Genomic DNA, 70,435 nt, shown 5'->3' with positions numbered 1-70,435 from the left:
ATATATATACATGTGTACATAAGTGCATAGAACCATGCATCTGTAGTACCATGACCATATTCATCGGGCCATGCAGTTCGTTAGTGCTTTCCTTTTTGTGAATCATGTGCTACAAATATATAATGAATATAAAATTGGTGGATGTAAACATTTAGTATATTACTTATGGATTATTTTTCTGCAAACTTGAAATGGCATGTTTCCTAGTTGCACATTGTTGCAGTGAATAAAATAAATTAAAAGAATATGGTATGCAATTGTAAAAAAGGTAGCCATTTTGTAAAGTGTCTCAGTTCCATTGCATTTCGTTGGAAATCTTAAATTGAAATAGATACATCGTTTAAGTGCACAAAGCGAAATGTGGGAAAGAAACGAAATTGAATAGATGTGTTTAGCAGTGAGTGCGCGAATGTTTCTTCAAACTATATGAATAAACGAAATGTGGATCTCAAATGTATTTGAAAAATGTACGATATATAATATATGTATTTAGTTTTAAAGTGCATCACGTTTGAACAAATTCTTCTTGATGTGTAGCTGTTTCCACATTGTATTTGTTTTTATGTTTGGCTGGCTGTTTTGAGTGCTTACATATATGAAAACTAATCAAGTAGATATTTTTTTCATGTCAGTTGCCAGCAAAGCATTGGTACAATATTTACCATATAACCATGATGCTAATATTGTCCTATACAAAATATATTAAAGAGTCTGCTGTATTAACGATCAATGATTCACTAAATGTGTTAAAATGTGTATGATATGACTTGAATATTATATATTCGCAAATAAAGTTTATAAATTAACAAATTTTAACTTGTAAAATTCTCTATTTATAGTGAATATATTAATCCAGCTTCTATAAATCTACTTTTCACTGCATTGTTTGTACGTATTTATTTTATATAAATGATATTTTAAGTTGCTTTAAATAAGCATTTTAATTTTTATTGAATTCTTAATAAATTTACGCAATAAGAAAAGGGTTGTATGCGTAACAAGAGAGGATTATAGCCCAAATATGAGAATCACAATCGCTATATGTTATGAAAAATATGCCTGTGTTCTATGTTCTTGATAAAACCCGGTATCGGTTCGACCAACTTAGGAATCCAAATTATTGGAACCACCGGTGTTGTTTTTCTTTAAATCGTCAATGCAAAAAAAGTCTGCGCAAAAGATCAAATTCAGGAAAAAAGTAAGGTAAGCCGCGATCGATAATAAACACCTGTGCTGGTTCGAGCATAAGCTTTGTTTTAAAGCTCGTGCAAAGGTCTCCAATGTAGAAAGTATTTCTTAAGACTTCTTAGGACATCTCGAGATATTATTTGGGGTATAATCCTTCTTTTTTATTTATTTTGATTCGTTTGCATAATAGTTATTGCGTGAATTGATAGTTCTGAATAAAAAGTAAATTGCTTATTTAAAGCAAATATTAATATATTTTTTTATAACATAAATACGTAAAATCAATATAATGAAGTGTAAGTTATTGTGAAATGCATACATAAGGAAAAATTCGGGGTTGGTATACGTATAGCTAATTCTAGATTTTTTCTAACAAAATACTCGTTTTCAAAAATGAAATCTCAAATCTTTTACACTAGTTTATTTGTGTTAAATAACTACTTTCCTGAATTATACCATAGAAAGTACACAAATTTTCTAATAAAGTTTACGCACGTCAATTAAAACCCGCGCAGGCGTATAGCATATTTCCTTCGGATATTATTTCATTTTCGATTATTGTGCAGTGTATAAATGCTCGATGTATTATTTGCTATGCAAACGGTTTTTTTTTTTTTGAAAAACATAAACCATTAAACGAGGTATATATTCATATTTTCCTTTAGATTTAGATTTGTGGTAAAACGTTCTTGTCATAAATGCAATGTAAACAAAAAAGTCTCTTGAACTAGGAGTGTGTCAAGTAGTTTTCCCAATGTGCTGTGTTTTTTTCTAATTAGGCTATTAAAATTACCAAATGAGTATACAGTGAACCCCCTTAAGTGCCTCCCGTTTAAGTGCCTATCCCGCTTAAGTAACCATATTTTGCGACATTGTTGTTTTTTTTTCTCTAAATTTACATGAACTCCCCTCTTTTTACTAAATTATTATTTTTTCATTTTAAACTTAGAAGAAGAAACAATAAGTTTATATTCAGAAGGCGAAATGAATTCACGTAGTACTCATATTTTTCTTTTTGTGCTGAATGTAATAGCATTAGGAGAAAAAGTAAATCCAAAGTTTAAGTTTTATAATATTTTTAATACGACACGATGTTTCAGAATATTTTTCTGAATGTGAAAAACAACACAATATGTACATATATCAATGTCAATTCTCCGGTGTGTAAAGGATAGCCGTACAGAGGAAATTTAAAAAAAAAATGGAAAATTTATAAAAAGGTATAAGGCGCTTTAAAAATGATCTGTTCAAATTATCTACTTTAATTATCACTGACCTATCAGACTTTTGACTTCAACTTCATTGAAAACCTGAGGACCGATATCAAAAAAATTTTGCTGAACAGAAACCAATAAATTTGAGTGATTTGTCGTTGATAGTGAAAGAGGTTTGAGACTTAAAGGTTGCCAGGATTTCATATTTTCTGCGACTCTGTTAAAAAATCGAAATAATAAAATAATAATAATTTTATTAGTCTACTAGTAGACTCGGGGAGATTTTAGTTTCTGGGGCGCCAAGATTTGAGTTCACTTTTAGGTAAATTAGCCCAAAATAAACACTTTTTATTAAATAAACTAGACTCGTAGTAAAGTATAAATAAAATAAAGAAATATAAATAAAGTAGACTCGTTCACACGTTGCTGTGGATACGGTATACGTTAAATTATATTCTAGTCAACTATTTGGTATAGTGAAATATAATAGAATTAGAAACTGAAGCTTTCTGAAGAGTATTGTAAATTCTGCCGGTATAATTGGAAAAGTGACAACCGGGCCTGATTGTATTTAATCTGCCCAGTCTAAATTGTTGGTTAAATAATTTTTTCACTTTTTCCTAGAAGTGTAAGCACTATTGAGGTATTACTTACTCCTAGTTGAAAATCGGATATAAACGCGTAAGCGGTGTCTACGCCAGTCAAGAAGAAGAAGTTGTGTAAGTGCTATTGGGAAAACTAAAAATGGGTATGGATGGATAGAGTAGGTTCTTCAGATTACGAATAAATTATAACCGCCGCAAACTTATAGTTTTCGAGATATTCGTATTTTAAGTTGAATTGCAATTTCTCTATTTATAGTTAATTTTTCATTTATTCATTTATATTATGCACTTATTAAACACTAGCTCTTCACTGCATTGTTTCTACATATTTATTTTATGTCAATTTCGTTAATTTTTTCTTTAAATATGCGGGTTCCATGTTAACAAATAATCAGTGTTACCATATATACATATTTTTCAAACGAATCAAAATAAATAATAATGAAGGATTATACTTCAAATTATATCTCAGTATGTCCATTCTTATTTTTATGTGAAACTAGTTTGTGAGTTTATTTAACGTTAGCCGCGATATACAATTTTGTTTACGTTTAATTGCAAAATATGGGATGGAAATATAGGGTAAATATACCAGTTAACGGACACCTAACTTTGTTTTTTTTTTTTCAACTTTATACACCAGTATATGACAGGCATTTAATGATGTGGAAACACTTGATAGCAATCAACGATATTTGAATAAAAAATTACTACCACATTAATGGTTAAAAGTATTTAAAAAAACCTTCTCCTGTAAAGTTTGGTTTTTGTCGCTTACGCTAAAATGGCGGTAAAGGCTCGATAATTTTGATTTCATTAACCGGAAAGTTGAATTTATTAATAAAATTATATCCTTTAACACAATTTTTGCTACAAGTTATTTTTAGAACGTTTATGATCAATAATAAATATTTACAAACTCATTTTTACGCACAATAACTTGTAATTCTTACCTGCAAAAATGTCTATGTCACTAGAAAAAAAAAAAATAAAATAAAAACATTTTCACAATTCGCTATAGGTGCGTCGACTAAAATTCCTTTAATAAAGTCGGTGATGCAATTATTAAAAAATTATGCTTGCTATAATAAGTGACTCCATCAATATCAACTTTATCAAGTAGTTAACTAGCATTAACCACAACAACGCGTGCCCCCATCACTGATTAATATGTATACGTAAACATACGAGTATAACATTTTCACATATTGACCAATAAGTACGACATAAAGGCGACCGGAAGGCTTTTTTTATCGACTCAACCCGGTTTGTTAGGACAATATACTCACTTAATCCCATTAAGGTATCACACAAATTTAGTCATATTTTGTATTTTTCCTTATATTCGGTATTTAGAGATGTGTTAAGATTTGTTCGATAAGAGACATTCGGAATTCGTCTCATCATCCTGATAATTTTGTTATAACCCTATAGCTATCTTGTATGGTGCGAAGTGTTGCATAGAATCATTGGAATAAAAAAATATGTTGCATTGTGAGAGGAAAAAGGAAAAAAAATAAATTGTAAAAGTCCATTTGACTAAATAGCATGCGGGGAAGAAATATTTTAATATTAAATGTTTTCTAATGTTTTTTTCGCAGATTACATTAGCTGAAAGAATGTATATTAAAGATACGCCAAGTACGCCGATCATTATATCATCACAACTATTATTCTTCGGATTTCATCATTCGGCTGGCGACACTAATCAGGATTTGCGGTAATTAGGAAGACGAGTTGTAATCTCAGCAAAAGTAGTTTGATCAAGTGGTTATGTCACATAATAAATGCATGAGTTAGCTTTATACAAAAAATTATCAAATAAGAAATTTATATTAGAACCGAATATAAGCGACTTGCGGCAGTAAATGCTATGACGAGAATTACGATATTATCCTCAAATGGGAATGTGTTTGCGGCTCCCTGCGAACATACGATTAATCTGGGAATAAATAGGAAAACAACTGCGGTGTCCAGAATAAGTATTGTCGGCACTACTGAACGAAGTAGTGGACGACGAGAGATTGAAGGCAGCTACGCACGCTATAATAAAAACAAAAGGGAAGCTTATAAATGTTGCAATTTTTGCTGTGATAACTCAAGGCTTCAGGCTGACACTTCTTTACCGATAACTCGATTAAAATTGCCTGAAGTTGGAAGTCAACTGATACCGAGGACATGGCAGGAATCAATTCAACCGCAGATTGCTACCAACAACTTAAATGTAACGCAAAATCCACGTTACAGTCTACAACATACAGAAGCTGAGATTTATTCCAGGAATGTTGAGCAGTCGCAAAATTATGACAGTGAAATTATCAAATCGAGTTCAATTTTTGTCGACTTTCCAAATTATAAATTCATGAATGAATTTACTGCAGTATATAGTAAAACAATAATAACAAATTGTAGATATGATTATGATTGTTGTTCGAATATGTTGCATGCACTTGACGATAGTGTCAATGCAAACCAACACACTTGTGCCAATGAAGTGTCTTCAGGTGGTTTTCATCAAATTTGTTGTGTTTCCCCAGCTTCTGGAAAAAATAAATGCAGCAGTTATAAAACCAGCGAGATGAAAAGTAAGAATTCCAGAAAAACTCGTACAAGTGTTGCGGGTACGAATGGCATATTCAACACCCAAATGTACGTCAATACGATTCATTATATATTGTTAATATTATTGTCACTGTCACAAGTGCGTTGGACGCATGCTCTACTATTGGTTGAGTCGAAATATTTGAGGCCTGCTGATGATGATTTCGTGGCTGATGGTGTCAATAATAAGCACTACATAAATACTAGCATTCCCAGCGAAAGCAGTAATCGGATTGCCACGAAGCCCGGAATGGTCGTTGGTGGAGTTATTAGTGGTGGTTCACCATCCATTTCCAGTGGTTACATGGATAAAATGAAAATGAACAATTTGGAAAGAAGCGTAGCAGCAGTACTAAAAAAAGTTGCCTACGGTACAACGTCGACTACAAAGCGCAGTATTCCTGACACTAGTTACGTGCCAAGTTTAACAACAATTGCCACACCCTTGTTGACAACTCTACGGTGGGTACTTTAATACAGTTCTTTCTTTAATAAGTTCTAAAGCATAATACAAATCGTAAATTTATTTGGGGGTTTATTGACTATGTAATTTTGTAGGTATGCCGAAAAGACATCGCAACAACAACAAATTAATCATCATCATAGAAATTATGAGTTAGATTTGGAACGCGATCATGCATTGCCAACGTCGGCGCCCAATGCCGATATACTAAAAAGTAATAGTAATCCAACTTATCCCAACCCGAATAGACATCATAACCATGAACGTGAGCGCCATAGACATGTGATAAACTCTACACCTTTGCCCTCAAGTAATTATTGCGAACTTTTATTTTGTTTTATCTAACTTATATACTGTCTTATATTCCATGTTATTAACTTTAATTACAGTACCGAACATTCTTAAGAAAAATAATGGCCAGATACCCACCATACCAATGTATCCAGGTGATATTCCGTCATATTCTCCACCAGCTCGTTCATTTTTTACTCCGCGGTTGCCAGCAGAGTTTCAGAATCCTTTTGCTGATAAACCAACTCTACGTGGCACTAATAATGAGGGCATTGCACCTAATACAGGAACATATATAAATCGGCGCCCTATACCACCACCAAGTTTAATGCCTGGTCATGAACGTATACCATTTCGTCCACCCGATTTAGCGGCATCTACGGGGAACAATTCACCTGACGTATCAGTGGCCCTTGCACCAACTGGTAATAATAGTGCTTCTAATATACCGTTGGGCGTAAGCGCAGATATAGATCGTAAGAAAGCGCTGAATACGCCATCGCGTACCAACGTTGCCTATGGTAATGCAAATGTTGATAATACAAATGTTGGCGGCTCTATACAAACAATGACAAGTGATACCAGCAAAAACTTTTATGATAGTACTAAATCACAAGAGCTACCATTACAAAATAATAATGGCCCAAAACAACACTCTACCCGTCAAGAAGTTTTGCCAAGTATACGACGAATTTTAAGTGGTTCGAATGGTAAAGGCGATATACCAGAAGTACTATTAAAACAAGCTACATCTCGACCGATTACCAATTACAACCAACCGCCCTCTTCACCGGTTGTGCTACTAGATGGTACTAATGTAGCGCAACAAATTGATAGCGTGGAAGATAGTGGTATGTGGAGTAGCTCAAACATTAACAAAAGTAAGAATAGTCCAGCCTTGAGCAGCGGTACGGAGATATATGATGCGACAAAAACAGATTCTAGCGAACATATATATACCGCCAAGACCAACACTTTCAATGAGCACTCATATGGTGGCACAAATGGTAGCGGTAATGGAAGCAGAAACGGTAGCACCTCCACACCGTCAACAGCAGCGGCCATAGGTGGACAATTGGGTGTGAATTCTGCAGCTGCAGCTGCTGCCGCCACTTCTACCACATCGACCATCCTCAGCGCGACAGTTGGTAATAATCCGACGTTGTCAGCTACAGTTGGCAGTGGTAATACTGCCAGTGATAAGGGCTCATCAGCGACGTCGTCATCAACAGCTGCTGCCGCCTCCTCACACTCTACTTGGACGGTCGCATGGAATATCCATGTATATTTTTCCGTTGTACTCTTCACAATTTTGGCAGTTTACTCCTTATACAAAGTCCTTACTTACAATAAGTTAACGCATCTATTTTCTCAATCATATTTTATGTGTATTAATCTAATTTTGATTGTAATTTGTTCGGCACGCATTTTCTATCTGTGTTACGATGCTTATAATATCCACGCTACGTTTAACTTGTTCATTTCCGAGCTATTATTGAATTTGCCGGCTACGTTATTGACCATTTCTTTTTCAGTGCTGATTTTGTATCTCTTTTTGAAAGCTTTGAACCATAAAAACAACCGTTATTCTGCACTCATACGGCCACTAACCGTTGTTGTGGGTTGTGGCGTGCATGTGTTGCTCTGCATTACACTGCATTATGTTGAGTCGTATACGCTGCAGAATCAACAACAACAACACTTATTGTATCAACAGCAGCAACAACAGCTACTCTATCGTCGTCAGCAACAGCAACAACTGTTGCATCAACACCATCATCAGCAACAGCAACAACAATATATTGCGGCAGCTACCACAAATTTTCTGGTGTCGGCAACTGGTTTTAATACTCATTCGGCACTCTTTCTTCAATCAGCCGCTGCAGCTCCGACTACCAATGTGATAGGCAGCACACCACCTCCAAGGGTACTCTCACTGATATGCCAGATTATATACATATTTGTTTGTTTGTTCCTGGGAGTGCTGTACCTCTATTTATATCGTATTCTAAAGCGTATACTTCGTAGTAAATCTCAAAATTATATACATGGCTATCAGAATCTCTCTTACGCTATACATATCACCATAGCGACGGCTTTGTTATTTGTCCTATTGGCTGCCTTACAAATATTTGGCGCCATCAGTATATCCACAACACGCCCACTGATACAGCAGTTAACAGCTGAGATAGATTGGTTGCAGTGGGGTTACCAGTTCTCCTTGCGTTTGATTGAGATTTCCATAATAACTCTGCTATCGTGGGTGGCTGGATTAAAAACCAGTGGTGGCAATAATGGAGTAGGAGTTGGTGCCAATGCAGCGGCTAATGGTGATGCTCGTTATGGCGTAGCGGGAGGCAATGGTGGTGGAAATGTCGTGTTTGGAAGTGGTACAGGCAATCCTAATCGGGAGAAACATGCGCACCATCACTTTCATCACAATCATTCGAATGTGGCCGGATTTTTCCTGCCATGCACATCTAGTTCGAGCCAGGAACAGATAGATACTGATTACCCAGCAGTTTGTAACGCAAATACGAATCTGCACACTTACACAATGCGTACGGGCAAACTGATATACGATGATAGCTTTGCTTTGAACTCACTGTCTGCAAATGGACAATCACAATTAAATGGTGTTGGTAGCAGTGCAACTCCAACCGGCAACCGAAATACTAGTGAATTTCAATTGCAGACTCAACCGACATATCAGCGACCATATGATTCGGGGTCTATTAACAGCGCAATGGCCAACCATAATACAAGTGAATATGGTACACAGAGTACATTAGCTGGCGGTGGTGTTGGTGCATGTGGACGCTATAGCCATGAGGTGCCTCAGTATACAGATTATTTGACGGATGCAACTACTGATCATTATGAAAATCCAAATTTTGATTTGCGTGGTTCTGTAAGTGGTTCAGGGTTTGGAGTATCTTCAGCAAACCCTGGTGGTGTACCAAAATTTACCAAAACCTCGACCACTTCCACTACTGCTAGTAGTAGTGGGGGTTCAGGTTCATCCGCCGCTTCGCAGCAGCAAATGTTGCTTTTACAGAGTGATAGTTGCTATTCAGAACCTTTACAGGAGCCTCATACAGCCGGTTACGATTTCAATAATTTTGAAAGACCACATATGGGGACTGTCGGTACTGGACCATCGTCAGATTGTTGGTCTGAGTCTCATGCTGGGCAACAATTGTCGCGTGTTGTCGATAATCATAAAAGTAAACGTGAGAAGAAAATGCATAAAACTTTAGATCGTAATGCTTATGAAAATCCTGAGCGGCGTAGTTCGAATTCCACCCATTCCTGTGCCTCTAGTCGCTATGGTGGTTACAATTCCTTTGATCGTGGCTTATACGGTGTACGCAAAAGTGGTACGCTAAACAATATTGTTGGTAATGGTAATGGTGGTGCACATATGCCTGGTATCGGTGTTATGCATGGTCGCAATTCATCGTCTTCATCAGCTGCATCATCGAATATATCAGCTCAGCGTATATCGGGTGCACAAACCATAGCCCTCTCAACGGATAGACATCTACAGCAACAGCAGCGCGGTGGACGCGGCAATATACCAGGTGTGGCACGGGAACGTGAGCGTAATCAAGAGCGCGAACACGAGCACCTTTTCAGTCGTTCGTCGCTCGATCGTAGCAGCACTCTCCCGCAACATCCACATCAAAATTCTGAAGATGATATGATGCTACCAGGTAGTAATGTAGAGCGCACTAATTTAATCGATAATGAAGATGGTTCTTGTATTATAAATAGCAACAGCACAACATCATTTTGCGGTGGCCATAACCAAATGAACGATACCAACGTGGGAAATAGTAAAGCAAATAATCCCGCTTTGGCCAAAACTAATACGAAAAACACCACACATTCCAACTCATTCATGTTGCCAACTAGCTATCACAACCACCAGCAAAAACTTCCATCTGCAATAAACACTGCAAAACAACAAAAGCGACAGGAAACAACAGTATCCACCGCAAATACGTATATAAGTCCAACGGAGTCAGTTGCTGCCAATTCCGGCACTTCTAACGCATCAGGCACATCATCGACTGCCTCCGAATCTGCCAGTAATCGTAGTAAGAACTCTGACATGCTTGTCGCTGAACACGGATTTGTACGCTTTCGCGCCATTGACGACATGAACAATGCACAAGGTGTTGGCATACACAACGCATCCGTACGCAATTAAGTTCGTCGCTTTCTTGATTATCTGTTGCTACATACCTAATTAACTTATAATGCCAGAAAGTAAATGTTTATTTTTTTCATTAAAATTTTAGCAATAAAGCTTTGTTAGCTGTGAGTATTTTCTTCATCTCAACATGAATTATATACATACATACATATACACAAGAGAGCAGCATTTTATTGCACATTTCTCCAACTACTGTTTTATTGTAGCTATTGCCCATTCTTTAATCATTCTTATAGCCTCATACCCTCATTATTATTTTTGAAGTTTTGTTGAAATACAATTAATTCACAGTGACAAAACGCTTTTGTGATACCTACTTATAAAAGAGATAATTGACTACGTGCTTATGGAAATCTCGAGGTAGCTAATTATTAATAAATTTTATTCGGTTATTGTACAATTATAGATGCGTACGTATTTTTTCAGTTTTAATTACTTTGAACTATTGTGTATAACAATATCTTATTATCTCTATAGTTTTTAACAAAAAAAAAAAAAAAAAGAAAGAAAAAAAAAACAAAAACAAAAAAACTGCCCTCAACATATTTCATTTTAATAAATCGAATATTGGTCAATATTTAGATTTGCTTACGATTTTTGAATACCGTTTTACTTAAACCAAAAAAAAGTATATTTATTGAAAATACAAACAATGCGATTTCTTGTATATACAGTTATTTTGTTTACCAATCAACATAAAACAAATGAAATACTCGTTTCTCTGATAATCGATTGCAAGATTTATATTAAAATAAGTGTAAAAAAAATATATATATATACATAATTATCTCATATGTTGCCCCCCTAAACAAAATGCAAACAAACAAAAAATGTAATTTTCGCAAATTGAATTAAATAATTAAAAGAAAATGCCAAAATAGCAACTTATTGTAGCACATGGAAATCACTTTTTTTTGAGTGCTTTCGAATTTTATGACGTTCTATCTTTTTCAATTTTACGTTATAATGCTTATTATTTATGCAACCCTAACGGTTGGAGCCGACAACATACATATTAAAAGATAATTTAAAAATGACATAAACAATTTGTGGCCAGCTGTTAGTTTAATCTTTAATATAATTTTATCAAAATTTGCTAACACATATTTAACTTTTCTACTTTTCTTTTACTAAGCAACAAGCATAGCAAAACAACAGTTGTAGTCATAATTAACAAAAAAAATTCAATAATTTCGAACGCTAAACGATACATTTCTCGCATAAGTAATAAATGTAATGAGCCAATTTGCCACTCATTTCAGCTCTTTGAGATGCTCAAATCACCTTCATAGTACATTTACAAAACACTTGAAACAAGTAATAGTAATATAGGGTATACTTAATACATTTTACATAAAAGAAACGTTTATTATATATTCATAAATAGCGTTATTGTTAATCTCAAATCATATGACACCCTTAGCATAGTATTAAGAAAGATATCACACCATATTGTATAATGTATGTAGTTAGACGAACTTGCGCGCGTATATAGTTTTATCGTGTGAACAGCATTTTAGCTGGTTGTGTATACTGTCATCGGAAAACATTTTTTTTTATTTCCACTTCCCTTCATCAAATATTTTACGTTAAAATTACACACATGAACACCAACCATGAACCGATAGTTTCGTTGTCATTCGCATATAAAACTAGATATGTGGGTTTGTAATAAAGAACAATAATAAAAAATTGAATAAGATTTGAACTGATTAATTAAGGATTTCAATTTGTTTTTGTCGCATGTAATATATACAAATAAAACATAGTTTTACATGTTACATATATATCCGTATAAATATGTCTTTTTGAGCATTTATTATCGATTTATATTTTTTATTAAGGATAGGTATTAAAGTATATAAGGATTTAAATTTATATAACAACACAACATAGTGTGTACGGCATAAATAAAATAAAATACATACATGTTTCTAAATGAAATTTCACATTATGTTCAATTGTAAATTTAGTTCATAGCATATTTTTAAATGCACATAGATTTATAATACATGAATATAAGCAAACCTTAATAAGCTAATAGTAAACTGCGTTGCACATTTGCAGTTATAAGTCAAATATGCTTCGACTAGCCAAGCAAAAAACCTTAAAAGTATTTAAATAATTTTATATATATACACATATAAAATATAAATTACTAATTATAGTAAATAATGCCTACTCGATTACATTGTTTTTTATCGCATGTGAAGTACTCCGCAAGCGCAACACAAATTTGTAGTTGTAATGACAGAAAAGGATTCATAAAAACTTTTTCAGACATGCTATTGACTAACATGGGAACGCACAATTCACCAAATGTGTGTGGCCGTTTAGCTGATAATTCGAATAATTCATTTTTAAGGGGGTATTCTGGTGTTAGAGGCATGAATTTCAAGTCATTTTTAAAGTGTTGTAATAAAAATTTTTTATCATTTATTCATTAACATTACAGGAATGTAAAATAAAAATTATTGAATAAACAAAGTCAAATAAAACAAAAAAATATAAAAATAAAAATTTAAACATAAATTTAAAAAAATATATAAATAAAAATTTAAACATAAATTAAAAAAAATATATAAATAAAAATAATAATACAAAACAAAATAAAAATTTAACAAGTAAGGAAGGGCTAAGTTCGGTTGTGACCGAACATTTTATACTCTCGCAATTTATTTAATTAATATTATATAATAGATATTTTGACCCACATATTCGTCATATATATGGTATAAAGTCCATTGAAAGTTGGAAACCCTAATATTAGGTTAGAAGCACCGAGGTCCTCTTGTTCGATATATGGGGCTTTGAAAACCTATGGTCCGATTTCGCTTTTTAGAAAGGGGCTGCTACACTATAAATGCAGTATTTATGCAAAGTTCTGTTCCGATATCTTCACTAGTGCGTACTTTACATATTGTTAAGTATACTATTCACGTTGACTTCAAAGTTCTGGTATATAGGAAGTAGGCGTTTGGCCTATTTTCACAACATATCATTGGGATGCAAGGAAAATATTATAAACCAAATGTCATTGATATTGGTCGAGTAGTAGCCACACCCACTTAAATTTTTCTGTACATTCTTTATAAATAAAATTTAGGTTTCTGGTGTTATCCCTTACTTAATTAAAGCATTTTGAGTCGTTTTCAACATAACTTTTGTATGGGAGAGAATTTCGTTGATATAGCTTTAGTAGTTTACGAGATATATACGAAAAATTTATAAGGGGGCGGTGCCATGCCCATTTTCCCAAAAAAATTACATCCAAATATGCCCCTTCCTAGAACAATCCTTTGGACCCAATTTTATTTCCATAGCTTTATTTATGGTACTTTATGTGTTTTCGGTTTTCGCCATTTTGTGGGCGTGGCAGTCCGATTTTGCTCATCTTCGAAAGCAACCTTCCTATGGTGCCAAGAAACAAGTGTTCCAAGTCATATTCATCAAGATATCTTAATTTTTACTCAAGTTACAACTTGCACAGACGGACGGACAGACAGACATCTGGTTTTGAACTACATTCTTCATCCTGATCACTTTGGTATATATAACCCTATATATAACTCGTTTAGTTTTGGGTGTTACAAACAACCGTTATGTCAACAAAACTATAATACTCTCTTTAGCAACTTTGTTGCGAGAGTATAAAATATACGATTCCAACATCAAAATGTTCAGGTGAAAAGGTCCAGTAGAACTTGGGAAATCGCGGGTATCGTTTTGAAAAACAAAATATATATGAACAGTTAAAACTTAAAGAAATCACGGGTATCATTTCGAAAAAAAAGCAGTTTCAAGTTTTGCAAGTTTGGATGCTGCACCCGGCATTTCCTGTATCTTCGAAAATAATCTTAATTATATAAAATCCCATAGTAAACGTATTTTTAAATGTATAAGAAATTCCATAACTTATTTCTACCTCAGAGTACTCCCGATAGGTTGTAGTAAAACAGAAGGAGTTGGAAGAAATCAACTCCTAAACGACAAGGCAGCAGATAGCATAATTAGTACTTCCTGCCGTTTTCATAGAAATCACCCATGTAATCACTTGCTGGATCAAGAGATCATTCCTACAACACGTCGACGAACTTAATCCATATATCGACCAGACTGCGGACGCAAACAGTTTTAGACACGCTTTAAACGCCATTCACAGTGGTGCTATCAACACCTTCATTGACTCCCTTCCAGTGAATGGCGTCCTTCGAACCAAACCACCACCTATAGCAGACGAAGAGCTCGAGTTGCCACGTGAAACCAGAGTGACTCTTGCGTAACTTCGATCTGGATATTGTAGCAGGTTAAACTGCTACTTATCCAGACTGAACCCCGACATACAAAATACATGTCCCGCAAGACACTAACCACCTTTTTTTGCATGCCTAACGAACCCTACTAATCTAGCACCCCTTTCCCTTTGGTCCAACCCCGTCGAAACAACACTTTTCCTGGGCCTCCCGTTAGATGATTTCGACGACAACTAGATTTATGCTCTTCTTTTCAGGCAGGGATAGATAACCGCTACAACAACAACAACCAGTACATTAATGTCCGCATTGCTCTTTGGATTTCGTACACTATAATCGTATAATTATAAAACCAAACTATAGCACCTTCAAATTTCATCAACAATTGTCGATAATCGTCGCAGAATTGCTTTAATGGAATAAAGCAAAAGTCTCGATATTCCTTTTACCGTTGTACAATATGGTTCGTATCCTTGGCATCCCTATGCTGGAGAAGGAAGGAAAGGGTAGCAACAAGACATATACATCTAAACTCCGTGAACATCCAAGCCCACTGGCTAATGCCTTAGTACATCCCTGCAATCAAACATAGCGCAATCACTTGCTTTAGCTTATCAAGTTTTAAAAATATTTCAGATTTTATAACTTGTTAGGCTTGAGAAGAAATAAAGGGATGTACAAGTGCCGTCCCATCAGATATCGACATCATGCTTTTGCATCATGAATAGTACGAGAGTAATGAAACAAAAAAAAAAATGAACAAGAGTAGAAATAAATTTGTGAACCTAAAAAAAATGTCAATGTTATCTAAAAAATTTGATTCGTTCACTTAACTTTAATGAAAAATTGCTAATTTGTAAACATATAATTGCACTTTTTAGCCGATTTGAACTACACTCTTTACCCTGATCACTTTGGTATATATAACCCTATATCTAACTCATTTAGTTTTGGGTGTTAAAAACAACCGTTATGTGAACAAAACTATAATACTCTCTTTAGTAACTTTGTTGCGAGAGTATAAAAAATACGATTCCAACCTCAAAATGTTCAGGTGAATAGGTACAGTAGAACTTGGGAAATCGCGTGTATCGTCATTTGCGCGTACGTTGTAGTAAAAATAATTTAAAATATGTGTATTTAATTTTTTAACCAAATCTTCATAAATATGTTTATTTCAATTTTCCAACTTAATGTTTAAAGTTCAGTTTTTCCTTAAATTCCATAAGCGCACCATGTATGCGGAAATGTAAGCGTGACTCCAGCGAAAAGCCAGTGTATTTCTTCCTGCAATTATATAATACAATTTTTTTTTGTTAATATACTCATTAGAATATTTGGGTTAAAGTTCAAAAGCATATTATTTTACTCGAATTATGATAAAAAAATATAGTGCAGCGTTGTCGTTTATTGTCGTTAATGGTATAATAAAATATACTTACTTCGCTTCCTCAATTGTGGTGATAGCCAATTCATAATTTTGTTCGTCTGCATGCACCAGTCCCGATTCCACGCAGACGTAGGCCATCAAATATGTGTCTTCTTTGATTTGACTTTGCAAGTTCATGCACGCTTCAAGATCTCTTTAAAAGATGACAGGGTTAATGTTGGAATAATTTTATAAATGATTCGATTAAAATCTTACTGCAATGCGAGGAATGGCTGCTTCATTTGTCGATAGCAAGCGCCACGTAATAAAAAACACAATGCTTGAGCATTGAGCGTCAGCTAACTGATAATTTTTGCTAAGCACTTTGAATGCGTTCCAGACAAACATCAGCTCAACAGCTGGAAGACAGAGGTAATGATTTTGCGCAAAATATCGCGCCACCTTCTTACAAATGAATTTCTCCATAGGTAGTGATTTTCCGGCGATCCTTTGCTTATACTTGGGTGTATCATGCATTAGAGACTCAACGGTTTCCAGCTCATTGTCGTCGAGATCATCGTTCATTAGCATTACAGCCGCTTGCTGATAGGAGTAAATCGTACGAGACCATTTGCTGTGCTCCACTAAATAGCTGGCGTACAATTTCGCCTCCCGCCAGTCCAGCTTCAAACTGAATATATAATAAAGGAAATTTGTATATAGAATAAGTAGCAACTGTAAAGTAAATAAATGTATAGAACTCCAATAAAAACAAGTGAGTTGTTTAAGGTAAGGTTTTTTTCGTCGAAAAGAGACCTTTTCTCATGAATTTTTTTAGAAAAAATTATTGCTGCAGGTTAATTTTACTTAATATTATATGAAAGTACAACATTTGAAGGATACTTAAAAAAAGTTTTATCGAAAAATAGCGAGGAATAACGGATTTATCGTCGATCTCTGCAGGCACCTCGAAAAAAGTGCTTGTGCGGTGACCAGCCTACAGCATCGCTGGATCATCCAAAACCAAAAAATCAAAATGCTTTCTTTAGTTTATTAGTTTATCTTTCAATTGACGTGGAGTTTTTTTTTAATTTTTCAATTTTTGGTACCATTTTCAAGCCAAAATTACGATTTTAGACGAAAAAATCGACCTATTTGTTATTGTAAAATTGTTAGTAATTGAAATTTTTGGACTCGACGTCATTCGAGAGCACACACCACACACCCTGCGGATATAATAGTAATTGTTCCTCTAGGATGTTATGGCACAGTTCTAGCCCCCCTAAACAAAATGCAAACAAACAAAAAATGTAATTTTCGCCAATTGAATTAAATAATTAAAAGAAAATGCCAAAATAGCAACTTATTGTAGCACATGGAAATCACTTTTTTTTGAGTGCTTTCGAATTTTATGACGTTCTATCTTTTTCAATTTTACGTTATAATGCTTATTATTTATGCAACCCTAGCGGTTGGAGCCGACAACATACATATTAAAAGATAATTTAAAAATGACATAAACAATTTGTGGCCAGCTGTTAGTTTAATCTTTAATATAATTTTATCAAAATTTGCTAACACATATTTAACTTTTCTACTTTTCTTTTACTAAGCAACAAGCATAGCAAAACTACAGTTGTAGTCATAACTAACAAAAAAAATTCAATAATTTCGAACGCTAAACGATACATTTCTCGCATAAATAATAAATGTAATGAGCCAATTTGCCACTCATTTCAGCTCTTTGAGATGCTCAAATCACCTTCATAGTACATTTACAAAATACTTGAAACAAGTAATAGTAAAATAGGGTATACTTAATACATTTTACATAAAAGAAACGTTTATTATATATTCATAAATAGCGTTATTGTTAATCTCAAATCATATGACACCCTTAGCATAGTATTAAGAAAGATATCACACCATATTGTATAATGTATGTAGTTAGACGAACTTGCGCGCGTATATAGTTTTATCGTGTGAACAGCATTTTAGCTGGTTGTGTATACTGTCATCGGAAAACATTTTTTTTATTTCCACTTCCCTTCATCAAATATTTTACGTTAAAATTACACACGTGAACACCAACCATGAACCGATAGTTTCGTTGTCATTCGCATATAAAACTAGATATGTGGGTTTGTAATAAAGGCAAGAACAATAATAAAAAATTGAATAAGATCTGAACTGATTAAGGATTTCAATTTGTTTTTGTGGCATGTAATATATACAAATAACACATAGTTTTACATGTTACATATATATCCGTATAAATATGTCTTTTTGAGCATTTATTATCGATTTATATTTTTTATTAAGGATAGGTATTAAAGTATATAAGGATTTAAATTTATATAACAACACAACATAGTGTGTACGGCATAAATAAAATAAAATACATACATGTTTCTAAATGAAATTTCACATTATGTTCAATTGTTAGTTCATAGCATATTTTTAAATGCACATAGATTTATAATACATGAATAAAGCAAACCTTAATAAGCTAATAGTAAACTGCGTTGCACATTTGCAAACATTAGTTATAAGTCAAATATGCTTCGACTAGCCAAGCAAAAAACCTTAAAACTATTTAAATAATTTTATATATATACACATATAAAATATAAATTACTAATTATAGTAAATAATGCCTACTCGATTACATTGTTTTTTATCGCATGTGAAGTACTCCGCAAGCGCAACACAAATTTGTAGTTGTAATGACAGAAAAGGATTCATAAAATTTTTTTCAGACATGCTATTGACTAACATAGGAACGCAAGATTCACCAAATGTGTGTGGCCGTTTAGCTGATAATTCGAATAATTCATTTTTAGGGGGTATTCTGGTGTTAGAGGCATGAATTTCAAGTCATTTTTAAAGTGTTGTAATAAAATTTTTTTATCATTTATTCATTAACATTACAGGAATGTAAAACAAAAATTATTGAATAAACAAAGTCAAATAAAACAAAAAAAATATAAAAATAAAAATTTAAACATAAATTTAAAAAAATATATAAATAAAAATTTAAACATAAATTAAAAAAAAAAATATATAAATAAAAATAAATAATACAAAACAAAATAAAAATTTAACAAGTAAGGAAGGGCTAAGTTCGGTTGTGACCGAACATTTTATACTCTCGCAATTTATTTAATTAATATTATATAATAGATATTTTGACCCACATATTCGCCATATATATGGTATAAAGTCCATTGAAAGTTGGAAACCCTAATATTAGGTTAGAAGCACCGAGGTCCTCTTGTTCGATATATGGGGCTTTGAAAACCTATGGTCCGATTTCGCTTTTTAGAAAGGGGCTGCTACACTATAAATGCAGTATTTATGCAAAGTTCTGTTCCGATATGTTCACTAGTGCGTACTTTACATATTGTTAAGTATACTATTCACGTTGACTTCAAAGTTCTGGTATATAGGAAGTAGGCGTTTGGCCTATTTTCACAACATATCATTGGGATGCAAGGAAAATATTATAAACCAAATGTCATTGATATTGGTCGAGTAGTAGCCACACCCACTTAAATTTTTCTGTACATTCTTTATAAATAAAATTTAGGTTTCTGGTGTTATCCCTTACTTAATTAAAGCATTTTGAGTCGTTTTCAACATAACTTTTGTATGGGAGAGAATTTCGTTGATATAGCTTTAGTAGTTTACGAGATATGTACAAAAAATTTATAAGGGGGCGGTGCCATGCCCATTTTCCCAAAAAAATTACATCCAAATATGCCCCTTCCTAGAACAATCCTTTGGACCCAATTTTATTTCCATAGCTTTATTTATGACATTTATGTGTTTTCGGTTTTCGCCATTTTGTGGGCGTGGCAGTCCGATTTTGCTCATCTTCGAAAGCAACCTTCCTATGGTGCCAAGAAACAAGTGTTCCAAGTCATATTCATCAAGATATCTTAATTTTTACTCAAGTTACAACTTGCACAGACGGACGGACAGACAGACATCTGGTTTTGAACTACATTCTTCATCCTGATCACTTTGGTATATATAACCCTATATATAACTCGTTTAGTTTTGGGTGTTACAAATAACCGTTATGTCAACAAAACTATAATACTCTCTTTAGCAACTTTGTTGCGAGAGTATAAAAAATACGATTCCAACATCAAAATGTTCAGGTGAAAAGGTCCAGTAGAACTTGGGAAATCGCGTGTATCGTTTTGAAAAACAAAATATATATGAACAGTTAAAACTTAAAGAAATCACGGGTATCATTTCGAAAAAAAAAACAGTTTCAAGTTTTGCAAGTTTGGATGCTGCACCCGGCAGCCTATTGAACCCTACTCATCTAGCACCCCTTTCCCTTTGGTCCAACCCCGTCGAAACAACACGTTTCCTGGGCCTCCCGTTAGATGATTTCGACGACAACTAGATTTATGCTCTTCTTTTCAGGCAGGGATAGATAACCGCTACAACAACAACAACCAGTACATTAATGTCCGCATTGCTCTTTGGATTTCGTACACTATAATCGTATAATTATAAAACCAAACTATAGCACCTTCAAATTTCATCAACAATTGTCGATAATCGTCGCAGAATTGCTTTAATGGAATAAAGCAAAAGTCTCGATATTCCTTTTACCGTTGTACAATATGGTTCGTATCCTTGGCATCCCTATGCTGGAAAAGGAAGGAAAGGGTAGCAACAAGACATATACATCTAAACTCCGTGAACATCCAAGCCCACTGGCTAATGCCTTAGTACATCCCTGCAATCAAACATAGCGCAATCACTTGCTTTAGCTTATCAAGTTTTAAAAATATTTCAGATTTTATAACTTGTTAGGCTTGAGAAGAAATAAAGGGATGTACAAGTGCCGTCCCATCAGATATCGACATCATGCTTTTGCATCATGAATAGTACGAGAGTAATGAATCAAAAAAAAAAAATGAACAAGAGTAGAAATAAATTTGTGAACCTAAAAAAAATGTCAATGTTATCTAAAAAATTTGATTCGTTCACTTAACTTTAATGAAAAATTGCTAATTTGTAAACATATAATTGCATTTTTTAGCCGATTTGAACTACACTCTTTACCCTGATCACTTTGGTATATATAACCCTATATCTAACTCATTTAGTTTTGGGTGTTAAAAACAACCGTTATGTGAACAAAACTATAATACTCTCTTTAGTAACTTTATTGCGAGAGTATAAAAAATACGATTCCAACCTCAAAATGTTCAGGTGAATAGGTACAGTAGAACTTGGGAAATCGCGTGTATCGTCATTTGCGCGTACGTTGTAGTAAAAATAATTTAAAATATGTGTATTTAATTTTTTAACCAAATCTCCATAAATATGTTTATTTCAATTTTCCAACTTAATGTTTAAAGTTCAGTTTTTCCTTAAATTCCATAAGCGCACCATGTATGCGGAAATGTAAGCGTGACTCCAGCGAAAAGCCAGTGTATTTCTTCCTGCAATTATATAATACAATTTTTTTTGTTAATATACTCATTAGAATATTTGGGTTAAAGCTCAAAAGCATATTATTTTACTGGAATTATGATAAAAAATATAGTGCAGCGTTGTCGTTTATTGTCGTTAATGGTATAATAAAATATACTTACTTCGTTTCCTCAATTGTGGTGATAGCCAATTCATAATTTTGTTCGTCTGCATGCACCAGTCCCGATTCCACGCAGGCGTAGGCCATCAAATATGTGTCTTCTTTGATTTGACTTTGCAAGTTCATGCACGCTTCAAGATCTCTTTAAAAGATGACACGGTTAATGTTGGAATAATTTTATAAATGATTCGATTAAAATCTTACTGCAATGCGAGGAATGGCTGCTTCATTTGTCGATAGCAAGCGCCACGTAATAAAAAACACAATGCTTGAGCATTGAGCGTCAGCTAGCTGATAATTTTTGCTAAGCACTTTGAATGCGTTCCAGACAAACATCAGCTCAACAGCTGGAAGACAGAGGTAATGATTTTGCGCAAAATATCGCGCCACCTTCTTACAAATGAATTTCTCCATAGGTAGTGATTTTCCGGCGATCCTTTGCTTATACTTGGGTGTATCATGCATTAGAGACTCAACAGTTTCCAGCTCATTGTCGTCGAGATCATCGTTCATTAGCATTACAGCCGCTTGCTGATAGGAGTAAATCGTACGAGACCATTTGCTGTGCTCCACTAAATAGCTGGCGTACAATTTCGCCTCCCGCCAGTCCAGCTTCAAACTGAATATATAACAAAGGAAATTTGTATATAGAATAAGTAGCAACTGTAAAGTAAATAAATGTATAGAACTCCAATAAAAACAAGTGAGTTGTTTAAGGTAAGGTTTTTTTCGTCGAAAAGAGACCTTTTCTCATGAATTTTTTTAGAAAAAATTATTGCTGCAGGTTAATTTTACTTATTATTATATGAAAGTACAACATTTGAAGGATACTTAAAAAAAGTTTTATCGAAAAATAGCGAGGAATAACGGATTTATCGTCGATCTCTGCAGGCACCTCGAAAAAAGTGCTTGTGCGATGACCAGCCTACAGCATCGCTGGATCATCCAAAACCAAAAAATCAAAATGCTTTCTTTAGTTTATTAGTTTATCTTTCAATTGACGTGGAGTTTTTTTTAATTTTTCAATTTTTCAATTTTTGGTACCATTTTCAAGCCAAAATTACGATTTTAGACGAAAAAATCGACCTATTTGTTATTGTAAAATTGTTAGTAATTGAAATTTTTGGACTCGACGTCTTTCGAGAGCTATATATATGTAGAATATTTGTTCAAAATTTCAAAACGATCGATGCTGTAGTTTTTCCTGTAGGCTGGTCACCGACTTTAAAAATGACATATTGGGGAAAATTGTTTCAAAGTTTTGATACCGTTATTCAACCTGCTGTAACTTCGTAGGTTTTTCTCCCAATGATTATAGCTGAAATTATACCTTATTATGTCCAAAAATTTCGAAATATTCGATCGAGTAATTTCTTAAAAAAAATTCACGAAAACCTCCTAATTCTTCATGGGTTATACTGTACCCCTTAACAAGCAAGCGGTCATTAGTGCGCCCGACGATTTTGGTATCGAAGCAAACCTTAAGCATCTTATATCTTATACTAGTCTGCTCAGCGTGAACAGCATAGAACTGTAGGGTAGCGCGCATGTGCTCCGGACTGTAAATAGTGATACCGCGCAAGTTCGTGTTCTCTTTCCTTTGCTCTGGATGGGGTGGTGGAACTTGAAAATCAAGGCTGTGGAGTTTCGGCCTATGCTGACAATGTAGCCCTTAGAGTTATTTGACTTTACAGACGGTAAATATTATTACATACATAAGTCAATTAGTTTGTAATGTAGCCCTTAGAGTTATTTGACTTTACAGACGGTAAATATTATTACATACATAAGTCAATTAGTTTGACATAAAAAGCTGCTTAACGTAACTAAAACTGTTGTGAATCTTGCCACTTATATGAACTTGTCATGTTAACAATTTGTTAATTATTCATAAATGAAAATACAGCTCAACTTTTATAACTCGAACTCTTAAATTGGCAATAGAAGTCAAATTTCATAAAATTAATTCAAAGTCTCTCTAATTTGAAGGGTACTTCAACTGTATAAATATACGAATGACGGTATTGGCCGACAAAACACAAATAACACATATATTACTACTAACCAGTTTACCCACAATAACTCCCAAAACTGAGATGATGGAACTGTGTCCAGACGTTTTGTGATTTCCATGATTTTTTGTACCAATACTGCGCTTCATCCAAATTACCCTTCATGAATTCTAGTCGTCCCTTAAAAAAAAGAAACCACACACCCTGCGGATATAATAGTAATTGTTCCTCTAGGATGTTATGGCACAGTTCTAGCCCCCCTAAACAAAATGCAAACAAACAAAAAATGTAATTTTCGCCAATTGAATTAAATAATTAAAAGAAAATGCCAAAATAGCAACTTATTGTAGCACCTGGAAATCACTATTTTTTGAGTGCTTTCGAATTTTATGACGTTCTATCTTTTTCAATTTTGCGTTATAATGCTTATTATTTATGCAACCCTAACGGTTGGAGCCGACAACATACATATTAAAAGATAATTTAAAAATTACATAAACAATTTGTGGCCAGGTGTTAGTTTAATCTTTAATATAATTTTATCAAAATTTGCTAACACATATTTAACTTTTCTACTTTTCTTTTACTAAGCAACAAGCATAGCAAAACAACAGTTGTAGTCATAACTAACAAAAAAAAATTCAATAATTTCGAACGCTAAACGATACATTTCTCGCATAAATAATAAATGTAATGAGCCAATTTGCCACTCATTTCAGCTCTTTGAGATGCTCAAATCACCTTCATAGTACATTTACAAAACACTTGAAACAAGTAATAGTAAAATAGGGTATACTTAATACATTTTATATAAAAGAAACGTTTATTATATATTCATAAATAGCGTTATTATTAATCTCAAATCATATGACACCCTTAGCATAGTATTAAGAAAGATATCACACCATATTGTATAATGTATGTAGTTAGACGAACTTGCGCGCGTATATAGTTTTATCGTGTGAACAGCATTTTAGCTGGTTGTGTATACTGTCATCGGAAAACATTTTTTTTATTTCCACTTCCCTTCATCAAATATTTTATGTTAAAATTACACACGTGAACACCAACCATGAACCAATAGTTTCGTTGTCATTCGCATATAAAACTAGATATGTGGGTTTGTAATAAAGCCAAGAACAATAATAAAAAATTGAATAAGATTTGAACTGATTAATTAAGGATTTCAATTTGTTTTTGTCGCATGTAATATATACAAATAACACATAGTTTTACATGTTACATTATATCCGTATAAATATGTCTTTTTGAGCATTTATTATCGATTTATATTTTTTATTAAGAATAGGTATTAAAGTATATAAGGATTTAAATTTATATAACAACACAACATAGTGTGTACGACATAAATAAAATAAAATACATACATGTTTCTAAATGAAATTTCACATTATGTTCAATTGTAAATTTAGTTCATAGCATATTTTTAAATGCACATAGATTTATAATACATGAATATAAGCAAACCTTAATAAGCTAATAGTAAACTGCGTTGCACATTTGCAAACATTAGTTATAAGTCAAATATGCTTCGACTAGCCAAGCAAAAAACCTTAAAACTATTTAAATAATTTTATATATATACACATATAAAATATAAATTACTAATTATAGTAAATAATGCCTACTCGATTACATTGTTTTTTTTATCGCATGTGAAGTACTCCGCAAGCGCAACACAAATTTGTAGTTGTAATGACAGAAAAGGATTCATAAAAATTTTTTCAGACATGCTATTGACTAACATAGGAACGCACAATTCACCAAATGTGTGTGGCCGTTTAGCTGATAATTCGAATAATTCATTTTTAAGGGGGTATTCTGGTGTTAGAGGCATGAATTTCAAGTCATTTTTGAAGTGTTGTAATAAAATTTTTTTTATTATTATTGTCCGAATGGACGAAAACACTCCAGCCCTGAAAGTGTTCGATGCAGTACCCGCCGGAGGAAGCCGAGGAAGGGGAAGGCCTCCACTCCGTTGGAGGGACCAGGTGTCGCTCTCCACCTGGTTACTCTGGTTACACTTGGGATCTCCAACTGGCGCCGAACTGCGAAGGAGAGAGAGAGGTGGCGCACTATCGTCGATTCGGCTATAACCGGCTGAACGGTTGCAACGCCAATCACATACATACAATAAAAATTTTTTATCATTTATTCATTAACATTACAGGAATGTAAAACAAAAATTATTGAATAAACAAAGTCAAATAAAACAAAAAAATATAAAAATAAAAATTTAAAAATAAATTAAAAAAATATATATAAATAAAAATAAATAATACAAAACAAAATAAAAATTTAACAAGTAAGGAAGGGCTAAGTTCGGTTGTGACCGAACATTTTATACTCTCGCAATTTATTTAATTAATATTATATAATAGATATTTTGACCCACATATTCGTCATATATATGGTATAAAGTCCATTGAAAGTTGGAAACCCTAATATTAGGTTAGAAGCACCGAGGTCCTCTTGTTCGATATATGAGGGTTTGAAAACCTATGGTCCGATTTCGCTTTTTAGAAAGGGGCTGCTACACTATAAATGCAGTATTTATGCAAAGTTCTGTTCCGATATCTTCACTAGTGCGTACTTTACATATTGTTAAGTATACTATTCACGTTGACTTCAAAGTTCTGGTATATAGGAAGTAGGCGTTTGGCCTATTTTCACAACATATCATTGGGATGCAAGGAAAATATTATAAACCAAATGTCATTGATATTGGTCGAGTAGTAGCCACACCCACTTAAATTTTTCTGTACATTCTTTATAAATAAAATTTAGGTTTCTGGTGTTATCCCTTACTTAATTAAAGCATTTTGAGTCGTTTTCAACATAACTTTTGTATGGGAGAGAATTTCGTTGATATAGCTTTAGTAGTTTACGAGATATGTACAAAAAATTTATAAGGGGGCGGTGCCATGCCCATTTTCCCAAAAAATTACATCCAAATATGCCCCTTCCTAGAACAATCCTTTGGACCCAATTTTATTTCCATAGCATTATTTATGGTACTTTATGTGTTTTCGGTTTTCGCCATTTTGTGGGCGTGGCAGTCCGATTTTGCTCATCTTCGAAAGCAACCTTCCTATGGTGCCAAGAAACAAGTGTTCCAAGTCATATTCATCAAGATATCTTAATTTTTACTCAAGTTACAACTTGCACAGACGGACGGACAGACAGACATCCGGATTTGAACTACACTCTTCATCCTGATCACTTTGGTATACATAACCCTATATATAACTCGTTTGGTTTTGGGTGTTACAAACAACCGTTATGTCAACAAAACTATAATACTCTCTTTAGCAACTTTGTTGCGAGAGTATAAAAAATACGATTCCAACATCAAAATGTTCAGGTGAAAAGGTCCAGTAGAACTTGGGAAATCGCGTGTATCGTTTTGAAAAACAAAATATATATGAACAGTTAAAACTTAAAGAAATCACGGGTATCATTTCGAAAAAAAAAAAAAACAGTTTCATGTTTTGCAAGTTTGGATGCTGCACCCGGCATTTCCTGTATCTTCGAAAATAATCTTAATTATATAAAATCCCATAGTAAACGTATTTTTAAATGTATAAGAAATTCCATAACTTATTTCTACCTCAGAGTACTCCCGATAGGTTGTAGTAAAACAGAAGGAGTTGGAAGAAATCAACTCCTAAACGACAAGGCAGCAGATAGCATAATTAGTACTTCCTGCCGTTTTCATAGAAATCACCCATGTAATCACTTGCTGGATCAAGAGATCATTCCTACAACACGTCGACGAACTTAATCCATATATCGACCAGACTGCGGACGCAAACAGTTTTAGACACGCTTTAAACGCCATTCACAGTGGTGCTATCAACACCTTCATTGACTCCCCTCCAGTGAATGGCGTCCTTCGAACCAAACCACCACCTATAGCAGACGAAGAGCTCGAGTTGCTACGTGAAACCAGAGTGACTCTTGCGTAACTTCGATCTGGATATTGTAGCAGGTTAAACTGCTACTTATCCAGACTGAACCCCGACATACAAAATACATGTCCCGCAAGACACTAACCACCTTTTTTTGCATGCCTAACGAACCCTACTCATCTAGCACCCCTTTCCCTTTGGTCCAACCCCGTCGAAACAGCACGTTTCCTGGGCCTCCCGTTAGATGATTTCGACGACAACTAGATTTATGCTCTTCTTTCAGGCAGGGATCGATAACCGCTATAACAACAACAACAACCAGTACATTAATGTCCGCATTGCTCTTTGGATTTCGTACACTATAATCGTATAATTATAAAACCAAACTATAGCACCTTCAAATTTCATCAACAATTGTCGATAATCGTCACAGAATTGCTTTAATGGAATAAAGCAAAAGTCTCGATATTCCTTTTACCGTTGTACAATATGGTTCGTATCCTTGGCATCCCTATGCTGGAGAAGGAAGGAGAGGGTAGCAACAAGACATATATATCTAAACTTCGTGAACATCCAAGCCCACTGGCTAATGCCTTAGTACATCCCTGCAATCAAACATAGCGCAATCACTTGCTTTAGCTTATCAAGTTTTAAAAATATTTCAGATTTTATAACTTGTTAGGCTTGAGAAGAAATAAAGGGATGTACAAGTGCCGTCTCATCAGATATCGACATCATGCTTTTGCATCACGAATAGTACGAGAGTAATGAATCAAAACAAAAAAAAAATGAACAAGAGTAGAAATAAATTTCTGAACCTAAAAAAATGTCAATGTTATCTAAAAAATTTGATTCGTTCACTTAACTTTAATGAAAAATTGCTAATTTGTAAACATATAATTGCACTTTTTAGCCGATTTGAACTACTCTTTACCCTGATCACTTTGGTATATATAACACTATATCTAACTCATTTAGTTTTGGGTGTTAAAAACAACCGTTATGTGAACAAAACTATAATACTCTCTTTAGTAACTTTGTTGCGAGAGTATAAAAAATACGATTCCAACCTCAAAATGTTCAGGTGAATAGGTACAGTAGAACTTGGGAAATCGCGTGTATCGTCATTTGCGCGTACGTTGTAGTAAAAATAATTTAAAATATGTGTATTTAATTTGTTAACCAAATCTCCATAAATATGTTTATTTCAATTTTCCCAACTTAATGTTTAAAGTTCAGTTTTTCCTTAAATTCCATAAGCGCACCATGTATGCGGAAATGTAGGCGTGACTCCAGCGAAAAGCCAGTGTATTTCTTCCTGCAATTATATAATACAATTTTTTTTGTTAATATACTCATTAGAATATTTGGGTCAAAGCTCAAAAGCATATTATTTTACTCGAATTATGATAAAAAATATAGTTCAGCGTTGTCGTTTATTGTCGTTAATGGTATAATAAAATATACTTACTTCGCTTCCTCAATTGTGGTGATAGCCAATTCATAATTTTGTTCGTCTGCATGCACTAGTCCCGATTCCACGCAGGCGTAGGCCATCAAATATGTGTCTTCTTTGATTTGACTTTGCAAGTTCATGCACGCTTCAAGATCTCTTTAAAAGATGACAGGGTTAATGTTGGAATAATTTTATAAATGATTCGATTAAAATCTTACTGCAGTGCGAGGAATGGCTGCTTCATTTGTCGATAGCAAGCGCCACGTAATAAAAAACACAATGCTTGAGCATTGAGCGTCAGCTAGCTGATAATTTTTGCTAAGCACTTTGAATGCGTTCCAGACAAACATCAGCTCAACAGCTGGAAGACAGAGGTAATGATTTTGCGCAAAATATCGCGCCACCTTCTTACAAATGAATTTCTCCATAGGTAGTGATTTTCCGGCGATTCTTTGCTTATACTTGGGTGTATCATGCATTAGAGGCTCAACGGTTTCCAGCTCATTGTCGTCGAGATCTTCGTTCATTAGCATTACAGCCGCTTGCTGATAGGAGTAAATCGTACGAGACCATTTGCTGTGCTCCACTAAATAGCTGGCGTACAATTTCGCCTCCCGCCAGTCCAGCTTCAAACTGAATATATAACAAAGGAAATTTGTATATAGAATAAGTAGCAACTGTAAAGTAAATAAATGTATAGAACTCCAATAAAAACAAGTGAGTTGTTTAAGGTAAGGTTTTTTTCGTCGAAAAGAGACCTTTTCTCATGAATTTTTTTAGAAAAAATTATTGCTGCAGGTTAATTTTACTTATTATTATATGAAAGTACAACATTTGAAGGATACTTAAAAAAAGTTTTATCGAAAAATAGCGAGGAATAACGGATTTATCGTCGATCTCTGCAGGCACCTCGAAAAAAGTGCTTGTGCGGTGACCAGCCTACAGCATCGCTGGATCATCCAAAACCAAAAAATCAAAATGCCTTCTTTAGTTTATTAGTTTATCTTTCAATTGACGTGGAGTTTTTTTTTAATTTTTCAATTTTTGGTACCATTTTCAAGCCAAAATTACGATTTTAGACGAAAAAATCGACCTATTTGTTATTGTAAAATTGTTAGTAATTGAAATTTTTGGACTCGACGTCATTCGAGAGCTATATATATGTAGAATATTTTTTCAAAATTTCAAAACGATCGATGCTGTAGTTTTTCCTGTAGGCTGGTCACCGACTTTAAAAATGACATATTGGGGAAAATCGTTTCAAAGTTTTGATACCGTAATTCAACCTGCTGTAACTTCGTAGGTTTTTCTCCCAATGATTATAGCTGAAATTATACCTTATTATGTCCAAAAATTTCGAAATATTCGATCGAGTAATTTCTTAAAAAAAAATTCACGAAAACCTCCTAATTCTTCATGGGTTATACTGTACCCCTTAACAAGCAAGCGGTCATTAGTCCGCCCGACGATTTTGGTATCGAAGCAAACCTTAAGCATCTTATATCTTATACTAGTCTGCTCAGCATGAACCGCATAGAACTGTAGGGTAGCGCACATGTGCTCCGGACTGTAAATAGTGATACCGCGCAAGTTGGTGTTCTCTTCCCTTTGCTCTGGATGGGGTGGTGGAACTTGAAAATCAAGGCTGTGGAGTTTCGGCCTATGCTCTTAGAGTTATTTGACTTTACAGACGGTAAATATTATTACATACATAAGTCAATTAGTTTGTAATGTAGCCCTTAGAGTTATTTGACTTTACAGACGGTAAATATTATTACATACGTAAGTCAATTAGTTTGACATAAAAAGCTGCTTAACGTAACTAAAACTGTTGTGAATCCTGCCACTTAAATGAACTTGTCATGTTAACAATTTGTTAATTATTCATAAATGAAAATACAGCTCAACTTTTATAACTCGAACTCTTAAATTGGCAATAGAAGTCAAATTTCATAAAATTAATTCAAAGTCTCTAATTTGAAGGGTACTTCAACTGTATAAATATACGAATGACGGTATTGGCCGACAAAACACAAATAACACATATATTACTACTAACCAGTTTACCCACAATAACTCCCAAAAACTGAGATGATGGAACTGTGTCCAGACGTTTTGTGATTTCCATGATTTTTTGTACCAATACTGCGCTTCATCCAAATTACCCTTCATGAATTCTAGTCGTCCCTTAAAAAAAAGAAACCACACACCCTGCGGATATAATAGTAATTGTTCCTCTAGGATGTTATGGCACAGTTCTAGCCCCCCTAAACAAAATGCAAACAAACAAAAAATGTAATTTTCGCCAATTGAATTAAATAATTAAAAGAAAATGCCAAAATAGCAACTTATTGTAGCACCTGGAAATCACTTTTTTTTGAGTGCTTTCGAATTTTATGACGTTCTATCTTTTTCAATTTTGCGTTATAATGCTTATTATTTATGCAACCCTAACGGTTGGAGCCGACAACATACATATTAAAAGATAATTTAAAAATTACATAAACAATTTGTGGCCAGCTGTTAATCTTTAATATAATTTTATCAAAATTTGCTAACACATATTTAACTTTTCTACTTTTCTTTTACTAAGCAACAAGCATAGCAAAACAACAGTTGTAGTCATAACTAACAAAAAAATTCAATAATTTCGAACGCTAAACGATACATTTCTCGCATAAATAATAAATGTAATGAGCCAATTTGCCACTCATTTCAGCTCTTTGAGATGCTCAAATCACCTTCATAGTACATTTACAAAACACTTGAAACAAGTAATAGTAAAATAGGGTATACTTAATACATTTTACATAAAAGAAACGTTTATTATATATTCATAAATAGCGTTATTGTTAATCTCAAATCATATGACACCCTTAGCATAGTATTAAGAAAGATATCACACCATATTGTATAATGTATGTAGTTAGACGAACTTGCGCGCGTATATAGTTTTATCGTGTGAACAGCATTTTAGCTGGTTGTGTATACTGTCATCGGAAAACATTTTTTTTATTTCCACTTCCCTTCATCAAATATTTTACGTTAAAATTACACACGTGAACACCAACCATGAACCGATAGTTTCGTTGTCATTCGCATATAAAACTAGATATGAGGGTTTGTAATAAAGGCAAGAACAATAATAAAAAATTGAATAAGATTTGAACTGATTAATTAAGGATTTCAATTTGTTTTTGTCGCATGTAATATATACAAATAACACATAGTTTTACATGTTACATATATATCCGTATAAATATGTATTTTTGAGCATTTATTATCGATTTATATTTTTTATTAAGGATAGGTATCAAAGTATATAAGGATTTAAATTTATATAACAACACAACATAGTGTGTACGGCATAAATAAAATAAAATACATACATGTTTCTAAATGAAATTTCACATTATGTTCAATTGTAAATTTAGTTCATAGCATATTTTTAAATGCACATAGATTTATAATACATGAATAAAGCAAACCTTAATAAGCTAATAGTAAACTGCGTTGCACATTTGCAAACATTAGTTATAAGTCAAATATGCTTCGACTAGCCAAGCAAAAAACCTTAAAACTATTTAAATAATTTTATATATATACACATATAAAATATAAATTACTAATTATAGTAAATAATGCCTACTCGATTACATTGTTTTTTATCGCATGTGAAGTACTCCGCAAGCGCAACACAAATTTGTAGTTGTAATGACAGAAAAGGATTCATAAAAATTTTTTCAGACATGCTATTGACTAACATAGGAACGCACAATTCACCAAATGTGTGTGGCCGTTTAGCTGATAATTCGAATAATTCATTTTTAGGGGGTATTCTGGTGTTAGAGGCATGAATTTCAAGTCATTTTTAAAGTGTTGTAATAAAATTTTTTTATCATTTATTCATTAACATTACAGGAATGTAAAACAAAAATTATTGAATAAACAAAGTCAAATAAAACAAAAAAATATAAAAATAAAAATTTAAACATAAATTTAAAAAAATATATAAATAAAAATTTAAACATAAATTAAAAAAAAAATATATAAATAAAAATAAATAATACAAAACAAAATAAAAATTTAACAAGTAAGGAAGGGCTAAGTTCGGTTGTGACCGAACATTTTATACTCTCGCAATTTATTTAATTAATATTATATAATAGATATTTTGACCCACATATTCGCCATATATATGGTATAAAGTCCATTGAAAGTTGGAAACCCTAATATTAGGTTAGAATCACCGAGGTCCTCTTGTTCGATATATGGGGCTTTGAAAACCTATGGTCCGATTTCGCTTTTAAGAAAGGGGCTGCTACACTATAAATGCAGTATTTATGCAAAGTTCTGTTCCGATATCTTCACTAGTGCGTACTTTACATATTGTTAAGTATACTATTCACGTTGACTTTAAAGTTCTGGTATATAGGAAGTAGGCGTTTGGCCTATTTTCACAACATATCATTGGGATGCAAGGAAAATATTATAAACCAAATGTCATTGATATTGGTCGAGTAGTAGCCACACCCACTTAAATTTTTCTGTACATTCTTTATAAATAAAATTTAGGTTTCTGGTGTTATCCCTTACTTAATTAAAGCATTTTGAGTCGTTTTCAACATAACTTTTGTATGGGAGAGAATTTCGTTGATATAGCTTTAGTAGTTTACGAGATATGTACAAAAAATTTATAAGGGGGCGGTGCCATGCCCATCCCAAAAAAATTACATCCAAATATGCCCCTTCCTAGAACAATCCTTTGGACCCAATTTTATTTCCATAGCTTTATTTATGACATTTATGTGTTTTCGGTTTTCGCCATTTTGTGGGCGTGGCAGTCCGATTTTGCTCATCTTCGAAAGCAACCTTCCTATGGTGCCAAGAAACAAGTGTTCCAAGTCATATTCATCAAGATATCTTAATTTTTATTCAAGTTACAACTTGCACAGACGGACGGACAGACAGACATCTGGTTTTGAACTACATTCTTCATCCTGATCACTTTGGTATATATAACCCTATATATAACTCGTTTAGTTTTGGGTGTTACAAACAACCGTTATGTCGACAAAACTATAATACTCTCTTTAGCAACTTTGTTGCGAGAGTATAAAAAATACGATTCCAACATCAAAATGTTCAGGTGAAAAGGTCCAGTAGAACTTGGGAAATCGCGTGTATCGTTTTGAAAAACAAAATATATATGAACAGTTAAAACTTAAAGAAATCACGGGTATCATTTCGAAAAAAAAAAACAGTTTCAAGTTTTGCAAGTTTGGATGCTGCACCCGGCATTTCCTGTATCTTCGAAAATAATCTTAATTATATAAAATCCCATAGTAAACGTATTTTTAAATGTATAAGAAATTCCATAACTTATTTCTACCTCAGAGTACTCCCGATAGGTTGTAGTAAAACAGAAGGAGTTGGAAGAAATCAACTCCTAAACGACAAGGCAGCAGATAGCATAATTAGTACTTCCTGCCGTTTTCATTGAAATCACCCATGTAATCACTTGCTGGATCAAGAGATCATTCCTACAACACGTCGACGAACTTAATCCATATATCGACCAGACTGCGGACGCAAACAGTTTTAGACACGCTTTAAACGCCATTCACAGTGGTGCTATCAACACCTTCATTGACTCCCTTCCAGTGAATGGCGTCCTTCGAACCAAACCACCACCTATAGCAGACGAAGAGCTCGAGTTGCCACGTGAAACCAGAGTGACTCTTGCGTAACTTCGATCTGGATATTGTAGCAGGTTAAACTGCTACTTATCCAGACTGAACCCCGACATACAAAATACATGTCCCGCAAGACACTAACCACCTTTTTTTGCATGCCTATTGAACCCTACTCATCTAGCACCCCTTTCCCTTTGGTCCAACCCCGTCGAAACAACACGTTTCCTGGGCCTCCCGTTAGATGATTTCGACGACAACTAGATTTATGCTCTTCTTTTCAGGCAGGGATAGATAACCGCTACAACAACAACAACCAGTACATTAATGTCCGCATTGCTCTTTGGATTTCGTACACTATAATCGTATAATTATAAAACCAAACTATAGCACCTTCAAATTTCATCAACAATTGTCGATAATCATCGCAGAATTGCTTTAATGGAATAAAGCAAAAGTCTCGATATTCCTTTTACCGTTGTACAATATGGTTCGTATCCTTGGCATCCCTATGCTGGAGAAGGAAGGAAAGGGTAGCAACAAGACATATACATCTAAACTCCGTGAACATCCAAGCCCACTGGCTAATGCCTTAGTACATCCCTGCAATCAAACATAGCGCAATCACTTGCTTTAGCTTATCAAGTTTTAAAAATATTTCAGATTTTATAACTTGTTAGGTTTGAGAAGAAATAAAGGGATGTACAAGTGCCGTCCCGACAGATATCGACATCATGCTTTTGCATCATGAATAGTACGAGAGTAATGAATCAAAAAAAAAAAAAATGAACAAGAGTAGAAATAAATTTGTGAACCTAAAAAAAATGTCAATGTTATCTAAAAAATTTGATTCGTTCACTTAACTTTAATGAAAAATTGCTAATTTGTAAACATATAATTGCACTTTTTAGCCGATTTGAACTACACTCTTTACCCTGATCACTTTGGTATATATAACCCTATATCTAACTCATTTAGTTTTGGGTGTTAAAAACAACCGTTATGTGAACAAAACTATAATACTCTCTTTAGTAACTTTGTTGCGAGAGTATAAAAAATACGATTCCAACCTCAAAATGTTCAGGTGAATAGGTACAGTAGAACTTGGGAAATCGCGTGTATCGTCATTTGCGCGTACGTTGTAGTAAAAATAATTTAAAATATGTGTATTTAATTTTTTAACCAAATCTCCATAAATATGTTTATTTCAATTTTCCAACTTAATGTTTAAAGTTCAGTTTTTCCTTAAATTCCATAAGCGCACCATGTATGCGGAAATGTAAGCGTGACTTCAGCGAAAAGCCAGTGTATTTCTTCCTGCAATTATATAATACAATTTTTTTTGTTAATATACTCATTAGAATATTTGGGTTAAAGCTCAAAAGCATATTATTTTACTCGAATTATGATAAAAAATATAGTGCAGCGTTGTCGTTTATTGTCGTTAATGGTATAATAAAATATACTTACTTCGCTTCCTCAATTGTGGTGATAGCCAATTCATAATTTTGTTCGTCTGCATGCACCAGTCCCGATTCCACGCAGGCGTAGGCCATCAAATATGTGTCTTCTTTGATTTGACTTTGCAAGTTCATGCACGCTTCAAGATCTCTTTAAAAGATGACAGGGTTAATGTTGGAATAATTTTATAAATGAATCGATTAAAATCTTACTGCAATGCGAGGAATGGCTGCTTCATTTGTCGATAGCAAGCGCCACGTAATAAAAAACACAATGCTTGAGCATTGAGCGTCAGCTAGCTGATAATTTTTGCTAAGCACTTTGAATGCGTTCCAGACAAACATCAGCTCAACAGCTGGAAGACAGAGGTAATGATTTTGCGCAAAATATCGCGCCACCTTCTTACAAATGAATTTCTCCATAGGTAGTGATTTTCCGGCGATCCTTTGCTTATACTTGGGTGTATCATGCATTAGAGACTCAACGGTTTCCAGCTCATTGTCGTCGAGATCATCGTTCATTAGCATTACAGCCGCTTGCTGATAGGAGTAAATCGTACGAGACCATTTGCTGTGCTCCACTAAATAGCTGGCGTACAATTTCGCCTCCCGCCAGTCCAGCTTCAAACTGAATATATAATAAAGGAAATTTGTATATAGAATAAGTAGCAACTGTAAAGTAAATAAATGTATAGAACTCCAATAAAAACAAGTGAGTTGTTTAAGGTAAGGTTTTTTTCGTCGAAAAGAGACCTTTTCTCATGAATTTTTTTAGAAAAAATTATTGCTGCAGGTTAATTTTACTTATTATTATATGAAAGTACAACATTTGAAGGATACTTAAAAAAAGTTTTATCGAAAAATAGCGAGGAATAACGGATTTATCGTCGATCTCTGCAGGCACCTCGAAAAAAGTGCTTGTGCGGTGACCAGCCTACAGCATCGCTGGATCATCCAAAACCAAAAAATCAAAATGCTTTCTTTAGTTTATTGGTTTATCTTTCAATTGACGTGGAGTTTTTTTTAATTTTTCAATTTTTCAATTTTTGGTACCATTTTCAAGCCAAAATTACGATTTTAGACGAAAAAATCGACCTATTTGTTATTGTAAAATCGTTAGTAATTGAAATTTTTGTACTCGACATTCGAGAGCTATATATATGTAGAATATTTGTTCAAAATTTCAATACGATCGATGCTGTAGTTTTTCCTGTAGGCTGGTCACCGACTTTAAAAATGACATATTGGGGAAAATCGTTTCAAAGTTTTGATACCGTTATTCAACCTGCTGTAACTTCGTAGGTTTTTCTCCCAATGATTATAGCTGAAATTATACCTTATTATGTCCAAAAATTTCGAAATATTCGATCGAGTAATTTCTTAAAAAAAAATTCACGAAAACCTCCTAATTCTTCATGGGTTATACTGTACCCCTTAACAAGCAAGCGGTCATTAGTGCGCCCGACGATTTTGGTATCGAAGCAAACCTTAAGCATCTTATATCTTATACTAGTCTGCTCAGCATGAACCGCATAGAACTGTAGGGTAGCGCACATGTGCTCCGGACTGTAAATAGTGATACCGCGCAAGTTGGTGTTCTCTTCCCTTTGCTCTGGATGGGGTGGTGGAACTTGAAAATCAAGGCTGTGGAGTTTCGGCCTATGCTGACAATGTAGCCCTTAGAGTTATTTGACTTTACAGACGGTAAATATTATTACATACATAAGTCAATTAGTTTGTAATGTAGCCCTTAGAGTTATTTGACTTTACAGACGGTAAATATTATTACATACATAAGTCAATTAGTTTGACATAAAAAGCTGCTTAACGTAACTAAAACTGTTGTGAATCTTGCCACTTAAATGAACTTGTCATGTTAACAATTTGTTAATTATTCATAAATGAAAATACAGCTCAACTTTTATAACTCGAACTCTTAAATTGGCAATAGAAGTCAAATTTCATAAAATTAATTTAAAGTCTCTCTAATTTGAAGGGTACTTCAACTGTATAAATATACGAATGACGGTATTGACCGACAAAACACAAATAACACATATATTACTACTAACCAGTTTACCCACAATAACTCCCAAAAACTGAGATGATGGAACTGTGTCCAGACGTTTTGTGATTTCCATGATTTTTTGTACCAATACTGCGCTTCATCCAAATTACCCTTCATGAATTCTAGTCGCCCCTTAAAAAAAAGAAACCACACACCCTGCGGATATAATAGTAATTGTTCCTCTAGGATGTTATGGCACAGTTCTAGCCCCCCTAAACAAAATGCAAACAAACAAAAAATGTAATTTTCGCCAATTGAATTAAATAATTAAAAGAAAATGCCAAAATAGCAACTTATTGTAGCACCTGGAAATCACTTTTTTTTGAGTGCTTTCGAATTTTATGACGTTCTATCTTTTTCAATTTTGCGTTATAATGCTTATTATTTATGCAACCCTAACGGTTGGAGCCGACAACATACATATTAAAAGATAATTTAAAAATTACATAAACAATTTGTGGCCAGCTGTTAATCTTTAATATAATTTTATCAAAATTTGCTAACACATATTTAACTTTTCTACTTTTCTTTTACTAAGCAACAAGCATAGCAAAACAACAGTTGTAGTCATAACTAACAAAAAAAATTCAATAATTTCGAACGCTAAACGATACATTTCTCGCATAAATAATAAATGTAATGAGCCAATTTGCCACTCATTTCAGCTCTTTGAGATGCTCAAATCACCTTCATAGTACATTTACAAAACACTTGAAACAAGTAATAGTAAAATAGGGTATACTTAATACATTTTACATAAAAGAAACGTTTATTATATATTCATAAATAGCGTTATTGTTAATCTCAAATCATATGACACCCTTAGCATAGTATTAAGAAAGATATCACACCATATTGTATAATGTATGTAGTTAGACGAACTTGCGCGCGTATATAGTTTTATCGTGTGAACAGCATTTTAGCTGGTTGTGTATACTGTCATCGGAAAACATTTTTTTTATTTCCACTTCCCTTCATCAAATATTTTACGTTAAAATTACACACGTGAACACCAACCATGAACCGATAGTTTCGTTGTCATTCGCATATAAAACTAGATATGTGGGTTTGTAATAAAGGCAAGAACAATAATAAAAAATTGAATAAGATTTGAACTGATTAATTAAGGATTTCAATTTGTTTTTGTCGCATGTAATATATACAAATAACACATAGTTTTACATGTTACATATATATCCGTATAAATATGTCTTTTTGAGCATTTATTATCGATTTATATTTTTTATTAAGGATAGGTATTAAAGTATATAAGGATTTAAATTTATATAACAACACAACATAGTGTGTACGGCATAAATAAAATAAAATACATACATGTTTCTAAATGAAATTTCACATTATGTTCAATTGTAAATTTAGTTCATAGCATATTTTTAAATGCACATAGATTTATAATACATGAATATAAGCAAACCTTAATAAGCTAATAGTAAACTGCGTTGCACATTTGCAAACATTAGTTATAAGTCAAATATGCTTCGACTAGCCAAGCAAAAAACCTTAAAACTATTTAAATAATTTTATATATATACACATATAAAATATAAATTACTAATTATAGTAAATAATGCCTACTCGATTACATTGTTTTTTATCGCATGTGAAGTACTCCGCAAGCGCAACACAAATTTGTAGTTGTAATGACAGAAAAGGATTCATAAAAATTTTTTCAGACATGCTATTGACTAACATGGGAACGCACAATTCACCAAATGTGTGTGGCCGTTTAGCTGATAATTCGAATAATTCATTTTTAAGGGGGTATTCTGGTGTTAGAGGCATGAATTTCAAGTCATTTTTAAAGTGTTGTAATAAAAATTTTTTATCATTTATTCATTAACATTACAGGAATGTAAAACAAAAATTATTGAATAAACAAAGTCAAATAAAACGAAAAAATATAAAAATAAAAATTTAAACATAAATTTAAAAAAATATATAAATAAAAATTTAAACATAAATTAAAAAAAAAATATATAAATAAAAATAAATAATACAAAACAAAATAAAAATTTAACAAGTAAGGAAGGGCTAAGTTCGGTTGTGACCGAACATTTTATACTCTCGCAATTTATTTAATTAATATTATATAATAGATAATTTGACCCACATATTCGTCATATATATGGTATAAAGTCCATTGAAAGTTGGAAATCCTAATATTAGGTTAGAAGCACCGAGGTCCTCTTGTTCGATATATGGGGCTTTGAAAACCTATGGTCCGATTTCGCTTTTTAGAAAGGGGCTGCTACACTATAAATGCAGTATTTATGCAAAGTTCTGTTCCGATATGTTCACAAGTGCGTACTTTACATATTGTTAAGTATACTATTCACGCTGACTTCAAAGTTCTGGTATATAGGAAGTAGGCGTTTGGCCTATTTTCACAACATATCATTGGGATGCAAGGAAAATATTATAAACCAAATGTCATTGATATTGGTCGAGTAGTAGCCACACCCACTTAAATTTTTCTGTACATTCTTTATAAATAAAATTTAGGTTTCTGGTGTTATCCCTTACTTAATTAAAGCATTTTGAGTCGTTTTCAACATAACTTTTGTATGGGAGAGAATTTCGTTGATATAGCTTTAGTAGTTTACGAGATATGTACAAAAAATTTATAAGGGGGCGGTTCCATGCCCATTTTCCCAAAAAAATTACATCCAAATATGCCCCTTCCTAGAACAATCCTTTGGACCCAATTTTATTTCCATAGCTTTATTTATGACATTTATGTGTTTTCGGTTTTCGCCATTTTGTGGGCGTGGCAGTCCGATTTTGCTCATCTTCGAAAGCAACCTTCCTATGGTGCCAAGAAACAAGTGTTCCAAGTCATATTCATCAAGATATCTTAATTTTTACTCAAGTTACAACTTGCACAGACGGACGGACAGACAGACATCCGGATTTGAACTACACTCTTCATCCTGATCACTTTGGTATACATAACCCTATATATAACTCGTTTAGTTTTGGGTGTTACAAACAACCGTTATGTCAACAAAACTATAATACTCTCTTTAGCAACTTTGTTGCGAGAGTATAAAAAATACGATTCCAACATCAAAATGTTCAGGTGAAAAGGTCCAGTAGAACTTGGGAAATCGCGTGTATCGTCATTTGCGCGTACGTTATAGTAAAAATAATTTAAAATATGTGTATTTAATTTTTTAACCAAATCTCCATAAATATGTTTATTTCAAGTTTCCAACTTAATGTTTAAAGTTCAGTTTTTCCTTAAATTCCATAAGCGCACCATGTATGCGGAAATGTAAGCGTGACTCCAGCGAAAAGCCAGTGTATTTCTTCCTGCAATTATATAATACAATTTTTTTTGTTAATATACTCATTAGAATATTTGGGTCAAAGCTCAAAAGCATATTATTTTACTCGAATTATGATAAAAAATATAGTTCAGCGTTGTCGTTTATTGTCGTTAATGGTATAATAAAATATACTTACTTCGTTCCAATTCATAATTTTGTTCGTCTGCATGCACTAGTCCCGATTCCACGCAGGCGTAGGCTATCAAATATGTGTCTTCTTTGATTTGACTTTGCAAGTTCATGCTTCAAGATCTCTTTAAAAGATGACAGGGTTAATGTTGGAATAATTTTATAAATGATTCGATTAAAATCTTACTGCAATGCGAGGAATGGCTGCTTCATTTGTCGATAGCAAGCGCCACGTAATAAAAAACACAATGCTTGATTATCATATGCATAAATATCACTCCCGTTTTTATGGCCCAACTGTGCCATTTTGCGTTCGATTAAGCGAAAAATACCGTCAGCTAGCTGATAATTTTTGCTAAGCACTTTGAATGCGTTCCAGACAAACATCAGCTCAACAGCTGGAAGACAGAGGTAATGATTTTGCGCAAAATATCGCGCCACCTTCTTACAAATGAATTTCTCCATAGGTAGTGATTTTCCGGCGATCCTTTGCTTATACTTTGGTGTATCATGCATTAGAGACTCAACGGTTTCCAGCTCATTGTCGTCGAGATCATCGTTCATTAGCATTACAGCCGCTTGCTGATAGGAGTAAATCGTACGAGACCATTTGCTGTGCTCCACTAAATAGCTGGCGTACAATTTCGCCTCCCGCCAGTCCAGCTTCAAACTGAATATATAATAAAGGAAATTTGTATATAGAATAAGTAGCAACTGTAAAGTAAATAAATGTATAGAACTCCAATAAAAACAAGTGAGTTGTTTAAGGTAAGGTTTTTTTCGTCGAAAAGAGACCTTTTCTCATGAATTTTTTTAGAAAAAATTATTGCTGCAGGTTAATTTTACTTATTATTATATGAAAGTACAACATTTGAAGGATACTTAAAAAAAGTTTTATCGAAAAATAGCGAGGAATAACGGATTTATCGTCGATCTCTGCAGGCACCTCGAAAAAAGTGCTTGTGCGGTGACCAGCCTACAGCATCGCTGGATCATCCAAAACCAAAAAATCAAAATGCTTTCTTTAGTTTATTAGTTTATCTTTCAATTGACGTGGAGTTTTTTTTTAATTTTTCAATTTTTGGTACCATTTTCAAGCCAAAATTACGATTTTAGACGAAAAAATCGACCTATTTGTTATTGTAAAATTGTTAGTAATTGAAATTTTTGGACTCGACGTCATTCGAGAGCTATATATATGTAGAATATTTGTTCAAAATTTCAAAACGATCGATGCTGTAGTTTTTCCTGTAGGCTGGTCACCGACTTTAAAAATGACATATTGGGGAAAATCGTTTCAAAGTTTTGATACCGTTATTCAACCTGCTGTAACTTCGTAGGTTTTTCTCCCAATGATTATAGCTGAAATTATACCTTATTATGTCCAAAAATTTCGAAATATTCGATCGAGTAATTTCTTAAAAAAAAATTCACGAAAACCTCCTAATTCTTCTAGTGCGCCCGACGATTTTGGTATCGAAGCAAACCTTAAGCATCTTATATCTTATACTAGTCTGCTCAGCATGAACCGCATAGAACTGTAGGGTAGCGCACATGTGCTCCGGACTGTAAATAGTGATACCGCGCAAGTTGGTGTTCTCTTCCCTTTGCTCTGGATGGGGTGGTGGAACTTGAAAATCAAGGCTGTGGAGTTTCGGCCTATGCTGACAATGTAGCCCTTAGAGTTATTTGACTTTACAGACGGTAAATATTATTACATACATAAGTCAATTAGTTTGTAATGTAGCCCTTAGAGTTATTTGACTTTACAGACGGTAAATATTATTACATACATAAGTCAATTAGTTTGACATAAAAAGCTGCTTAACGTAACTAAAACTGTTGTGAATCTTGCCACTTAAATGAACTTGTCATGTTAACAATTTGTTAATTATTCATAAATGAAAATACAGCTCAACTTTTATAACTCGAACTCTTAAATTGGCAATAGAAGTCAAATTTCATAAAATTAATTCAAAGTCTCTCTAATTTGAAGGGTACTTCAACTGTATAAATATACGAATGACGGTATTGGCCGACAAAACACAAATAACACATATATTACTACTAACCAGTTTACCCACAATAACTCCCAAAAACTGAGATGATGGAACTGTGTCCAGACGTTTTGTGATTTCCATGATTTGTTGTACCAATACTGCGCTTCATCCAAATTACCCTTCATGAATTCTAGTCGTCCCTTAAAAAAAAGAAACCACACACCCTGCGGATATAATAGTAATTGTTCCTCTAGGATGTTATGGCACAGTTCTAGCCCCCCTAAACAAAATGCAAACAAACAAAAAATGTAATTTTCGCCAATTGAATTAAATAATTAAAAGAAAATGCCAAAATAGCAACTTATTGTAGCACATGGAAATCACTTTTTTTTGAGTGCTTTCGAATTTTATGACGTTCTATCTTTTTCAATTTTACGTTATAATGCTTATTATTTATGCAACCCTAGCGGTTGGAGCCGACAACATACATATTAAAAGATAATTTAAAAATGACATAAACAATTTGTGGCCAGCTGTTAGTTTAATCTTTAATATAATTTTATCAAAATTTGCTAACACATATTTAACTTTTCTACTTTTCTTTTACTAAGCAACAAGCATAGCAAAACAACAGTTGTAGTCATAACTAACAAAAAAAATTCAATAATTTCGAACGCTAAACGATACATTTCTCGCATAAATAATAAATGTAATGAGCCAATTTGCCACTCATTTCAGCTCTTTGAGATGCTCAAATCACCTTCATAGTACATTTACAAAACACTTGAAACAAGTAATAGTAAAATAGGGTATACTTAATACATTTTACATAAAAGAAACGTTTATTATATATTCATAAATAGCGTTATTGTTAATCTCAAATCATATGACACCCTTAGCATAGTATTAAGAAAGATATCACACCATATTGTATAATGTATGTAGTTAGACGAACTTGCGCGCGTATATAGTATGCTTCGACTAGCCAAGCAAAAAACCTTAAAACTATTTAAATAATTTTATATATATACACATATAAAATATAAATTACTAATTATAGTAAATAATGCCTACTCGATTACATTGTTTTTTATCGCATGTGAAGTACTCCGCAAGCGCAACACAAATTTGTAGTTGTAATGACAGAAAAGGATTCATAAAAATTTTTTCAGACATGCTATTGACTAACATGGGAACGCACAATTCCCCAAATGTGTGTGGCCGTTTAGCTGGTGTTAGAGGCATGAATTTCAAGTCATTTTTAAAGTGTTGTAATAAAATTTTTTTATCATTTATTCATTAACATTACAGGAATGTAAAACAAAAATCATTGAATAAACAAAGTCAAATAAAACGAAAAAATATAAAAATAAAAATTTAAACATAAATTTAAAAAAATATATAAATAAAAATTTAAACATAAATTAAAAAAAAATATATAAATAAAAATAAATAATACAAAACAAAATAAAAATTTAACAAGTAAGGAAGGGCTAAGTTCGGTTGTGACCGAACATTTTATACTCTCGCAATTTATTTAATTAATATTATATAATAGATATTTTGACCCACATATTCGTCATATATATGGTATAAAGTCCATTGAAAGTTGGAAACCCTAATATTAGGTTAGAAGCACCGAGGTCCTCTTGTTCGATATATGGGGCTTTGAAAACCTATGGTCCGATTTCGCTTTTTAGAAAGGGACTGCTACACTATAAATGCAGTATTTATGCAAAGTTCTGTTCCGATATGTTCACTAGTGCGTACTTTACATATTGTTAAGTATACTATTCACGTTGACTTCAAAGTTCTGGTATATAGGAAGTAGGCGTTTGGCCTATTTTCACAACATATCATTGGGATGCAAGGAAAATATTATAAACCAAATGTCATTGATATTGGTCGAGTAGTAGCCACACCCACTTAAATTTTTCTGTACATTCTTTATAAATAAAATTTAGGTTTCTGGTGTTATCCCTTACTTAATTAAAGCATTTTGAGTCGTTTTCAACATAACTTTTGTATGGGAGAGAATTTCGTTGATATAGCTTTAGTAGTTTACGAGATATGTACAAAAAATTTATAAAGGGGCGGTGCCATGCCCATTTTCCCAAAAAAATTACATCCAAATATGCCCCTTCCTAGAACAATCCTTTGGACCCAATTTTATTTCCATAGCTTTATTTATGACATTTATGTGTTTTCGGTTTTCGCCATTTTGTGGGCGTGGCAGTCCGATTTTGCTCATCTTCGAAAGCAACCTTCCTATGGTGCCAAGAAACAAGTGTTCCAAGTCATATTCATCAAGATATCTTAATTTTTACTCAAGTTACAACTTGCACAGACGGACGGACAGACAGACATCCGGATTTGAACTACACTCTTCATCCTGATCACTTTGGTATACATAACCCTATATATAACTCGTTTAGTTTTGGGTGTTACAAACCACCGTTATGTCAACAAAACTATAATACTCTCTTTAGCAACTTTGTTGCGAGAGTATAAAAAATACCAACCTCAAAATGTTCAGGTGAAAAGGTCCAGTAGAACTTGGGAAATCGCGTGTATCGTCATTTGCGCGTACGTTGTAGTAAAAATAATTTAAAATATGTGTATTTAATTTTTTAACCAAATCTCCATAAATATGTTTATTTCAAGTTTCCAACTTAATGTTTAAAGTTCAGTTTTTCCTTAAATTCCATAAGCGCACCATGTATGCGGAAATGTAAGCGTGACTCCAGCGAAAAGCCAGTGTATTTCTTCCTGTAATTATATAATACAATTTTTTTTGTTAATATACTCATTAGAATATTTGGGTTAAAGCTCAAAAGCATATTATTTTACTCGAATTATGATAAAAAATATAGTGCAGAGTTGTCGTTTATTGTCGTTAATGGTATAATAAAATATACTTACTTCGCTTCCTCAATTGTGGTGATAGCCAATTCATAATTTTGTTCGTCTGCATGCACCAGTCCCGATTCCACGCAGGCGTAGGCCATCAAATATGTGTCTTCTTTGATTTGACTTTGCAAGTTCATGCACGCTTCAAGATCTCTTTAAAAGATGACAGGGTTAATGTTGGAATAATTTTATAAATGATTCGATTAAAATCTTACTGCAATGCGAGGAATGGCTGCTTCATTTGTCGATAGCAAGCGCCACGTAATAAAAAACACAATGCTTGATTATCATATGCATAAATATCACTCCCGTTTTTATGGCCCAACTGTGCCATTTTGCGTTCGATTAAGCGAAAAATACCGTCAGCTAGCTGATAATTTTTGCTAAGCACTTTGAATGCTTTCCAGACAAACATCAGCTCAACAGCTGGAAGACAGAGGTAATGATTTTGCGCAAAATATCGCGCCACCTTCTTACAAATGAATTTCTCCATAGGTAGTGATTTTCCGGCGATCCTTTGCTTATACTTGGGTGTATCATGCATTAGAGACTCAACGGTTTCCAGCTCATTGTCGTCGAGATCATCGTTCATTAGCATTACAGCCGCTTGCTGATAGGAGTAAATCGTACGAGACCATTTGCTGTGCTCCACTAAATAGCTGGCGTACAATTTCGCCTCCCGCCAGTCCAGCTTCAAACTGAATATATAATAAAGGAAATTTGTATATAGAATAAGTAGCAACTGTAAAGTAAATAAATGTATAGAACTCCAATAAAAACAAGTGAGTTGTTTAAGGTAAGGTTTTTTTCGTCGAAAAGAGACCTTTTCTCATGAATTTTTTTAGAAAAAATTATTGCTGCAGGTTAATTTTACTTATTATTATATGAAAGTACAACATTTGAAGGATACTTAAAAAAAGTTTTATCGAAAAATAGCGAGGAATAACGGATTTATCGTCGATCTCTGCAGGCACCTCGAAAAAAGTGCTTGTGCGGTGACCAGCCTACAGCATCGCTGGATCATCCAAAACCAAAAAATCAAAATGCTTTCTTTAGTTTATTAGTTTATCTTTCAATTGACGTGGAGTTTTTTTTAATTTTTCAATTTTTGGTACCATTTTCAAGCCAAAATTACGATTTTAGACGAAAAAATCGACCTATTTGTTATTGTAAAATCGTTAGTAATTGAAATTTTTGTACTCGACATTCGAGAGCTATATATATGTAGAATATTTGTTCAAAATTTCAAAACGATCGATGCTGTAGTTTTTCCTGTAGGCTGGTCACCGACTTTAAAAATGGCATATTGGGGAAAATCGTTTCAAAGTTTTGATACCGTTATTCAACCTGCTGTAACTTCCTAGGTTTTTCTCCCAATGATTATAGCTGAAATTATACCTTATTATGTCCAAAAATTTCGAAATATTCGATCGAGTAATTTCTTAAAAAAAAATTCACGAAAACCTCCTAATTCTTCTAGTGCGCCCGACGATTTTGGTATCGAAGCAAACCTTAAGCATCTTATATCTTATACTAGTCTGCTCAGCATGAACCGCATAGAACTGTAGGGTAGCGCACATGTGCTCCGGACTGTAAATAGTGATACCGCGCAAGTTGGTGTTCTCTTCCCTTTGCTCTGGATGGGGTGGTGGAACTTGAAAATCAAGGCTGTGGAGTTTCGGCCTATGCTGACAATGTAGCCCTTAGAGTTATTTGACTTTACAGACGGTAAATATTATTACATACATAAGTCAATTAGTTTGTAATGTAGCCCTTAGAGTTATTTGACTTTACAGACGGTAAATATTATTACATACATAAGTCAATTAGTTTGACATAAAAAGCTGCTTAACGTAACTAAAACTGTTGTGAATCTTGCCACTTAAATGAACTTGTCATGTTAACAATTTGTTAATTATTCATAAATGAAAATACAGCTCAACTTTTATAACTCGAACTCTTAAATTGGCAATAGAAGTCAAATTTCATAAAATTAATTCAAAGTCTCTCTAATTTGAAGGGTACTTCAACTGTATAAATATACGAATGACGGTATTGGCCGACAAAACACAAATAACACATATATTACTACTAACCAGTTTACCCACAATAACTCCCAAAAACTGAGATGATGGAACTGTGTCCAGACGTTTTGTGATTTCCATGATTTTTTGTACCAATACTGCGCTTCATCCAAATTACCCTTCATGAATTCTAGTCGTCCCTTAAAAAAAAGAAACCACACACCCTGCGGATATAATAGTAATTGTTCCTCTAGGATGTTATGGCACAGTTCTAGCCCCCCTAAACAAAATGCAAACAAACAAAAAATGTAATTTTCGCCAATTGAATTAAATAATTAAAAGAAAATGCCAAAATAGCAACTTATTGTAGCACCTGGAAATCACTTTTTTTTGAGTGCTTTCGAATTTTATGACGTTCTATCTTTTTCAATTTTGCGTTATAATGCTTATTATTTATGCAACCCTAACGGTTGGAGCCGACAACATACATATTAAAAGATAATTTAAAAATTACATAAACAATTTGTGGCCAGCTGTTAATCTTTAATATAATTTTATCAAAATTTGCTAACACATATTTAACTTTTCTACTTTTCTTTTACTAAGCAACAAGCATAGCAAAACAACAGTTGTAGTCATAACTAACAAAAAAAATTCAATAATTTCGAACGCTAAACGATACATTTCTCGCATAAATAATAAATGTAATGAGCCAATTTGCCACTCATTTCAGCTCTTTGAGATGCTCAAATCACCTTCATAGTACATTTACAAAACACTTGAAACAAGTAATAGTAAAATAGGGTATACTTAATACATTTTACATAAAAGAAACGTTTATTATATATTCATAAATAGCGTTATTGTTAATCTCAAATCATATGACACCCTTAGCATAGTATTAAGAAAGATATCACACCATATTGTATAATGTATGTAGTTAGACGAACTTGCGCGCGTATATAGTTTTATCGTGTGAACAGCATTTTAGCTGGTTGTGTATACTGTCATCGGAAAACATTTTTTTTATTTCCACTTCCCTTCATCAAATATTTTACGTTAAAATTACACACGTGAACACCAACCATGAACCGATAGTTTCGTTGTCATTCGCATATAAAACTAGATATGAGGGTTTGTAATAAAGGCAAGAACAATAATAAAAAATTGAATAAGATTTGAACTGATTAATTAAGGATTTCAATTTGTTTTTGTCGCATGTAATATATACAAATAACACATAGTTTTACATGTTACATATATATCCGTATAAATATGTATTTTTGAGCATTTATTATCGATTTATATTTTTTATTAAGGATAGGTATCAAAGTATATAAGGATTTAAATTTATATAACAACACAACATAGTGTGTACGGCATAAATAAAATAAAATACATACATGTTTCTAAATGAAATTTCACATTATGTTCAATTGTAAATTTAGTTCATAGCATATTTTTAAATGCACATAGATTTATAATACATGAATAAAGCAAACCTTAATAAGCTAATAGTAAACTGCGTTGCACATTTGCAAACATTAGTTATAAGTCAAATATGCTTCGACTAGCCAAGCAAAAAACCTTAAAACTATTTAAATAATTTTATATATATACACATATAAAATATAAATTACTAATTATAGTAAATAATGCCTACTCGATTACATTGTTTTTTATCGCATGTGAAGTACTCCGCAAGCGCAACACAAATTTGTAGTTGTAATGACAGAAAAGGATTCATAAAATTTTTTTCAGACATGCTATTGACTAACATAGGAACGCACAATTCACCAAATGTGTGTGGCCGTTTAGCTGATAATTCGAATAATTCATTTTTAGGGGGTATTCTGGTGTTAGAGGCATGAATTTCAAGTCATTTTTAAAGTGTTGTAATAAAATTTTTTTATCATTTATTCATTAACATTACAGGAATGTAAAACAAAAATTATTGAATAAACAAAGTCAAATAAAACAAAAAAATATAAAAATAAAAATTTAAACATAAATTTAAAAAAATATATAAATAAAAATTTAAACATAAATTAAAAAAAAAATATATAAATAAAAATAAATAATACAAAACAAAATAAAAATTTAACAAGTAAGGAAGGGCTAAGTTCGGTTGTGACCGAACATTTTATACTCTCGCAATTTATTTAATTAATATTATATAATAGATATTTTGACCCACATATTCGCCATATATATGGTATAAAGTCCATTGAAAGTTGGAAACCCTAATATTAGGTTAGAAGCACCGAGGTCCTCTTGTTCGATATATGGGGCTTTGAAAACCTATGGTCCGATTTCGCTTTTTAGAAAGGGGCTGCTACACTATAAATGCAGTATTTATGCAAAGTTCTGTTCCGATATGTTCACTAGTGCGTACTTTACATATTGTTAAGTATACTATTCACGTTGACTTCAAAGTTCTGGTATATAGGAAGTAGGCGTTTGGCCCATTTTCACAACATATCATTGGGATGCAAGGAAAATATTATAAACCAAATGTCATTGATATTGGTCGAGTAGTAGCCACACCCACTTAAATTTTTCTGTACATTCTTTATAAATAAAATTTAGGTTTCTGGTGTTATCCCTTACTTAATTAAAGCATTTTGAGTCGTTTTCAACATAACTTTTGTATGGGAGAGAATTTCGTTGATATAGCTTTAGTAGTTTACGAGATATGTACAAAAAATTTATAAGGGGGCGGTGCCATGCCCATTTTCCCAAAAAAATTACATCCAAATATGCCCCTTCCTAGAACAATCCTTTGGACCCAATTTTATTTCCATAGCTTTATTTATGACATTTATGTGTTTTCGGTTTTCGCCATTTTGTGGGCGTGGCAGTCCGATTTTGCTCATCTTCGAAAGCAACCTTCCTATGGTGCCAAGAAACAAGTGTTCCAAGTCATATTCATCAAGATATCTTAATTTTTACTCAAGTTACAACTTGCACAGACGGACGGACAGACAGACATCCGGATTTGAACTACACTCTTCATCCTGATCACTTTGGTATACATAACCCTATATATAACTCGTTTAGTTTTGGGTGTTACAAACCACCGTTATGTCAACAAAACTATAATACTCTCTTTAGCAACTTTGTTGCGAGAGTATAAAAAATACCAACCTCAAAATGTTCAGGTGAAAAGGTCCAGTAGAACTTGGGAAATCGCGTGTATCGTCATTTGCGCGTACGTTGTAGTAAAAATAATTTAAAATATGTGTATTTAATTTTTTAACCAAATCTCCATAAATATGTTTATTTCAAGTTTCCAACTTAATGTTTAAAGTTCAGTTTTTCCTTAAATTCCATAAGCGCACCATGTATGCGGAAATGTAAGCGTGACTCCAGCGAAAAGCCAGTGTATTTCTTCCTGTAATTATATAATACAATTTTTTTTGTTAATATACTCATTAGAATATTTGGGTTAAAGCTCAAAAGCATATTATTTTACTCGAATTATGATAAAAAATATAGTGCAGAGTTGTCGTTTATTGTCGTTAATGGTATAATAAAATATACTTACTTCGCTTCCTCAATTGTGGTGATAGCCAATTCATAATTTTGTTCGTCTGCATGCACCAGTCCCGATTCCACGCAGGCGTAGGCCATCAAATATGTGTCTTCTTTGATTTGACTTTGCAAGTTCATGCACGCTTCAAGATCTCTTTAAAAGATGACAGGGTTAATGTTGGAATAATTTTATAAATGATTCGATTAAAATCTTACTGCAATGCGAGGAATGGCTGCTTCATTTGTCGATAGCAAGCGCCACGTAATAAAAAACACAATGCTTGATTATCATATGCATAAATATCACTCCCGTTTTTATGGCCCAACTGTGCCATTTTGCGTTCGATTAAGCGAAAAATACCGTCAGCTAGCTGATAATTTTTGCTAAGCACTTTGAATGCTTTCCAGACAAACATCAGCTCAACAGCTGGAAGACAGAGGTAATGATTTTGCGCAAAATATCGCGCCACCTTCTTACAAATGAATTTCTCCATAGGTAGTGATTTTCCGGCGATCCTTTGCTTATACTTGGGTGTATCATGCATTAGAGACTCAACGGTTTCCAGCTCATTGTCGTCGAGATCATCGTTCATTAGCATTACAGCCGCTTGCTGATAGGAGTAAATCGTACGAGACCATTTGCTGTGCTCCACTAAATAGCTGGCGTACAATTTCGCCTCCCGCCAGTCCAGCTTCAAACTGAATATATAATAAAGGAAATTTGTATATAGAATAAGTAGCAACTGTAAAGTAAATAAATGTATAGAACTCCAATAAAAACAAGTGAGTTGTTTAAGGTAAGGTTTTTTTCGTCGAAAAGAGACCTTTTCTCATGAATTTTTTTAGAAAAAATTATTGCTGCAGGTTAATTTTACTTATTATTATATGAAAGTACAACATTTGAAGGATACTTAAAAAAAGTTTTATCGAAAAATAGCGAGGAATAACGGATTTATCGTCGATCTCTGCAGGCACCTCGAAAAAAGTGCTTGTGCGGTGACCAGCCTACAGCATCGCTGGATCATCCAAAACCAAAAAATCAAAATGCTTTCTTTAGTTTATTAGTTTATCTTTCAATTGACGTGGAGTTTTTTTTTAATTTTTCAATTTTTGGTACCATTTTCAAGCCAAAATTACGATTTTAGACGAAAAAATCGACCTATTTGTTATTGTAAAATCGTTAGTAATTGAAATTTTTGTACTCGACATTCGAGAGCTATATATATGTAGAATATTTGTTCAAAATTTCAAAACGATCGATGCTGTAGTTTTTCCTGTAGGCTGGTCACCGACTTTAAAAATGACATATTGGGGAAAATCGTTTCAAAGTTTTGATACCGTTATTCAACCTGCTGTAACTTCGTAGGTTTTTCTCCCAATGATTATAGCTGAAATTATACCTTATTATGTCCAAAAATTTCGAAATATTCGATCGAGTAATTTCTTAAAAAAAAATTCCTAATTCTTCTAGTGCGCCCGACGATTTTGGTATCGAAGCAAACCTTAAGCATCTTATATCTTATACTAGTCTGCTCAGCATGAACCGCATAGAACTGTAGGGTAGCGCACATGTGCTCCGGACTGTAAATAGTGATACCGCGCAAGTTGGTGTTCTCTTCCCTTTGCTCTGGATGGGGTGGTGGAACTTGAAAATCAAGGCTGTGGAGTTTCGGCCTATGCTGACAATGTAGCCCTTAGAGTTATTTGACTTTACAGACGGTAAATATTATTACATACATAAGTCAATTAGTTTGTAATGTAGCCCTTAGAGTTATTTGACTTTACAGACGGTAAATATTATTACATACATAAGTCAATTAGTTTGACATAAAAAGCTGCTTAACGTAACTAAAACTGTTGTGAATCTTGCCACTTAAATGAACTTGTCATGTTAACAATTTGTTAATTATTCATAAATGAAAATACAGCTCAACTTTTATAACTCGAACTCTTAAATTGGCAATAGAAGTCAAATTTCATAAAATTAATTCAAAGTCTCTCTAATTTGAAGGGTACTTCAACTGTATAAATATACGAATGACGGTATTGGCCGACAAAACACAAATAACACATATATTACTACTAACCAGTTTACCCACAATAACTCCCAAAAACTGAGATGATGGAACTGTGTCCAGACGTTTTGTGATTTCCATGATTTTTTGTACCAATACTGCGCTTCATCCAAATTACCCTTCATGAATTCTAGTCGTCCCTTAAAAAAAAGAAACCACACACCCTGCGGATATAATAGTAATTGTTCCTCTAGGATGTTATGGCACAGTTCTAGCCCCCCTAAACAAAATGCAAACAAACAAAAAATGTAATTTTCGCCAATTGAATTAAATAATTAAAAGAAAATGCCAAAATAGCAACTTATTGTAGCACCTGGAAATCACTTTTTTTTGAGTGCTTTCGAATTTTATGACGTTCTATCTTTTTCAATTTTGCGTTATAATGCTTATTATTTATGCAACCCTAACGGTTGGAGCCGACAACATACATATTAAAAGATAATTTAAAAATTACATAAACAATTTGTGGCCAGCTGTTAATCTTTAATATAATTTTATCAAAATTTGCTAACACATATTTAACTTTTCTACTTTTCTTTTACTAAGCAACAAGCATAGCAAAACAACAGTTGTAGTCATAACTAACAAAAAAAATTCAATAATTTCGAACGCTAAACGATACATTTCTCGCATAAATAATAAATGTAATGAGCCAATTTGCCACTCATTTCAGCTCTTTGAGATGCTCAAATCACCTTCATAGTACATTTACAAAACACTTGAAACAAGTAATAGTAAAATAGGGTATACTTAATACATTTTACATAAAAGAAACGTTTATTATATATTCATAAATAGCGTTATTGTTAATCTCAAATCATATGACACCCTTAGCATAGTATTAAGAAAGATATCACACCATATTGTATAATGTATGTAGTTAGACGAACTTGCGCGCGTATATAGTTTTATCGTGTGAACAGCATTTTAGCTGGTTGTGTATACTGTCATCGGAAAACATTTTTTTTATTTCCACTTCCCTTCATCAAATATTTTACGTTAAAATTACACACGTGAACACCAACCATGAACCGATAGTTTCGTTGTCATTCGCATATAAAACTAGATATGAGGGTTTGTAATAAAGGCAAGAACAATAATAAAAAATTGAATAAGATTTGAACTGATTAATTAAGGATTTCAATTTGTTTTTGTCGCATGTAATATATACAAATAACACATAGTTTTACATGTTACATATATATCCGTATAAATATGTATTTTTGAGCATTTATTATCGATTTATATTTTTTATTAAGGATAGGTATCAAAGTATATAAGGATTTAAATTTATATAACAACACAACATAGTGTGTACGGCATAAATAAAATAAAATACATACATGTTTCTAAATGAAATTTCACATTATGTTCAATTGTAAATTTAGTTCATAGCATATTTTTAAATGCACATAGATTTATAATACATGAATAAAGCAAACCTTAATAAGCTAATAGTAAACTGCGTTGCACATTTGCAAACATTAGTTATAAGTCAAATATGCTTCGACTAGCCAAGCAAAAAACCTTAAAACTATTTAAATAATTTTATATATATACACATATAAAATATAAATTACTAATTATAGTAAATAATGCCTACTCGATTACATTGTTTTTTATCGCATGTGAAGTACTCCGCAAGCGCAACACAAATTTGTAGTTGTAATGACAGAAAAGGATTCATAAAATTTTTTTCAGACATGCTATTGACTAACATAGGAACGCACAATTCACCAAATGTGTGTGGCCGTTTAGCTGATAATTCGAATAATTCATTTTTAGGGGGTATTCTGGTGTTAGAGGCATGAATTTCAAGTCATTTTTAAAGTGTTGTAATAAAATTTTTTTATCATTTATTCATTAACATTACAGGAATGTAAAACAAAAATTATTGAATAAACAAAGTCAAATAAAACAAAAAAATATAAAAATAAAAATTTAAACATAAATTTAAAAAAATATATAAATAAAAATTTAAACATAAATTAAAAAAAAAATATATAAATAAAAATAAATAATACAAAACAAAATAAAAATTTAACAAGTAAGGAAGGGCTAAGTTCGGTTGTGACCGAACATTTTATACTCTCGCAATTTATTTAATTAATATTATATAATAGATATTTTGACCCACATATTCGCCATATATATGGTATAAAGTCCATTGAAAGTTGGAAACCCTAATATTAGGTTAGAAGCACCGAGGTCCTCTTGTTCGATATATGGGGCTTTGAAAACCTATGGTCCGATTTCGCTTTTTAGAAAGGGGCTGCTACACTATAAATGCAGTATTTATGCAAAGTTCTGTTCCGATATGTTCACTAGTGCGTACTTTACATATTGTTAAGTATACTATTCACGTTGACTTCAAAGTTCTGGTATATAGGAAGTAGGCGTTTGGCCTATTTTCACAACATATCATTGGGATGCAAGGAAAATATTATAAACCAAATGTCATTGATATTGGTCGAGTAGTAGCCACACCCACTTAAATTTTTCTGTACATTCTTTATAAATAAAATTTAGGTTTCTGGTGTTATCCCTTACTTAATTAAAGCATTTTGAGTCGTTTTCAACATAACTTTTGTATGGGAGAGAATTTCGTTGATATAGCTTTAGTAGTTTACGAGATATGTACAAAAAATTTATAAGGGGGCGGTGCCATGCCCATTTTCCCAAAAAAATTACATCCAAATATGCCCCTTCCTAGAACAATCCTTTGGACCCAATTTTATTTCCATAGCTTTATTTATGACATTTATGTGTTTTCGGTTTTCGCCATTTTGTGGGCGTGGCAGTCCGATTTTGCTCATCTTCGAAAGCAACCTTCCTATGGTGCCAAGAAACAAGTGTTCCAAGTCATATTCATCAAGATATCTTAATTTTTACTCAAGTTACAACTTGCACAGACGGACGGACAGACAGACATCCGGATTTGAACTACACTCTTCATCCTGATCACTTTGGTATACATAACCCTATATATAACTCGTTTAGTTTTGGGTGTTACAAACCACCGTTATGTCAACAAAACTATAATACTCTCTTTAGCAACTTTGTTGCGAGAGTATAAAAAATACCAACCTCAAAATGTTCAGGTGAAAAGGTCCAGTAGAACTTGGGAAATCGCGTGTATCGTCATTTGCGCGTACGTTGTAGTAAAAATAATTTAAAATATGTGTATTTAATTTTTTAACCAAATCTCCATAAATATGTTTATTTCAATTTTCCAACTTAATGTTTAAAGTTCAGTTTTTCCTTAAATTCCATAAGCGCACCATGTATGCGGAAATGTAAGCGTGACTCCAGCGAAAAGCCAGTGTATTTCTTCCTGCAATTATATAATACAATTTTTTTTGTTAATATACTCATTAGAATATTTGGGTTAAAGCTCAAAAGCATATTATTTTACTCGAATTATGATAAAAAATATAGTGCAGCGTTGTCGTTTATTGTCGTTAATGGTATAATAAAATATACTTACTTCGCTTCCTCAATTGTGGTGATAGCCAATTCATAATTTTGTTCGTCTGCATGCACCAGTCCCGATTCCACGCAGGCGTAGGCCATCAAATATGTGTCTTCTTTGATTTGACTTTGCAAGTTTATGCACGCTTCAAGATCTCTTTAAAAGATGACAGGGTTAATGTTGGAATAATTTTATAAATGATTCGATTAAAATCTTACTGCAATGCGAGGAATGGCTGCTTCATTTGTCGATAGCAAGCGCCACGTAATAAAAAACACAATGCTTGAGCATTGAGCGTCAGCTAGCTGATAATTTTTGCTAAGCACTTTGAATGCGTTCCAGACAAACATCAGCTCAACAGCTGGAAGACAGAGGTAATGATTTTGCGCAAAATTATAAGCCAAAAAAACAGCTGGTATGATGAGGATTGTCGTCTCGCAGTGGAGAGAAAACAGACTGCCTACCTCGCAATGTTGCGATCGACCGCAACACGAGCGGGATGGGAAAGATACCGAGAGCTGAAGAGGGAAGCGAGACGCATTTGCAGAAAAAGAAAGAAAGAGGCAGAAATGCGTGAGTATGAAGAGCTTGACAAGCTGGCCGACAGGGGTAATGCTCGAAAATTTTACGAAAAGATCCGGCGACTAACTGAAGGTTTCAAGACCAGAGCACACTCCTGTAGGACCCCCAGCGGTGATCTAGTGGTTGATGACCAGACTATACTGTGTTTGTGGAGGGAACACTTCTCCAGCATGCTGAATGGCAGTGAAAGTACAACACCAGGAGATGGCGAACCCGATTCCCCAATCGACGACGATGGAACAGATGTTCCATTGCCCGACCGTGAAGAAATTAGAATAGCAATTACCCGCTTGAAGAACAACAAGGCGGCGGGGGCCGATGGATTGCCGGCCGAGCTATTCAAATACGGCGGCGAAGAGCTGATAAGGTGCATGCATCAGCTTCTTTGCGAAATATGGTCGGAAGAAAGCATGCCCGACGATTCGAATCTCAGTGTACTCTGCCCAATCCACAAAAAGGAGACCCCACAATCTGCGCCAACTATCGTGGGATAAGCCTCCTTAACATCGCTTATAAGGTTCTATCGAGCGTACTGTGTGAAAGACTAAAGCCCACCGTCAACAAACTGATTGGACCTTATCAGTGTGGCTTTAGACCTGGAAAATCAACAACTGACCAGATATTCACCATGCGCCAAATCTTGGAGAAGACCCGTGAAAAAAGGATCGACACACACCATCTATTTGTCGACTTTAAAGCTGCTTTCGACAGCACGAAAAGGAGCTGCCTTTATGCCGCGATGTCTGAATTTGGTATCCCCGCAAAACTAATACGGCTGTGTAAGTTGACGTTGAGCAACACCAAAAGCTCCGTCAGGATCGGGAAGGACCTCTCCGAGCCGTTCGATACCAAACGAGGTTTCAGACAAGGTGACTCGCTATCGTGCGACTTCTTTAACTTGATGCTGGAGAAAATTATAAGAGCTGCAGAGCTAAATAGAGAGGGTACAATCTTCTACAAGAGTGTACAGCTCCTGGCGTACGCCGATGATATTGATATCATCGGAAACAACACCCGCGCCGTTAGTTCTGCTTTTTCCCGCCTGGATAAGGAAGCGAAGCGAATGGGTCTGGTGGTGAACGAGGACAAGACGAAATATCTCCTGTCATCAAACAAACAGTCAGCGCATTCGCGTCTTGGCTCCCACGTCACTGTTGACAGTCATAACTTTGAAGTTGTAGATAATTTCGTATACCTAGGAACCAACATTAACACCGATAATAATGTCAGCCTTGAAATCCAACGCAGAATCACTCTTGCCAACAGGTGCTACTATGGACTGAGTAGGCAATTGAAAAGTAAAGTCCTCTCTCGACGAACAAAAACTAAACTCTACAAGTCCCTCATCATTCCCGTCCTACTTTATGGTGCAGAAGCGTGGACGGTGTCAACATCCGATGAGACGGCACTAGGAGTTTTCGAGAGAAAGGTTTTGCGGAAGATTTACGGTCCCTTAAACATTGGCAACGGCGAATACCGCAGAAGATGGAATGATGAGCTGTATGTGTTGTTCGACGACATAGACATAGTCCAGCGAATAAAAAGACAGCGGCTACGCTGGCTGGGTCATGTTGTTCGAATGGATGAAAGTGCCCCAGCTCTGAAAGTTTTCGATGCAGTACCCGCTGGTGGAAGCCGAGGAAGAGGGAGACCTCCACTCCGGTGGAAGGACCAGGTGGAGAAGGACCTGTCTTCACTTGGTATTACCAATTGGCGCCAAACCGCCAAAAGGAGAGATGCGTGGCGCACTGTTGTGGACTCGGCTATAACCGCGTAAGCGGTTTCTACGCCAGTTAAGAAGAAGAAGAATTCAACCTGCTGTAACTTCGTAGGTTTTTCTCCCAATGATTATAGCTGAAATTATACCTTATTATGTCCAAAAATTTCGAAATATTCGATCGAGTAATTTCTTAAAAAAAAATTCACGAAAACCTCCTAATTCTTCATGGGTTATACTGTACCCCTTAACAAGCAAGCGGTCATTAGTGCGCCCGACGATTTTGGTATCGAAGCAAACCTTAAGCATCTTATATCTTATACTAGTCTGCTCAGCATGAACCGCATAGAACTGTAGGGTAGCGCACATGTGCTCCGGACTGTAAATAGTGATACCGCGCAAGTTGGTGTCCTCTTCCCTTTGCTCTGGATGGGGTGGTGGAACTTGAAAATCAAGGCTGTGGAGTTTCGGCCTATGCTGACAATGTAGCCCTTAGAGTTATTTGACTTTACAGACGGTAAATATTATTACATACATAAGTCAATTAGTTTGTAATGTAGCCCTTAGAGTTATTTGACTTTACAGAGGGTAAATATTATTACATACATAAGTCAATTAGTTTGACATAAAAAGCTGCTTAACGTAACTAAAACTGTTGTGAATCTTGCCACTTAAATGAACTTGTCATGTTAACAATTTTTTAATTATTCATAAATGAAAATACAGCTCAACTTTTATAACTCGAACTCTTAAATTGGCAATAGAAGTCAAATTTCATAAAATTAATTCAAAGTCTCTCTAATTTGAAGGGTACTTCAACTGTATAAATATATGAATGACGGTATTGGCCGACAAAACACAAATAACACATATATTACTACTAACCAGTTTACCCACAATAACTCCCAAAAACTGAGATGATGGAACTGTGTCCAGACGTTTTGTGATTTCCATGATTTTTTGTACCAATACTGCGCTTCATCCAAATTACCCTTCATGAATTCTAGTCGTCCCTTAAAAATAAGAAACCACACACCCTGCGGATATAATAGTAATTGTTCCTCTAGGATGTTATGGCACAGTTCTAGCCCCCCTAAACAAAATGCAAACAAACAAAAAATGTAATTTTCGCCAATTGAATTAAATAATTAAAAGAAAATGCCAAAATAGCAACTTATTGTAGCACCTGGAAATCACTTTTTTTGAGTGCTTTCGAATTTTATGACGTTCTATCTTTTTCAATTTTACGTTATAATGCTTATTATTTATGCAACCCTAGCGGTTGGAGCCGACAACATACATATTAAAAGATAATTTAAAAATGACATAAACAATTTGTGGCCAGCTGTTAATCTTTAATATAATTTTATCAAAATTTGCTAACACATATTTAACTTTTCTACTTTTCTTTTACTAAGCAACAAGCATAGCAAAACAACAGTTGTAGTCATAACTAACAAAAAAAATTCAATAATTTCGAACGCTAAACGATACATTTCTCGCATAAATAATAAATGTAATGAGCCAATTTGCCACTCATTTCAGCTCTTTGAGATGCTCAAATCACCTTCATAGTACATTTACAAAACACTTGAAACAAGTAATAGTAAAATAGGGTATACTTAATACATTTTACATAAAAGAAACGTTTATTATATATTCATAAATAGCGTTATTGTTAATCTCAAATCATATGACACCCTTAGCATAGTATTAAGAAAGATATCACACCATATTGTATAATGTATGTAGTTAGACGAACTTGCGCGCGTATATAGTTTTATCGTGTGAACAGCATTTTAGCTGGTTGTGTATACTGTCATCGGAAAACATTTTTTTTATTTCCACTTCCCTTCATCAAATATTTTACGTTAAAATTACACACGTGAACACCAACCATGAACCGATAGTTTCGTTGTCATTCGCATATAAAACTAGATATGAGGGTTTGTAATAAAGGCAAGAACAATAATAAAAAATTGAATAAGATTTGAACTGATTAATTAAGGATTTCAATTTGTTTTTGTCGCATGTAATATATACAAATAACACATAGTTTTACATGTTACATATATATCCGTATAAATATGTATTTTTGAGCATTTATTATCGATTTATATTTTTTATTAAGGATAGGTATCAAAGTATATAAGGATTTAAATTTATATAACAACACAACATAGTGTGTACGGCATAAATAAAATAAAATACATACATGTTTCTAAATGAAATTTCACATTATGTTCAATTGTAAATTTAGTTCATAGCATATTTTTAAATGCACATAGATTTATAATACATGAATAAAGCAAACCTTAATAAGCTAATAGTAAACTGCGTTGCACATTTGCAAACATTAGTTATAAGTCAAATATGCTTCGACTAGCCAAGCAAAAAACCTTAAAACTATTTAAATAATTTTATATATATACACATATAAAATATAAATTACTAATTATAGTAAATAATGCCTACTCGATTACATTGTTTTTTATCGCATGTGAAGTACTCCGCAAGCGCAACACAAATTTGTAGTTGTAATGACAGAAAAGGATTCATAAAATTTTTTTCAGACATGCTATTGACTAACATAGGAACGCACAATTCACCAAATGTGTGTGGCCGTTTAGCTGATAATTCGAATAATTCATTTTTAGGGGGTATTCTGGTGTTAGAGGCATGAATTTCAAGTCATTTTTAAAGTGTTGTAATAAAATTTTTTTATCATTTATTCATTAACATTACAGGAATGTAAAACAAAAATTATTGAATAAACAAAGTCAAATAAAACAAAAAAATATAAAAATAAAAATTTAAACATAAATTTAAAAAAATATATAAATAAAAATTTAAACATAAATTAAAAAAAAAATATATAAATAAAAATAAATAATACAAAACAAAATAAAAATTTAACAAGTAAGGAAGGGCTAAGTTCGGTTGTGACCGAACATTTTATACTCTCGCAATTTATTTAATTAATATTATATAATAGATATTTTGACCCACATATTCGCCATATATATGGTATAAAGTCCATTGAAAGTTGGAAACCCTAATATTAGGTTAGAAGCACCGAGGTCCTCTTGTTCGATATATGGGGCTTTGAAAACCTATGGTCCGATTTCGCTTTTTAGAAAGGGGCTGCTACACTATAAATGCAGTATTTATGCAAAGTTCTGTTCCGATATGTTCACTAGTGCGTACTTTACATATTGTTAAGTATACTATTCACGTTGACTTCAAAGTTCTGGTATATAGGAAGTAGGCGTTTGGCCTATTTTCACAACATATCATTGGGATGCAAGGAAAATATTATAAACCAAATGTCATTGATATTGGTCGAGTAGTAGCCACACCCACTTAAATTTTTCTGTACATTCTTTATAAATAAAATTTAGGTTTCTGGTGTTATCCCTTACTTAATTAAAGCATTTTGAGTCGTTTTCAACATAACTTTTGTATGGGAGAGAATTTCGTTGATATAGCTTTAGTAGTTTACGAGATATGTACAAAAAATTTATAAGGGGGCGGTGCCATGCCCATTTTCCCAAAAAAATTACATCCAAATATGCCCCTTCCTAGAACAATCCTTTGGACCCAATTTTATTTCCATAGCTTTATTTATGACATTTATGTGTTTTCGGTTTTCGCCATTTTGTGGGCGTGGCAGTCCGATTTTGCTCATCTTCGAAAGCAACCTTCCTATGGTGCCAAGAAACAAGTGTTCCAAGTCATATTCATCAAGATATCTTAATTTTTACTCAAGTTACAACTTGCACAGACGGACGGACAGACAGACATCCGGATTTGAACTACACTCTTCATCCTGATCACTTTGGTATACATAACCCTATATATAACTCGTTTAGTTTTGGGTGTTACAAACCACCGTTATGTCAACAAAACTATAATACTCTCTTTAGCAACTTTGTTGCGAGAGTATAAAAAATACCAACCTCAAAATGTTCAGGTGAAAAGGTCCAGTAGAACTTGGGAAATCGCGTGTATCGTCATTTGCGCGTACGTTGTAGTAAAAATAATTTAAAATATGTGTATTTAATTTTTTAACCAAATCTCCATAAATATGTTTATTTCAATTTTCCAACTTAATGTTTAAAGTTCAGTTTTTCCTTAAATTCCATAAGCGCACCATGTATGCGGAAATGTAAGCGTGACTCCAGCGAAAAGCCAGTGTATTTCTTCCTGCAATTATATAATACAATTTTTTTTGTTAATATACTCATTAGAATATTTGGGTTAAAGCTCAAAAGCATATTATTTTACTCGAATTATGATAAAAAATATAGTGCAGCGTTGTCGTTTATTGTCGTTAATGGTATAATAAAATATACTTACTTCGCTTCCTCAATTGTGGTGATAGCCAATTCATAATTTTGTTCGTCTGCATGCACCAGTCCCGATTCCACGCAGGCGTAGGCCATCAAATATGTGTCTTCTTTGATTTGACTTTGCAAGTTTATGCACGCTTCAAGATCTCTTTAAAAGATGACAGGGTTAATGTTGGAATAATTTTATAAATGATTCGATTAAAATCTTACTGCAATGCGAGGAATGGCTGCTTCATTTGTCGATAGCAAGCGCCACGTAATAAAAAACACAATGCTTGAGCATTGAGCGTCAGCTAGCTGATAATTTTTGCTAAGCACTTTGAATGCGTTCCAGACAAACATCAGCTCAACAGCTGGAAGACAGAGGTAATGATTTTGCGCAAAATATCGCGCCACCTTCTTACAAATGAATTTCTCCATAGGTAGTGATTTTCCGGCGATCCTTTGCTTATACTTGGGTGTATCATGCATTAGAGACTCAACAGTTTCCAGCTCATTGTCGTCGAGATCATCGTTCATTAGCATTACAGCCGCTTGCTGATAGGAGTAAATCGTACGAGACCATTTGCTGTGCTCCACTAAATAGCTGGCGTACAATTTCGCCTCCCGCCAGTCCAGCTTCAAACTGAATATATAATAAAGGAAATTTGTATATAGAATAAGTAGCAACTGTAAAGTAAATAAATGTATAGAACTCCAATAAAAACAAGTGAGTTGTTTAAGGTAAGGTTTTTTTCGTCGAAAAGAGACCTTTTCTCATGAATTTTTTTAGAAAAAATTATTGCTGCAGGTTAATTTTACTTATTATTATATGAAAGTACAACATTTGAAGGATACTTAAAAAAAGTTTTATCGAAAAATAGCGAGGAATAACGGATTTATCGTCGATCTCTGCAGGCACCTCGAAAAAAGTGCTTGTGCGGTGACCAGCCTACAGCATCGCTGGATCATCCAAAACCAAAAAATCAAAATGCTTTCTTTAGTTTATTAGTTTATCTTTCAATTGACGTGGAGTTTTTTTTTAATTTTTCAATTTTTGGTACCATTTTCAAGCCAAAATTACGATTTTAGACGAAAAAATCGACCTATTTGTTATTGTAAAATTGTTAGTAATTGAAATTTTTGGACTCGACGTCATTCGAGAGCTATATATATGTAGAATATTTTTTCAAAATTTCAAAACGATCGATGCTGTAGTTTTTCCTGTAGGCTGGTCACCGACTTTAAAAATGACATATTGGGGAAAATCGTTTCAAAGTTTTGATACCGTAATTCGGACCACTATCTTGTAGCAGCTAAGATACGCACCCGCCTCTGTGCAGAAAAGCGTACACGTCAACAAACACAAGGAAGGTTCGACATCGAGAAGCTGCAATCACAACCGACAGCCGAACGATTTTCTACTCGACTTGCACTCCTGCTCTCTGAGAGCACTCATCAGCATCTCGGTATAAGGGAGCTGTGGGACGGCATATCAAACTCCTTACGTACAGCTGCAACCGAAACCATTGGCTTTCGGAAAAGCCAAAAAAACAGCTGGTATGATGAGGATTGTCGTCTCGCAGTGGAGAGAAAACAGACTGCCTACCTCGCAATGTTGCGATCGACCGCAACACGAGCGGGATGGGAAAGATACCGAGAGCTGAAGAGGGAAGCGAGACGCATTTGCAGAAAAAGAAAGAAAGAGGCAGAAATGCGTGAGTATGAAGAGCTTGACAAGCTGGCCGACAGGGGTAATGCTCGAAAATTTTACGAAAAGATCCGGCGACTAACTGAAGGTTTCAAGACCAGAGCACACTCCTGTAGGACCCCCAGCGGTGATCTAGTGGTTGATGACCAGACTATACTGTGTTTGTGGAGGGAACACTTCTCCAGCATGCTGAATGGCAGTGAAAGTACAACACCAGGAGATGGCGAACCCGATTCCCCAATCGACGACGATGGAACAGATGTTCCATTGCCCGACCGTGAAGAAATTAGAATAGCAATTACCCGCTTGAAGAACAACAAGGCGGCGGGGGCCGATGGATTGCCGGCCGAGCTATTCAAATACGGCGGCGAAGAGCTGATAAGGTGCATGCATCAGCTTCTTTGCGAAATATGGTCGGAAGAAAGCATGCCCGACGATTCGAATCTCAGTGTACTCTGCCCAATCCACAAAAAGGAGACCCCACAATCTGCGCCAACTATCGTGGGATAAGCCTCCTTAACATCGCTTATAAGGTTCTATCGAGCGTACTGTGTGAAAGACTAAAGCCCACCGTCAACAAACTGATTGGACCTTATCAGTGTGGCTTTAGACCTGGAAAATCAACAACTGACCAGATATTCACCATGCGCCAAATCTTGGAGAAGACCCGTGAAAAAAGGATCGACACACACCATCTATTTGTCGACTTTAAAGCTGCTTTCGACAGCACGAAAAGGAGCTGCCTTTATGCCGCGATGTCTGAATTTGGTATCCCCGCAAAACTAATACGGCTGTGTAAGTTGACGTTGAGCAACACCAAAAGCTCCGTCAGGATCGGGAAGGACCTCTCCGAGCCGTTCGATACCAAACGAGGTTTCAGACAAGGTGACTCGCTATCGTGCGACTTCTTTAACTTGATGCTGGAGAAAATTATAAGAGCTGCAGAGCTAAATAGAGAGGGTACAATCTTCTACAAGAGTGTACAGCTCCTGGCGTACGCCGATGATATTGATATCATCGGAAACAACACCCGCGCCGTTAGTTCTGCTTTTTCCCGCCTGGATAAGGAAGCGAAGCGAATGGGTCTGGTGGTGAACGAGGACAAGACGAAATATCTCCTGTCATCAAACAAACAGTCAGCGCATTCGCGTCTTGGCTCCCACGTCACTGTTGACAGTCATAACTTTGAAGTTGTAGATAATTTCGTATACCTAGGAACCAACATTAACACCGATAATAATGTCAGCCTTGAAATCCAACGCAGAATCACTCTTGCCAACAGGTGCTACTATGGACTGAGTAGGCAATTGAAAAGTAAAGTCCTCTCTCGACGAACAAAAACTAAACTCTACAAGTCCCTCATCATTCCCGTCCTACTTTATGGTGCAGAAGCGTGGACGGTGTCAACATCCGATGAGACGGCACTAGGAGTTTTCGAGAGAAAGGTTTTGCGGAAGATTTACGGTCCCTTAAACATTGGCAACGGCGAATACCGCAGAAGATGGAATGATGAGCTGTATGTGTTGTTCGACGACATAGACATAGTCCAGCGAATAAAAAGACAGCGGCTACGCTGGCTGGGTCATGTTGTTCGAATGGATGAAAGTGCCCCAGCTCTGAAAGTTTTCGATGCAGTACCCGCTGGTGGAAGCCGAGGAAGAGGGAGACCTCCACTCCGGTGGAAGGACCAGGTGGAGAAGGACCTGTCTTCACTTGGTATTACCAATTGGCGCCAAACCGCCAAAAGGAGAGATGCGTGGCGCACTGTTGTGGACTCGGCTATAACCGCGTAAGCGGTTTCTACGCCAGTTAAGAAGAAGAAGAATTCAACCTGCTGTAACTTCGTAGGTTTTTCTCCCAATGATTATAGCTGAAATTATACCTTATTATGTCCAAAAATTTCGAAATATTCGATCGAGTAATTTCTTAAAAAAAAATTCACGAAAACCTCCTAATTCTTCATGGGTTATACTGTACCCCTTAACAAGCAAGCGGTCATTAGTGCGCCCGACGATTTTGGTATCGAAGCAAACCTTAAGCATCTTATATCTTATACTAGTCTGCTCAGCATGAACCGCATAGAACTGTAGGGTAGCGCACATGTGCTCCGGACTGTAAATAGTGATACCGCGCAAGTTGGTGTCCTCTTCCCTTTGCTCTGGATGGGGTGGTGGAACTTGAAAATCAAGGCTGTGGAGTTTCGGCCTATGCTGACAATGTAGCCCTTAGAGTTATTTGACTTTACAGACGGTAAATATTATTACATACATAAGTCAATTAGTTTGTAATGTAGCCCTTAGAGTTATTTGACTTTACAGAGGGTAAATATTATTACATACATAAGTCAATTAGTTTGACATAAAAAGCTGCTTAACGTAACTAAAACTGTTGTGAATCTTGCCACTTAAATGAACTTGTCATGTTAACAATTTTTTAATTATTCATAAATGAAAATACAGCTCAACTTTTATAACTCGAACTCTTAAATTGGCAATAGAAGTCAAATTTCATAAAATTAATTCAAAGTCTCTCTAATTTGAAGGGTACTTCAACTGTATAAATATATGAATGACGGTATTGGCCGACAAAACACAAATAACACATATATTACTACTAACCAGTTTACCCACAATAACTCCCAAAAACTGAGATGATGGAACTGTGTCCAGACGTTTTGTGATTTCCATGATTTTTTGTACCAATACTGCGCTTCATCCAAATTACCCTTCATGAATTCTAGTCGTCCCTTAAAAATAAGAAACCACACACCCTGCGGATATAATAGTAATTGTTCCTCTAGGATGTTATGGCACAGTTCTAGCCCCCCTAAACAAAATGCAAACAAACAAAAAATGTAATTTTCGCCAATTGAATTAAATAATTAAAAGAAAATGCCAAAATAGCAACTTATTGTAGCACCTGGAAATCACTTTTTTTGAGTGCTTTCGAATTTTATGACGTTCTATCTTTTTCAATTTTACGTTATAATGCTTATTATTTATGCAACCCTAGCGGTTGGAGCCGACAACATACATATTAAAAGATAATTTAAAAATGACATAAACAATTTGTGGCCAGCTGTTAATCTTTAATATAATTTTATCAAAATTTGCTAACACATATTTAACTTTTCTACTTTTCTTTTACTAAGCAACAAGCATAGCAAAACAACAGTTGTAGTCATAACTAACAAAAAAAATTCAATAATTTCGAACGCTAAACGATACATTTCTCGCATAAATAATAAATGTAATGAGCCAATTTGCCACTCATTTCAGCTCTTTGAGATGCTCAAATCACCTTCATAGTACATTTACAAAACACTTGAAACAAGTAATAGTAAAATAGGGTATACTTAATACATTTTACATAAAAGAAACGTTTATTATATATTCATAAATAGCGTTATTGTTAATCTCAAATCATATGACACCCTTAGCATAGTATTAAGAAAGATATCACACCATATTGTATAATGTATGTAGTTAGACGAACTTGCGCGCGTATATAGTTTTATCGTGTGAACAGCATTTTAGCTGGTTGTGTATACTGTCATCGGAAAACATTTTTTTTATTTCCACTTCCCTTCATCAAATATTTTACGTTAAAATTACACACGTGAACACCAACCATGAACCGATAGTTTCGTTGTCATTCGCATATAAAACTAGATATGTGGGTTTGTAATAAAGGCAAGAACAATAATAAAAAATTGAATAAGATTTGAACTGATTAATTAAGGATTTCAATTTGTTTTTGTCGCATGTAATATATACAAATAACACATAGTTTTACATGTTACATATATATCCGTATAAATATGTATTTTTGAGCATTTATTATCGATTTATATTTTTTATTAAGGATAGGTGTTAAAGTATATAAGGATTTAAATTTATATAACAACACAACATAGTGTGTACGGCATAAATAAAATAAAATACATACATGTTTCTAAATGAAATTTCACATTATGTTCAATTGTAAATTTAGTTCATAGCATATTTTTAAATGCACATAGATTTATAATACAAGAATATAAGCAAACCTTAATAAGCTAATAGTAAACTGCGTTGCACATTTGCAAACATTAGTTATAAGTCAAATATGCTTCGACTAGTCAAGCAAAAAACCTTAATAGTATTTAAAT

The 70,435-nt window shown here is 33.9% G+C and overlaps 9 protein-coding genes and 1 long non-coding RNA gene across 19 annotated transcripts in view; 2 read left to right on the top strand and 8 right to left on the bottom strand.

The window, feature by feature from the left end:
• Window positions 1–12,300, top strand: part of LOC105220210 (hypothetical protein) — a 12,604-nt gene extending 304 nt beyond the window's left edge. The window contains exons 1-4 of one of the 5 annotated variants that reach the window (XM_011196639.3): window positions 1–249; window positions 4,609–6,070; window positions 6,167–6,381; window positions 6,461–12,300. The exon at window positions 1–249 is cut by the window's left edge and continues 87 nt beyond it. In XM_011196639.3, the coding sequence (XP_011194941.1) occupies window positions 4,881–6,070; window positions 6,167–6,381; window positions 6,461–10,578 (5,523 nt within the window). In that variant the 5' untranslated portion in view covers window positions 1–249; window positions 4,609–4,880 and the 3' untranslated portion in view covers window positions 10,579–12,300. Of the gene's footprint in view, window positions 269–296; window positions 468–4,608; window positions 6,071–6,166; window positions 6,382–6,460 lie in introns of those variants that run through there. The other 4 variants (XM_029045685.2, XM_011196640.3, XM_011196638.3 and 1 more) reach the window with 4 other exon arrangements.
• Window positions 12,301–13,928: 1,628 nt separating this feature from the next.
• LOC128923135 (tetratricopeptide repeat protein 39B-like) lies at window positions 13,929–17,973 on the bottom strand. The gene is made up of 3 exons (XM_054235611.1): window positions 16,483–17,973; window positions 16,280–16,420; window positions 13,929–16,124 (listed from the first exon to the last, which is right to left on the bottom strand). Exons 1-3 carry the CDS (start codon window positions 16,506–16,508, stop codon window positions 16,028–16,030), a joined length of 264 nt encoding a protein of 87 aa, XP_054091586.1. The 5' UTR covers window positions 16,509–17,973; the 3' UTR covers window positions 13,929–16,027.
• Window positions 17,974–21,817: 3,844 nt separating this feature from the next.
• LOC128923133 (tetratricopeptide repeat protein 39A-like) lies at window positions 21,818–31,682 on the bottom strand. Of its 4 annotated transcripts, none has more exons than XM_054235607.1 (3): window positions 31,289–31,682; window positions 22,034–22,448; window positions 21,818–21,971 (listed from the first exon to the last, which is right to left on the bottom strand). In XM_054235607.1, exons 1-3 carry the CDS (start codon window positions 31,399–31,401, stop codon window positions 21,963–21,965), a joined length of 537 nt encoding a protein of 178 aa, XP_054091582.1. In that variant the 5' UTR covers window positions 31,402–31,682; the 3' UTR covers window positions 21,818–21,962. The 4 variants fall into 4 exon arrangements, 3 of the variants coding, with proteins under 3 accessions (XP_054091582.1, XP_054091583.1, XP_054091581.1); XM_054235608.1 differs by lacking the exon at window positions 31,289–31,682 and adding an exon at window positions 23,895–24,195 and having other exon boundaries at window positions 21,848–21,969; XR_008472181.1 differs by lacking the exons at window positions 21,818–21,971; window positions 22,034–22,448 and adding exons at window positions 29,015–29,091; window positions 29,245–29,862 and having other exon boundaries at window positions 31,289–31,652.
• A 4,008-nt stretch (window positions 31,683–35,690) lies between these two features.
• Window positions 35,691–38,613, bottom strand: LOC128923134 (tetratricopeptide repeat protein 39A-like). Of its 2 annotated transcripts, XM_054235610.1 has the most exons (4): window positions 38,455–38,613; window positions 36,596–37,010; window positions 36,393–36,533; window positions 35,691–36,239 (listed from the first exon to the last, which is right to left on the bottom strand). In XM_054235610.1, the coding sequence occupies exons 2-4, from the start codon at window positions 36,619–36,621 to the stop codon at window positions 36,143–36,145; spliced, it is 264 nt and encodes an 87-aa protein (XP_054091585.1). In that variant the 5' UTR covers window positions 36,622–37,010; window positions 38,455–38,613; the 3' UTR covers window positions 35,691–36,142. The 2 variants fall into 2 exon arrangements, with proteins under 2 accessions (XP_054091585.1, XP_054091584.1); XM_054235609.1 differs by lacking the exon at window positions 35,691–36,239.
• Window positions 38,614–42,023: 3,410 nt separating this feature from the next.
• LOC128923132 (tetratricopeptide repeat protein 39B-like) lies at window positions 42,024–44,859 on the bottom strand. The gene is made up of 3 exons (XM_054235605.1): window positions 44,002–44,859; window positions 42,117–42,599; window positions 42,024–42,054 (listed from the first exon to the last, which is right to left on the bottom strand). Exons 1-3 carry the CDS (start codon window positions 44,112–44,114, stop codon window positions 42,039–42,041), a joined length of 612 nt encoding a protein of 203 aa, XP_054091580.1. The 5' UTR covers window positions 44,115–44,859; the 3' UTR covers window positions 42,024–42,038.
• A 790-nt stretch (window positions 44,860–45,649) lies between these two features.
• LOC128923060 (tetratricopeptide repeat protein 39B-like) lies at window positions 45,650–49,292 on the bottom strand. The gene is made up of 4 exons (XM_054235429.1): window positions 48,936–49,292; window positions 47,055–47,537; window positions 46,852–46,992; window positions 45,650–46,698 (listed from the first exon to the last, which is right to left on the bottom strand). The coding sequence occupies exons 1-4, from the start codon at window positions 49,046–49,048 to the stop codon at window positions 46,602–46,604; spliced, it is 834 nt and encodes a 277-aa protein (XP_054091404.1). The 5' UTR covers window positions 49,049–49,292; the 3' UTR covers window positions 45,650–46,601.
• On the top strand, window positions 47,143–48,586 carry LOC128923062 (uncharacterized). The gene is made up of 2 exons (XR_008472142.1): window positions 47,143–47,278; window positions 47,335–48,586. It is a non-coding gene; the product is annotated as an uncharacterized LOC128923062 (long non-coding RNA).
• Window positions 49,293–51,492: 2,200 nt separating the features above from the next.
• LOC128923059 (tetratricopeptide repeat protein 39B-like) lies at window positions 51,493–54,841 on the bottom strand. The gene is made up of 4 exons (XM_054235428.1): window positions 54,485–54,841; window positions 52,614–53,096; window positions 52,411–52,551; window positions 51,493–52,257 (listed from the first exon to the last, which is right to left on the bottom strand). Exons 1-4 carry the CDS (start codon window positions 54,595–54,597, stop codon window positions 52,161–52,163), a joined length of 834 nt encoding a protein of 277 aa, XP_054091403.1. The 5' UTR covers window positions 54,598–54,841; the 3' UTR covers window positions 51,493–52,160.
• A 502-nt stretch (window positions 54,842–55,343) lies between these two features.
• LOC128923061 (tetratricopeptide repeat protein 39B-like) lies at window positions 55,344–58,332 on the bottom strand. Its single transcript, XM_054235430.1, has 3 exons — window positions 58,163–58,332; window positions 57,960–58,100; window positions 55,344–57,806 (listed from the first exon to the last, which is right to left on the bottom strand). Exons 1-3 carry the CDS (start codon window positions 58,186–58,188, stop codon window positions 57,710–57,712), a joined length of 264 nt encoding a protein of 87 aa, XP_054091405.1. The 5' UTR covers window positions 58,189–58,332; the 3' UTR covers window positions 55,344–57,709.
• Window positions 58,333–64,301: 5,969 nt separating this feature from the next.
• LOC128923056 (tetratricopeptide repeat protein 39A-like) lies at window positions 64,302–69,204 on the bottom strand. 2 transcript variants are annotated; one of them, XM_054235427.1, is made up of 3 exons: window positions 64,806–64,947; window positions 64,603–64,743; window positions 64,302–64,449 (listed from the first exon to the last, which is right to left on the bottom strand). In XM_054235427.1, exons 1-3 carry the CDS (start codon window positions 64,829–64,831, stop codon window positions 64,353–64,355), a joined length of 264 nt encoding a protein of 87 aa, XP_054091402.1. In that variant the 5' UTR covers window positions 64,832–64,947; the 3' UTR covers window positions 64,302–64,352. The 2 variants fall into 2 exon arrangements, with proteins under 2 accessions (XP_054091402.1, XP_054091401.1); XM_054235426.1 differs by lacking the exon at window positions 64,302–64,449 and adding an exon at window positions 68,904–69,204 and having other exon boundaries at window positions 64,602–64,743; window positions 64,806–65,220.
• Between the last annotated feature and the right edge of the window lie 1,231 nt (window positions 69,205–70,435).

This window comes from Zeugodacus cucurbitae, chromosome X, assembly GCF_028554725.1.
Source record: "Zeugodacus cucurbitae isolate PBARC_wt_2022May chromosome X, idZeuCucr1.2, whole genome shotgun sequence".
NCBI lineage: Eukaryota > Metazoa > Arthropoda > Insecta > Diptera > Tephritidae > Zeugodacus > Zeugodacus cucurbitae.
This window is presented reverse-complemented; position numbering and strand designations above follow the sequence as displayed.

Coding starts and splice junctions, on each gene's coding strand:
- LOC128923135 (XM_054235611.1), bottom strand. CDS start 16,508: ATGAAGCAGCCATTCCTCGCATTGCA. Junction 16,421..16,482: donor CAGCCATTCCTCGCATTGCA/GTAAGATTTTAA, acceptor CATCTTTTAAAG/AGATCTTGAAGCGTGCATGA. Junction 16,125..16,279: donor ACCACAATTGAGGAAGCGAA/GTAAGTATATTT, acceptor ATATAATTGCAG/GAAGAAATACACTGGCTTTT.
- LOC128923133 (XM_054235606.1), bottom strand. CDS start 31,401: ATGAAGGGTAATTTGGATGAAGCGCAGTATTGGTACAAAAAATCATGG. Junction 29,863..31,288: donor GAGTTATTGTGGGTAAACTG/GTTAGTAGTAAT, acceptor TTATATATTCAG/TTTGAAGCTGGACTGGCGGG.
- LOC128923134 (XM_054235609.1), bottom strand. CDS start 38,567: ATGAAGGGTAATTTGGATGAAGCGCAGTATTGGTACAAAAAATCATGG. Junction 37,011..38,454: donor GAGTTATTGTGGGTAAACTG/GTTAGTAGTAAT, acceptor TTATATATTCAG/TTTGAAGCTGGACTGGCGGG.
- LOC128923132 (XM_054235605.1), bottom strand. CDS start 44,114: ATGAAGGGTAATTTGGATGAAGCGCAGTATTGGTACAACAAATCATGG. Junction 42,600..44,001: donor GAGTTATTGTGGGTAAACTG/GTTAGTAGTAAT, acceptor TTATATATTCAG/TTTGAAGCTGGACTGGCGGG.
- LOC128923060 (XM_054235429.1), bottom strand. CDS start 49,048: ATGAAGGGTAATTTGGATGAAGCGCAGTATTGGTACAAAAAATCATGG. Junction 47,538..48,935: donor GAGTTATTGTGGGTAAACTG/GTTAGTAGTAAT, acceptor TTATATATTCAG/TTTGAAGCTGGACTGGCGGG. Junction 46,993..47,054: donor CAGCCATTCCTCGCATTGCA/GTAAGATTTTAA, acceptor CATCTTTTAAAG/AGATCTTGAAGCGTGCATGA.
- LOC128923059 (XM_054235428.1), bottom strand. CDS start 54,597: ATGAAGGGTAATTTGGATGAAGCGCAGTATTGGTACAAAAAATCATGG. Junction 53,097..54,484: donor GAGTTATTGTGGGTAAACTG/GTTAGTAGTAAT, acceptor TTATATATTCAG/TTTGAAGCTGGACTGGCGGG. Junction 52,258..52,410: donor ACCACAATTGAGGAAGCGAA/GTAAGTATATTT, acceptor ATATAATTACAG/GAAGAAATACACTGGCTTTT.
- LOC128923061 (XM_054235430.1), bottom strand. CDS start 58,188: ATGAAGCAGCCATTCCTCGCATTGCA. Junction 58,101..58,162: donor CAGCCATTCCTCGCATTGCA/GTAAGATTTTAA, acceptor CATCTTTTAAAG/AGATCTTGAAGCGTGCATAA. Junction 57,807..57,959: donor ACCACAATTGAGGAAGCGAA/GTAAGTATATTT, acceptor ATATAATTGCAG/GAAGAAATACACTGGCTTTT.
- LOC128923056 (XM_054235426.1), bottom strand. CDS start 69,016: ATGAAGGGTAATTTGGATGAAGCGCAGTATTGGTACAAAAAATCATGG. Junction 65,221..68,903: donor GAGTTATTGTGGGTAAACTG/GTTAGTAGTAAT, acceptor TTATATATTCAG/TTTGAAGCTGGACTGGCGGG.